The 72,089-nt window shown below is 47.0% G+C and overlaps 1 protein-coding gene across 1 annotated transcript; it reads left to right on the top strand.

Annotated features, from left to right (window-relative positions):
* The first annotated feature begins 26,295 nt into the window (after window positions 1-26,295).
* Kcnk12 (potassium two pore domain channel subfamily K member 12) lies at window positions 26,296-70,900 on the top strand. Its single transcript, XM_051175230.1, has 2 exons — window positions 26,296-27,574; window positions 69,850-70,900. Exons 1-2 carry the CDS (start codon window positions 27,184-27,186, stop codon window positions 70,749-70,751), a joined length of 1,293 nt encoding a protein of 430 aa, XP_051031187.1. The 5' UTR covers window positions 26,296-27,183; the 3' UTR covers window positions 70,752-70,900.
* Window positions 70,901-72,089: the final 1,189 nt, after the last annotated feature.

The raw sequence follows: 72,089 nt of genomic DNA, 5'->3' as shown, positions 1-72,089 counted from the left end.
ATGACCTCATTTGAGCTAATTGCATCTATAACAATCCTGTTTCCAAATAAGGTCATGTTCAGGACCCGAAGGCTAGGACTCCAACAATCGGACCCTGAGCAGTCTGGAGGTCCTTCTGCGATGACTGTCCTCCTCAGTGCCTGGGGACCAGAGCAGCACCAATCATCTCCACGGCAGCAGACACACTAACCAGGCCCAGGTCTGCAGCCCCTGCCAGAACCCTCAGGCAGAGGATGGAAAAGCAACAGATCAGGCATACACAGACTAGAGTGAGGCATCAATGCCCACTGCCCATTTTTAACACTTGGCAAAGGTTTTAACTGAAGAACCTCAGGGCCTGAATAAACTGGCTACCAGATGTAAGGATCATGCCAGTTGGAGAGAGCAGGCATGGGAAGGAGGGCGGGGTCACTGATGGGGTGATTTGTCTGTTTAAAGCTCACCCAGAGGATACAGCTCCTTCCTCCCTGTTGCATGAATTCTAATTGGTCTTAATAATAAAAACCTGGAATCAGATATCAGGGTAAATGCTAAAAGATCAGAGAAGGAGCCAGCCACTACAGAAACCTCTTACCTCTACTAATGCTTAGACCAAAGGGGTGATCCTGTCCCTACAAATCCTCAGACTACATCTCAGACTGAATCCTCAGACTGCCTGCCTAGACTGCCGTGAGCTCCTGTTTCTTCCCGCCCTGTATTCCTCTCTCTGCCCAGCCACATGCCTTCCTGGCTCCACCTCCTTAGTGCTGGGATTAAAGGCCTGTCACTCCAAGTGCTGTGGTCACCTTTGTGTGAGCTCTGTTTCTCTTTTAGACTGGATCAATTCTGTGTAGCCCAGGGTGGCCTTGAACTAACGGAGATCTGTCTACCTCTGCCTCCCAGATGCTGGGATGTGCGCCACCACCACCACCGCCGCCGCCTGGCCTCTATGGCTAACTAGTATGGCTTGCTTTGCACTCTGATCTTCAGGCAAGCTTTATTTGTTGGTTCATAAACAAAATATCACTACACCTTCCCAATCCCACTTTCTCCTTTTTATAAAAGAAAGATAATTTTTTTTAAACAAAATTGATTAACACATACGGACTGTACCTGTTTATGAGGTACAGTGTGGAATTCCAACAGACATACAGCGTTCAGAGCGACGCCATCTCCTTAGGGTGCCTTTGTGTTTGCTGGGGAAAGTGGGAGATAGAGTGAGAAGAGAGAGAGAGGAGGATGGGCACTAAACACAGAAGGAAGTGGCCCTGAGGCCCACAGGGCAGTTCACGACTTCCTAACCATGTTTCCCTGCAGAGCCAAGCAGCTGCACCCACCCCGCTGTTTACTTATCCTGGGCAGTTTGCCCACTGTGAGGCCCCACCTGCTACTGGGACAAGGCCCTGCCTGGTCCAGTGGGAACCCTTCTTCAGAAGACGTTCTGTTCAAGGAGTATCCCGTACCCTGCTGTTTTTGACCCAAAGCCTACCACAGTGGTAGCATTGCGCTAGGGGGCCCAGCACAAACTTATGAAATGGACGCATGCAATTTGAAGCCAGATCCTCAAATGTCCTTGGGCTGCCTTTTACAAAGTCTTTTAAAGTTGGGATTGACACCATATGTCCTGAATATCTGATTTCTCCAGTTTAGAGGAAGCCGTATGCTTTACCAGTGGAGGATTGGTCTGGCTGGAGCTCGACATTGGAGGTGTAGAAAGAAAAGACTATATTTAAGGCATTCTTTTTCTTCCTTCCTTCCTCCCTTCCTCCCTCCCTCCCTCTCTCCCTCCCTCCCTCCTTCCTTTTCTTTTTTGAGACAGTGTTTCTCTGTGTAGTCCTGGCTGTCCTGGAACTCACTCTGTAGACCAGGCTGACTATAAATTCAGAGATCCACCTGCCTCTGCCTCTCAAGTGCTGGGACTAAAGTTGTATGCCACTATAGCCTAGCTCGAGGCTTTCCTGAATGCCAGGCCAAAGAGTTAGGACATTATCCTGAGGTGATGAGAGTGTCATGGAGGGTTCTTACACAGAGGAACAATATGATGAATCTCAGAACGTAAGATAATAAGTTTAGCCCGTTCTGTGCAGAGATGGCTTGGCAATAAGAAATCTGGTTGCAAGGAAAGCAACCTGGCTGCTTTGGCTTCCCCCCAAGCAAGTGAAGACCAGAAGAGAACAATCTTAGAAACAGCCTGTGGACACAACTAAGTTTTTCTGGGCTCCCAGGCTCACTCTGATCCCGCTGTTTCTTGGCTTTTGCAAGCACAACACTAGTGTAGCTATTTCTCATCTCTGGGCATTTTCCTGGAAAAACTTACAATGGTGGCCAAGAATATGATTCAGGAACAGAGGCACAGGTAAAACAGAAACATGTCAGGAAGGACACGTGTAGACAGTAGGAAGAAGTTGGCTTTCTGGGGCTTAGGACACTTTTCCCAAAACAGAGCAGCTTAGTGGCTGGGGAAACAGGCATTGAGGTCACCCTACCCCCAGGAATGAGTTTTAAGACCCCCACTGGAGTGGCACACTCCCTGAATGAGTTAAGGACAGAACATCGTCTTGAGGACACAGAGGAATGTCTTTAACCCATAGGGGCTTTATGCAGCCACACTACCCATATTCTTATCAAATCCATCAGAGAAACACACTTCATTAAATGTTTCCTTGCCACACAGCCTTTTGTTAGAGGGGCCTCAGTAGTCATAAACCTGTGGGTGGAGGGGAAAGATTTTTCCTCCTCTTCAGGCTCAGCTTTGTATCTGTGGACTTGGAGGCCAGATGTAGGCTGGTGGGCTGAACCTTGGGTCCATACAATGACAGCTGGAGGCCTCAGTAGTCCCAGTGGTGGTTGTGACAACACACACTGACTGTGGTCAGCATGGTCTGGACAAGTGGGCCCAGGAGAGGAGGCCTTCCACTCTACATCTGGAACTGCATCCCACAGTCAAGTGTTCAGAGCTAGAGAGTGTGGGAGCACATACGCCCTGTAGGCACATGTGGACTGGAAACTACAAAATTTTAGGAGTAACTCGGTATCTGCCCATAATCCCAGCACATGAGAGGCTGAGACCATAAGACCACTGCAAATTTGAAACCAGCCTGCACTACATAGTGAGTGTTGATATCAATTAGGGCTTCATAGTAAGACTTTATTTCAAATCCCCCCAACCTCCCAAATACCAACAGGCTAACTACCACCGCCAACAAAATTGAGTATTCAGGAGTGTAGCTCAAATCTGTCATCAGAACAATCAAGAGGCAGGAGTGGGAAGCCTGATAGGAGTTCCAGGCCAGCCTGGGCTACATAGTGAGGCCAGGATTGCCAGGACTTTTTAATGAATGGCAGCAAAACAATCTGGGGGGAGGGGCAGGAAGCAACCACTAAGCAAATGGAGAGATCACATACGTTCACAGGTCAGAAGTCTCAGCATGTGTGTCTGTCTATCTGTCCATCTGCCCATCCATCTGTCCCTCACAGCTCTTGTGGAGGACAGATGACAACTTGTAGGAGTCGGTTCTCTCCACCATGTTGGTTCTAGAACGCCATTGGATGTTGTCAGACTTGGTGGTAAGTGTCTTTACCCACAGAGCTGTCTCCTTGGTCCCTCTCCCAAGGGGCTACACTCCCTATCAAACTCTAGGACATCATAGATGTCAACAAACGGATTCTAAAATGTACATGGACTAGCCAAAACAACTTTGAAGAACCAAGGGGGAGAAACACTGCCGGACTTCAGGGTTATTACAAAGTTAACTCAAGACAGGATGGGATCTGCCATCAAGGCACATAGATAGACAAATGGAGTAGAACAGAGTCCCAAAATAGACCCACACATTGCCCATGGTCTTCAACAAAAGGGAAAAAGTTGTGTACTGGCAAAATGTCCACAACTGTACCACGGCATGTCTGTGCCCCACATATATAAACACACACATGTACACACACACAAATAAGTAAATGTAATAAAATGATCTGAAGAACTAAAGATCAAATAATCCTTGAGCTTGCTCCTGACTTGATAGCAATTGTTTGATCATTGTTAAGAACAAGGTAGAGGCAGTTGGATCTCTGTCAGTTCAAGGCCAGCCTGGTCTACATACTGAATACCAGGACAGCCAGAACTACTTCATGACATCCTGTCTCAAAAACAAAACAAAATACCAAAACCAACAATATCAAAAGAGCAAGGTTGAGAGCTAAGTGCTGGGAAGGCTGAGGCAGGAACATCAGAAGTCAAAGTCATTGTTAGCTACGTAGTGAGTTTGAAATTAACTCAGCTATGTGAGACCTTGCCTCAAAATGCAAAAAAAAAAAAAAAAAAAAAAAAAAAAGGATGTGCTCTGTTGTGTCCTATTGTGATGGCTATTCTTGATTTTAAGACCTAAGTGGCTGGGTATTTCCGTGAGGGATTTTCTTTTCTTAATTCATTTAAAGTGGGAAGAACCTCTCTTAATCTGGATCTTTTGAGCTGGAAAGATCTACCTTTAATCTGGGCCACATCTTCTGCTGGTAGCCTGTATAAGGACATGGAAGAAGGAACCCTTTGCCTATTTGCTCTACTGGCATTAGAGCCTACCTCTTTAGGATTCTTGTATATATCGAAGACCACCTGAGACATCCGGCCTCATGAGCTGAACACCTGCTGGACTTTTGAACCTTCAGTTGGCAGACAGCCACTGTTGGACTAGAAGAGCCACAGCCTGTATGCTATTTTAATAATTCCTCTTCATACATATATTTTCATTCTGTACATTCTGTTCCTCAAGACAATCCTGACTAACACACCTAGGATATCCATTTCTCTGTGAAGGGGATGCCCTTCTATATTATGTTTTTCTTATTAGTTGATGAATAAAATACTGATTGGCCGGCCAGGCAGGAAGGATAGGCAGGGGCTACCAGATGAGGAGAATTCTGGAAAGTGTAGGCAGAGAAGAGTCATCATGTGAGCCCAGGAAATGAGTCGGCATTCTCCAGTAAGATAAGACCATATAGAAGTACATAGATTAGTAGTTATGGGTTGATAATTAAGACAGAGCTAGCCAATAAGAAGCCCAAGCCATTGGTCAACAGTATCATAATTAATATAGCATTTGTGTATTCATTTGGGGTTCAAGGGCCATGGGACCAGCCAGGCCAGAAAACTCATGCCAACATCTCTGAGACAGAAGAAACGGGGAGATGATTCAGTAGGAACCATGGTGGTTTGGATAAGAATGACCCACTGGGCTTAGCAAACTTTCTTGTTGGGACTGCTAACTCACAAATAATAACACATAGACTTATTAAATATGAAAGCTCAGCTTTAGCTTGGGCTTGCTCTCAACTCACTCTTAAATTTTAAATTAATCCATTTATATGAATCTACAGTCAGTCTGCCATGTGCCATTACCTCTCTTCCATTCCTCACCTCCTGTTTCCTCTCCTCATCTCACTGGTGAATCTATGCACCTATATTTCTCCTCCCTCTATATTCTCTCTCTCTCTCTGCCTGGAAGTCCTACCTATTCTCTTCTGCCTAACTATTGGCCATTTAGCTCTTTATTAAACCAATCAGAAGGCGCCTTAGACAGTGTAAACAAATAATCCATAACACACAGACCCATATGTTTGAATGTTTGGTCATTAAGCAGTGGCCCTACTTGACAGGGATTAGCAGGTATGGCTTGGTTGCAGAAGATATGGCCTCATTAAAGGAAGTGTGTCACTGGTAGTAGGTTTGGGGGTTTCAAAAGCCCAAGCCAAACCCAGTGTCACTTTCTTCCTGCTGCCTGCAGATCCAGGTGTAGAACTCCCAGCTCTCTCCTGTACCAGGTCTGCCTTCATGCTGCCATGATAACAATGGGCTAAACCTCTGAAACTGTAAGCCAGACCCAGTTAAATGTTTTCCTCTATAAGAGTTGTTGTGGTCATGGTGTCTCTTCCTTCACAGCAACAGAACACTAAGACAGGAGCAGAAAGGTGATTGGCTGTGGTGGTGATGTAGAGATGAGGAGGAGGCAGCTGGAGCGTGTGGGTGATGGAAATGTTTTGTAACTGTGGGGAAAGTTTTGTTAGAAACCACTGAACTGACAGCAAGCATGGCACTGCACGCCTGTAATCCAGCAGTTAGAGTAGGCAGGAGACATCTGTAAAGTCAAGGCCTACCTATATACGGGCTATATATGTAGTTTCAGATGCTTTAGAATACAAACCCAAAGCAAACAGAATAAAAACATCAGATCATATACTCGTATGTATGTGTGTGCGCGCACATGGGCTTTCTTGGGGCAGAATTTCAGTCCTTTCACATACCAGGTGTCTTAGCTAAGGTTTCTGATGCTGTGATGAAACTTACCTCATCTGCATGGGAAGGACCCAAACAAGGGTGCCCTGAAGGTAGCCCAGAATGACCGACCCAAAGAGCGCTAAATGAAGTTAGTCCCATTTTCCAGGCAAGGAAGAAGCTAAGAGCCCAGAGAGGACAAGGGTTTGCTCTGGTCTCCCTGATGTGTGCTGAGTAGAGGAAGGGCTCTGTCTGCTGGGATGAGCAAATGAAAGCAGGTGTCTAGCTCCCCTGCAGCCCACGGCTGCAGCTCTGGCTGCTGCACTGAGCTGTATGTATGAGCGACATGAAGTCCCCCAATTGCTTTGCAGTGATAATTCCTTCTATTTATACCAAACACCTCTCTCCCAGGAGATTGCTGTGTTTCCCCAACATTGATTCAGTAAGCCACACAGACCGAATTGAATTATAATCCACCACAGCCACAAGCAGCATGCATAACCCTTCCCCTGCCTGCCCAGTCCTCCTTGCAGTGCCAGGAAGCCAGCAACACTGAGGGCTTTTACACACCTGCCCCATGCCTGTTCCAGAAGTCAAGAGGGGGGACTGTGCTACCTCCTGCCGTGAAAGAAATATAACATAAATAAAGGGACCTTCAAGTCTGCCATCATCCCTTTTCCATAAGCTTATCCAATTGAGATTATTTAACTTCAAAAGTAAAGACCTACTAATGATAATTACCAGGTACAATTGAGGGTTCGTTGAGAATCACATGGAGAACAACTTTGGAGTGTGTGTGTGTGTGTGTGTGTGTGTGTGTGTGTGTGTGTTTGCACATGCTGTTGGGAATTAAACCCAGCATCTCATGTGTGTTAGGCAAGCACTCTGCCATGCATCTCTAGCTACAACTCCTGTCTTTTCTAATTCTATGTACCACAGAGGCAGTTGTCTATTTTGCCCATGCAGAAGCGTATACAGTTTCCCATGGGCATTACCAGGGGTCTCTTCATGGGAGATTCCCTCTGACTCACTAGAGAAATGAGAAGAAAGGGCAACTGGATTCTGCCAGCCTTTTTTTTTTTTTTTTTTTTTTTTTTTTTTTTAGTAGAGATTATATTAACTTTGGCCTATCCATAGCCCTTTCCTGAGGAACAAACTTATCGCTGGTCCCACTGGGTTGATGAATAGATGTACCCAAATGTACTCCCCCACCCACCCCCCACACACACCAGGATGCTTGGTGGTCAAAGACAGTGCCAAGCACAGGATGCCTTGAACTCATCAATGAAGTCTGCATCCTTTCTATGGTCAATGTCATGGTGTGCTCTCTGTTTATTATCTCCCAGGGTGCTGTATCCTTTGCCCTCACTGGGGAAATGCAGCTGGTTTAGGTGATGACTGCCCAAGAGTGCATTCATGGCAGGGCACAAAAATGTCAGAGGGTTGCAGCCCTTATAAACTTTCCTTGAAAGCCCTAATCTCAGGGCTGGGAACCTCCTGCAGCCAATTCATTCACCTGCCTACCCTCTGCCATCACTACATCCCCTGACTAACACCATAGTCCATAGACAACAGGGACGCCACTGCTCAAGGTTTCCCCACTCAAAGACTTGTCCACTCCTCTTCATTATCAAGTCCCACTTGATGGCATCAGTAGCAAAGAGTGTTTACTGGGTCAGCAGCCATGTAACCGTGTCTCCTGAAGAGGACATCAAAGGCTGGGACATGAAACCCCAGGAGTTGCACAGAGTCTAGGCAAGCTCTTAAAAAGCCATGACATGAACATTCCTCAAACCACAGGCTGCCCCCATTCCACAGACAGAATACTTCAGGGATAGCCTCTAATATGTCATACTTATAATACCAGTTTAGGGCTGGGAAACAGCTCAGTGGTAGAGGGCTAGCATGCACAAAACTCTGGGTTCAATACCTAGTATATACACTCATATGTACACACACACACACACACACACACACACACACACACACACACACACACACACGGACTGAATATGTGGCTCTGCAGTAGAGTGCCTGCTCCATATGGCAGCAAACAAAAATTAAACAAAATTCAACTCCAGAGATTAGAGTAAAACTCATCTTAAAACCACAGTTCCAAAAAGTTGTCGCTTGCAACTCTTGGGTTTATAAATGTTGAGCAATAATAAAAGCAATTATTACGAAAAATCTTACTCTTGTTATAGCTCTTTTTCTCCACATTAAATATCTGTTGCAAAACTGAATGAACATTTGATTGGAAGACTAAATAGTGAGCTACATTCTCCAGGGGACCTGGAGCCACAGGGTGCAGGCTCTATGACTGCTCTGGGACAGGAAGGGAAGAAGGAAGAGAGGGAGGGAGGGAGGAAGTGAGGGAGGGAGGGAGGGAGGGAAGGAGGAAGGGAGGGCCCTGGGCCCCCAGATGAAGCTGCTAGCCCTGCAAGGTCCCTTTGAGTGGGCGTGTATGTGGGGGCACTTACAGTGCTGCTGGTGAGGATGAGGTCCTGGCTGAGTCTTTAGACAGGAAGCTGCCTTTCCCACGCAGTCCAGGGAGCTCTAGCGTCGCTAAGGGTCAGGTGAGGGAAGCACAGCTCACCATCTCTCACTCAGAAGCAACTGTTTCATCTCCCGAGGTAGCCACTGATTGCCTTCAGGCACAGGGCAGCAGCTGTGTCTGACCCCAGAAGCTTTTGCAGTTGCCCTGTGCCCACCCCAGGTGGTCAGTTGGTGAAAACACGGTGCTGGGAGGGGGAGGGGGTAGCACAGGTAGTCTGCATTCTGTGTGTCTCCATCCAGCTGAAAACCATGGGCTTTCAAGAAGATTAAGAGAGAGAGGCAGGGCTTGAGAGCGAGGGGGAGTGAGGACCCAGATCATGGGGACAATTGTTGAATAATACCAGTTTAGGGCCCCTTCCATTTGACAACTGAGAAATAGAGGCCCTGAGACAGAAGGGACTTGCTTAGGGTCACGCTGGCTCGGTAAAGTTCAAGGGTCCAAGGTCCCTGTGCAGTCGTCAGTGTCTTAGTCCACGCAGCTACAGTAGCACAGCCCCATAAGCAGGGTGGTTAGCAAATAGCAGAATTTTCTCCTCCGTTTTCTGCAGACTTAGAAGGTCTCAGATCCATGAGCTAGCAAACTCCATGTCTGGTGAGGGCTCTGTGTCTCATAGAAGCTGAGTTCTGCACGGGTTCTCACAGAGTGGGAGAGGCAGGCTACACTCTTAGGACCTCTTTCCTAAGGATATTGGGGAGGGGTGGTTGCCCGCTGGTGAGATAATGATGTCCCAAAGCATCCCCACCCATGTTATCACCTTGGGGGTAGGACTGTGTAGCACCTTTATCAACAGCCCCACACCTGATGATGCTGAATGGCTGTTATACCTCATCTCAGTCCCCATAGCCTCGCTTCAACCTTGAAGTCACCTTAGCCATCCCATAACTTCTTAGGGAGGCTATGGAGAAGGCCACTGGTGTAAAGCATGGAAGGACAGACAGACACAGCCTAGGTGTGCTGAAGAGGGAGACTGTCCTAGGACCTGACTGCCGCAGCTGCCATCCCTGAGTATGAAACACTGTGACCAAAAGCAAACTGAGAAGGAGAGGGCTTCTTTGGCTCACACTTCCACATCACAGTTCATCACTGAAGGAAGTCAGGACAGGAACTCAGCAGGACAGGGACCAGAAGGCAGGAGCTGATGTGGAGGCCATGGAGGTGCTGCTTTCTGGCTTGCTCAGCCTGCTTTCTTATAGAACCCAGGACCACCTGCCCAAGGGTGGCCCCACCCACAGTGAGCTATCAATCACTAAGAAAATGCCCCACAGGTTTGCCTGCAGGCTGATCTTAGGCAGGCTTAAGGTTCCCTCCTCTCAGATGACTCTAACTTATATCAGGTTGATGTAAAAAACCAGATTACACCATTGTGGACACTAGCCTAGGGGAAATTGCAAACTAGTGAGGGACATTCTGCTGGAGGCCCTGGGACAAAAAAAAAAAAAAAAAAAAAAAAAAAAAAAAGACACAACTGTGGCATGTAGCAGACATCCAACGGGGCAATAAAAAAGGGATTTGTGCTCAGCCACTGTGGAAAAGAGCTTGGCGGTTCTACAAAAACAATGACTATAGGATTACTGTGTGATCCAGTAGTGCCGCTCCTAGGCAAACACTAAAACGAACTGAAAGCAGGTGTCCAAGCAAATACCAGGAATGCTTGCACTAGCGTTATTAATAATACACTAAAGAGACTAAAGAGACAGCTCAAGAGTAGAGTGTCTGCCTCACATGCCCAGCCCACAAACACAAATAAACAAAAAGAAACTGGATATTGCTCAGCAGTAGGGTACTTGTCTAGCAGGCACAAGTTTCTTGGATTTTTGTCAAGCATCATAAACAGATAAATAATGAGAAACTTGGGATACAGTTTCATGGTAGTGTGTTTGCCTAGCTTGGCCAATGGCCCTGGGGTTCAATGACCACTCCTACAATAATAATACCCAAAGGACCATCCAGGTATGGTGGTTCATACCTGTAACCCAAGCCCTTAGGGAGCATATGGCTTGTCTGGTCCATATAGTAAGTTCTAGGCCAACCAGAGCTACACAATGAGGAAAAAAAAGAAAATATCCATAAGGCATGAACAACCCAAATGCCTGTCGGCGGCCATAGGTAATGCTGTATCTACACACTGGAATTTTATTCAGCAAGCAATGAAGTAGTGACATATACCAAGGCTGGGTAGACCGGCCCGTGAGCTGCAGGGACACAGCTGTATCCATCCCCAGCACTGGGATGAGAACACTTCCACTAGCATTGCTGGGGATTGAACTCAGGTCATCATGTTTGTTCCCTCAAGGAATTATTCCATTGCTTAGTTCAGGACCCAATTAGCTCTCAGCAACTTGATCTGGCAGCTGAGGACCAGACCTCCAACACAAGAGCCAATCTCTCTAGAGCCAGTCCCTCCACTCTCCCAAATCATTCTCTCTCATCTTTACAGCTGATGATTTCATAAGAGGTCGAGTGTGCCAACCAGGAGACTGTGTATTCAGTGGGAGCCTACTGGGCTCAGATGTGGGAGAGGAGGACCACCCAGAGGTACAATTCTGTCCCCTGAAGCCACTGTTGGAGGAGATTGAAAATGCGCTGTAGGTCGGTGCCTCTGACTTCTCTCTGTGCCTTAGCATCCTTGTCAGAGTTCCAGCTACCCTTGTGTCATTCCCATTCTCCTTCCTGTCCAATCATTGTAAGCAACACAATCTGTAAAGAGTTAGAGTCCTTGAAAGCACAGTGCTTGGGACAGAGCTCAGGAGTGGAAATAGTGTTGGGAGAGGAGGAGGGGGAGAGGAGAGAAAGGGGAAGGAAATGGGGGAGGGGGGAAGGTTTTGCTTTATTCTTTGGGGTTTTGGTCTTTTGGGGGTCTACCACCCAGCACCCAAACAATTACACACACAAAAGCTTATTGTGAGTTACGAGTCTGGCCTTAGCTTGGCTTGTTTCCAGCCAGCTTTTCTAACATAAATTACCTCATCAGCCTTTTGCCTCTGGCTTTTCCTGTTCTGGTCTGTACATCTCACTCTTATTCTGTGGGTGACAGGGTGGCTGGCCCTGACACCCTCCTCTCTTCATCCTCTCATTGATCCTCCTCCTCTTCTTCCTTGTTTCTCCTCCTATTTATCCTCTCTGCCTGCTAGCCCCGCCTATCCTTGCTCCTGCCACACCATTGGTCGTTCAGCTCTTTATTAGCCCATTGGGTGTTTTAGACAGGCACAGTAACACAGCTTCTAAGCAAATGCAACATAAATAATAGCCACACATCTTAAAATAATATTCTACCACAGAGAGACTCGTTTGCTTTATTTTATTTTTGAGATATCTCATGCAGGCTGGCTTTGAATGACATTGAACTTCTGATTCTCTGTATCTACCTTCTGATTCAAGTTCAAGGGTTGCAGCAGACATGTAGTGGGGATCCTGCATGATAAGGAAACCCTCTACCTTTAGAACTACATTCCCAGTCCATGTAATCAGCTTTCAAACACACCTATCCTTGGAAATATTCCTTATCCTGAAGCCTGGTGTTGTGTAGGATACTAAAAACGATGTTCTTAAAATTATTTTCCCCCAGCCGGGTGGTGGTGGTGCACGCCTTTAATCCCAGCATAGGCAGGTGGATTTCTGTGAGTTTGAGGCCAGCTTGATCTACAGAGTGAGTTCCAGGACAGGCTCCAAAGCTACACCAAGAAACCCTGTCTCAAAAAACCAAACCAAAGCAAAACAAACAACAACAAAACCAAAACCAAAAAAATACCATAAAAACAATATTATTGTTATTATTATTATTATTCCCCCTTCCTTCACTGATGCTTCCCCTACAGATACCACCTCCCTCCACACCCCTCCATCAGTTTCCTCACTCCCAAGGCTCTCTTCTGTGGAATTTATCAGTACCATTTGCTTCAGCTTTCCTCTCCGTTCTTAGAGATTAACCCGGTGTTCTGTGCTGTGAGCTGTCTGTCCTCTGTCACAGGTGTCATAGCCACAGCCAAGTGCCCCCATTACCCCTGCAAATTCTCCTGTATTCCCTCTATTCCTGCTCCTCAGGACCGCACCCCGTTGCTAAAACCTTCTTTGTGCTCACCTTCAATCCCAGAACCCAGGAGACAGAGACAAGGTCAGCCGGAACTCCACAGTGAGAGCCTATCTAAAAATAAAAGTAAATAAAAAGTAAAAGAAAAGCTTCCCGGCTTAAAAAAAAAAAACAACTGCTCAGTCCCCCTCAAAAAATGTTCATCTGATATTCTCAGACTTCCAACTCATCCGGACTCCAGCGTCAGCTACAACGACAGAGGGCTACCCTCTCCATGTCTTCTCTCTCTGCTTCCCTTCTCGGCTTCCAACTGCTTGCTCATCTCTCCCACTCGCAGGAATATGGAGTGGGTGTTGTTAGGGGTGGGTGGAGCCCAAACAAGTCCACCTCGAGGAGAACATCGGGTACAAGGTCTGAGAGAGCAGAGGGAAGGCCAGGCAAGAAGAGAGAGCGAGAGCATGAAGTGTCTGAAGGAGCAAGCAGCTGCATCCAAAACACCTCCAGCCCATTTAAAGAGGAGTTTTGAACATCCAGACGCACAGTTAGCAAAAGAGGCTGTGTGACTGCGGGCCCAATGCATAAAGACCCGTTCTCCGATGTAAAGGAAGCGGCCAGGTTCTCGTAATTTTGTCCCTCCGATATGCCCACATTCCAGGAAGCACAATCGACACATGGTGGGAAGGCACAACCATGTCTGGAACTCCCCACAGTATTTTGCCAGAATGTAAAGGTACACTGTCCTCTAGGAGTAAGAGTGTAGTTCAGTGTCGCAGCACATGCTTGCCATGCACAAAGCCCTGCATCGAATCTGTAACAATAAGGAAAAATAAAGCCACAGTTAAGCATGAGGGAGGCTAAAATCTGGATTTTCTTTTCTTTTCTCTTTTTGAGACGGGCTCTTACTAGGTAGCCCGGGTCACCTGGAAATCTCTATGTAATCCCAGCTGACCTTGAACTCACAGAGACCCATCTGCCTCTTCTTCCTGAGTGCTAGGATTAAAGCATGCACCACTATGCCCAGAAAAGAAAAGAAAATGAAATTTTACTCATTTATTTTTGGTTAATTGTGTGTGTGTGTGAGTGTGAGCAGGTGTGCATGTGAATGTGGTTGTTTGCAGACAGAGGTCAGAGGTCATCTTTTGGGAGTCAGTTCTTTGCCCTGTAGGATTTGGAGATCAAACTGAAGTGATCAGGTTTGTGTTTGTGTAGCAAGGGCTTTTTATGAGCTGAGCCATCTCGCTGGCTCCCAGATAGGGCATTTTAATCCGGCCCATTGACACTCAAATAAAATAAAATGATCAACCTTTTGCGGAAAAAGCATGAGTCTGAATGGCAATCAGCAGTCTGGTTAAGAAGGTCTGGCCTCAAACTCACAGAGATCTACTTGCCTCTGTCTCCCGAGTGCTGGATAAAGGCATGCACCACCATGCCTGGCTACTCTTTTTTATTTAAAATCCTATCCATAAGTCAGGACATGAGGCATGTATTGATTTTTGTCTCGTGGATTTTGACTGTACTTTTTAAGACTATCTATGGCCTGGGAATGCAGCACTAGCATGTTCTTAGTGCTTCATACATGTGTATCATCCCCAGCCAGGCTCTGAGAAGAGCAGAACTTGTTACAAATGTGCAAACAGTCGTGGGTCACTACTCTGTGTACAGTACCTAGTACTCAGCTTCGTGTCTGGTAGATTCTCAATAAATGTCAGCCTATTAGTTATTTTAAAATAACCAGGAAGAGGCTAGGGGGTATCTTAGTGGTAGAGTTCTTAACTAACATGCACAACTCCTGAATTTTATCAGACACACATACACACACACATACATACAGGCATATACACAAATACATGAAGACACAGACAGATACACACACATATAGAAACACAGGCACACACACATGCCCACACACATAGAAACACATATATACAGACACACACATAGAGACACACCCTAAAGAAAGAAACTCAAGAGATCACTGAACAATTAAAAAATTCCTTAAGTTGATTTTTGTTCTTAAGGCACTGAGTCTCTTTAGCCAACTATATGCAATTCACAAGAGAATAATTTAATATTCAAAAATACAGTTGGAAGTAAAAGAGTGGAAAATATATTCCTTGAGGGCCTGAGATATAGTACAGAAGTAGCATACTTGCCTTGCATGTGTGGAGTTCTGGGTTGAATCCCAATATGGGGGTTGGTGAGCTTTGAGACATGGGATGTGGCCCATGTAGCTCAGTATACAGCGTGTATTTAGCATGTGCACAGCACTGGGTTTGATCCTTAGTACTGGAGGAATAAAAAGATATTCTTTAAGATGTGTGTGTGTATGTGTGCATGTGTGTGAATGTGTGTGCACAAGTGTATGTGCCTGTGTGTACATCTGTGCGTGTGTATGTGTGTGTGCATGTCTGTGTGCCTATGTGTGTACCTATGTGTATATGTGCCTCTGTGAGTGTGTGTGTGTGCACATGTGTGTGTGACAGACATTTTGATTTGCCTGATGTGGGTTCTGGAACTGAACTCTGCTCATCTGAATGAGCAGCAAGCACTTTTAACCACTGAGCCATCTTTCCAAGCCCCCAAAAGACATCCTTTAAAAACAGTAACTAAAAGAGAGCTAGGTGGCTATGCTATCTTAGACAAACTAGACTTTGAGAAAAAAAAAAAAGCAAGAAAAGAAAGATAGGAAAATTGCATATTAACAAAAAGGTAAATTAAATTCATCAAGAAACTCTAACTCTCCTAAATATATAGACAACAAATACCAGAGCCCCAAAATGTATGACAACACTGGCAAATTTAGAGGGAGAATTACAGTTTTACAGTAATAACTGGAGACTTCACTATCCTGTCTCCAATAGTCAATAGGAAATCTAGATTGATGGACTGATAGAGCCACAGAGGCACCTTCCACCTGAGTTGATTCAGGCTAAGAGCCCTCTCTTTTAGGTGGCAATTGTGAAGAAAAGCAGCTTTGGTGTGAGAGCAAGACATCCTCAGTGCTACTATGGCTGCCTGTGACCTTTTGTCCTTTGTGACATTACTTATCTGTTGATGATCACATGTCCCTTCCCATGAAGATCCACACTGGGTATCAAGGATGTCCTCTTCTCAGGCCATAAGTTCAGGCTTAACCTTGTCTTCAAATGCCAAATGGCTCCAGGGAGCTAGAGTTATGGTACATCTGTCACCAGTGTGTCCCTTGCCAGCCACTCACTTAAACCTTTAATGTGAGCCCCAGGCTTCAGCCACCCTTCTCTTTCTTCAGTCATCTCAGGGGGCTGTCAAACAGCTCCCAGTGCAGTCTGTCCCTCCCATACTCTTCTCTTCAGCACATCTCCCTGGCCTCATGTTAGATCACTTAATTGTCTCTCCCACCCCTGACACTGGCTTACTCCTCCACCATCCTGTGGCATCGGCATGAAGAAACAGTGGCCAAGTCACTGAAGAAAATACAACCCTAATTTCAAGAGAATGTAGGGAAGACAGTGGCTGCCTTTAAACATCCAAGAAGAAACATAAGCAGCCTTTTATAGGATAGAGACAACTAACTTCCTCCTGTTTTTAAAAATAAACTTTATTATTTAAAAAAAACTTTCCAAATAAAACATGACACACCCAAATTAACCATATCCAAAGTGTACAGAGCTTAATGAATTTATATACAGTTAAAATTGGCATCAAAAACAGAAGCTGTGAAGTTTCACATGGAATTTTACACTTTCAGTACTGAATATATTTTATGCCCATATCTCCCACCAAATCAAAAAAAAAATCCATGACTGAATTAGAACTAGAAAAAACAATTAGCTTTATATCCTTTCATAACTTGTGTCCATTACTCAAACCCACCCTTGCACTTATATGCCACACTAATTCTTCTAAACTTGTTCCCCAAAATAGAAAGAAGAAATTCATTCTATAAAGTGAGTATCATTTTTATAGCAAAACCAAATAGCAATAGCAAAGACAAAAACAACAGAACCATTTCTTTTATGACCATAGATGCAAACATTTTTAACAAGCTGCCTTCTGGTGCCCTGCTCGGGGCATCCTGAGGACTGAGAACTGAGGACTGTGTGAGGGAGGAGCCTGCCCTAGCAGACCTGCTCATCCAAAGTCTGCCAGCATCCTGGTCTAGCCTCCAACCACCATCCACTGGAGTAAGAGAGCCATCGGAGTACTGGAACTGCTTGCACCCACTAGAAGAGAACCTTGGTCCTGTACCCACCAGAAGAGGAAGAGACCCTCCCACTAAATACTGGAAGAAGAGATGGATGGATGATAGTAAAAAGAATACAGTTAACAACAGAAAAATCTAGGGACTCCATACCACAAGACCTGAACAACCCAACACAGATGAAGCAGAAGAGAACAGCCCTAAAAACAACTTCATGACAATGATAGAGACCCTCAAAAAGGTAATGAGAAAATCCCTTAAAGAAATTGAAGGAAAAAAATTCAAGAAATGGAAAAAAGATAAACCAAAAATTTCAAAAAACAATTCAAACAGTACAAGGTTTGAAAGCTAAAATAGAGACAAAAAAAAAAAAAAAAAAACAGTCTGAGGGAATGCTGGAAATAGAAAAGTTAGGCAAATGATCAGGAACTACAGATGCAAGCATAACCAACCGAATACAAGAAATGAAACAGAATCTCGGGTGTTTGGGCGTTGAAGATACACTGGGAGAAATAGATTAATCAAACAAAGAAAATCTTAAGTCCAACAATATTCAGGAAATATGGGACACCAGGAAAAGGCCAAACCTAAGAATAATAGGTATAAAAGAAGGTGAAGAAACCCAGCTCAAAGGTGCAGAAAATATATTCAACAAAATCATAAAGGAAAGCTTTCCCAACCTAAAGAAAAACATGCCAATGAAAGTACAAGACACTTACAGAACAACAGAGTGGATCACAAAAGAAAGCCCCTTTGCCACATAATAATCAAAACACCAAACATATAGAATAAAGAAAGAATATTAAGAACAGCAAAGGAAAAAGGCCAAGTAACATATAAAGGCAAACCCATCTGAATTACACCTGACTTTTCCATGGAAACTCTGAAGGCCAGAAGGTCCTGGATATATATTCTACCAACACTAAGAGATCACAGATGCCAGATCAGACTACTATATACAGCAAAGCTTTCAATCACTGTTGATGGAGAAACCAAGATATTCCATGACAAAAACAGATTTAAAAATACACATCAAGTAACCCAGCCCTACAAAAAGTTCTGGAAGGAAAACTCCAACCCAAGGAAATTAACTACACTCACAAAAACATAGGCAATAGATAATCCCACTTTACCAACAGCCAAAAGAAAAATGGGGGGAAATCCACACACAATATCCAACAAGCAACAAATCCAAAACAAGCAAGAATTAACAATCAATGGTCATTAATAACCCTCAATATTAGTGGCCTTAACTTGTCTATAAAAAGACACAGGCTAACAGAATGGATATGAAGACGGGATCCATCCTTCTGCTGCACACAAGAAACTCCCCTCAACTTTAGAGACAGATGTCACCTCAGAGTTAAGGGTTGGGAAAAGACTTTCCAATCAAATGGACCCAAGAAACAAGTGGGTGGAGCAATACTTATATCTAACAAATTAGACTTTAAACTAAAATAAATCAAAAGAGACAAAGAAAGTAATTTCTTATTCATCATAGGAGAAATCCATCAAGATGAAGTCTCAATTCTGAAGATCTATGCCCCAAATACAAAGGCACCTACATTCATAAAATAAACATTACTAAAACTCAAATCTCACATAAAACCTCACACACTTGTAGTGGAAGATTTCAACACCTCACTCTCAACACTAGACAGGTCCACCAAACAGAAGCTTAACATAGAAACAAAGGAACTAACAGAAGTTATGACCCAATTGGGTTTAACAGACATTTATAGAACATTCCATCCAAACACAAAAGAATATGCCTTCTTCTAAGTGCCACATGGAACCATCTCTAAAATTGACCACATACTTGGAAATATGGCAAACCTTAACAGGCACAAAAAAAATTGGAATAACCCCATGTATCTTATCAGACCACCATGTTTTAAAGTTAGAATGCAACAGCAACACAGATTGCAGAAATCCTACAAATTCATGGAAATGGAACAATGTACAATTGCACCATTCCTGGGTCAAGGAAGAAATAAACAAAGAAATTTAAAACTTTCTAGAATTCAATGAGAATGAAGATACAACACACCCAGACTTATGGGACACTTTGAAAGCAATGCTAAGAGGAAAGTTCATAACCCTAACTCCACATGAAGAAACTGGAGAATAGTCACATTAGGGAATTAGCAGCACAACTGAAAGCTCTAGAACAAAAAAAAAAAAAAAAAAGCACCCCGGAGGAAACACTCCAGGAAATAATCAATTTGAGGGCTGAAATCAATAAGGTAGAAACTAGGAAAACAATACAAAGAATCAATGTGACAAAGAGTTGGTTCTTTGAGAAAATCAACAAGATAGACAAACTAACCAAAAGACAGAGAGCAGACTTGCAAATTAACAAAATCAGAAATGAAAAAGGAGACATAACAACAGACACAGAGGAAATACAGAGAATCTTCAAGTCATACTTTGAAAACCTGTACTCCACAAAATTCCAAATTTAACAGAAACGGACAATTTTCTGGATAGCTATCACTTACCAAAATTAAAACAAGACCAAGTAAGCAATTTAAATAGACCTATAACCCCTAATGAAATTGAAGCTGTCATCAAAAGTCTCCCAAACAAAAAAAGCCCAGGGATAGATGGTTTCAGTGCAGAATTCTACCAGAAATTCAAAGAATGGCTAATGTTCCATACAATAGAAGCAGAAGGGTCATTGCCAAACTCTTTTTACGAGGCTACGATTACCTGAAATTCGCAGGGAAATAGATGGAACCAGAAGAAACCATCCTGAGTAAGGTAACCCAATCACACACACACACACACACACACACACACACACACACACACACACACACACACACACACAAACCCAAACATGGTATGTACTCACTCACATATGGATTTTAGACATAAAGCAAAGGATTGCCAGCCTACAATTCACACCGCCAGAAAAGCTAGGAAATAAGGAAGACCCTAAGAGAGACATACATGGTCCTCTGGAGAAGGGGAAACAGACAAGATCTCCTGAGCAAATTAGGAGGGGAGGGGAGAGGGAGTTCTGAGAAAGAGAAGGGGAGAAGAGGAGGGGAGAGGTGGGCATGAGGGAACAGGAAAATTGAGACAGGGAAAAAATAGAGGAGAACAAGAAAAGAGATACCATAATAGAGGGAGCCATTATAGATTTAAAGAGAAATCTGGCACTAGGTAAATGCCCGGAGATCTATAAGATTGAACCCAACTAACAATGTAAGCAATAGTGGAGAGGCTACCTTTAATGCTCTTCCATGATAACGAGATTGATGACTACCTTATATGCCATCCTAGAGCCTTTATCTAGTAGCTGATGGAAGCAGAAGCAGACATCCACAGCTAAACACTAGCTGAACTCCTGGAGTGCAGTTACAGAGAGGGAAGAGTGATGAGCAAAGAAATCAGAACCAGGCTGGAGAAACCCACAGAATCAGCTGACTTGAACAACCCAGTCTGATAGCTGGGAAACCAGCATAGGACTAGCCCAGATTCCCTGAATGTGGGTGTTAGAAGGACTGGGCTGTCTATGGGAGCTCTAGTAATGGTTCAGTATTTCTCCCTAGTATAGGAATGGACTTTGGGAGCCCATCCCACATAGAGGGATACTTTCTTAGCCTAGACACATAGGGGAGGGCCTAGGCTCTGCTGCAAATGATATGACAGATTTTGATGACTCCCCATGAAGGCATCACCTCCCTGAGAAGCAGAAAGAGAATGGGCTGGGGTTGGTAGGGTTGATAGGGGAGGATGGGAGGGTGAAGGAACTGGGATTGGCATGTAAAACAACCTTGTTTCAAATTTAAATAAAGGAAAAAATTTTAACAAAATACTTACAAAGCAAACCCAGGAACACATTAAAGAAAGTTTATATTATGACCAAGTGGGCTTTGTCCCAGAAAGTCAAGGATGGTTCAATAAACACAAACCCATGAACAGAATATACCATATAAACGAAACCAAGGACAGAAACATTGTAATGTTTTCAACTGAACCTGGAAAGGGGTTTGACAAAGTTCAGCTTGCCTTTGTGAGAAAAATTCCAGAGATCTTAGGAGTGGGTGGAACATACCTTAAAGTAGTTAAGGTTCTGTCCAACCATCTGTAGCCAACGTTATATTAAATGGAGACAGCCTGAGAGCATTTCCTCTAAGATCAGGAATGAGATAAATTACCCATTCTCCTCTCTCTTATTCAGTATAATGCTCAAAATCTTAGCTACAGAGAAAGACATAAAGGGGGGTAATAGGAAGAAAAGAAATCAAATTAGCTCTATTGCCAGATAACATGTTTTTTTTACTTAAAACACCCTATTGAGTCTACTAGAAAACTCTTCAACCTAACAAACCATGAAGTTGTAGGAGGAATATATATATATATATATATATATATATATATATATATATATATATATATCTTTACTTATGCTCAGTCTACTCTTTAATAAATAAATTGTAAATTAATTCCCCCAAAATTGAGTACTTAGGAATATGTTTAAGCAAAGAGGTGAAAGGTCTCTACAATGAAAGATATTGACAAAGAAAATCCCAGATGGTGCTAAAACATGAGGAAATGTTCCATGTTCCTGGATAGGCAGAATTAATGTAGTAGTTATCAAATTACCATGCCATATTTTACAGGCCTAGAAAAAAAGCCAAGGCATGCATATAGAACCAGAAAAGGCCACAAATCATCAAAGCAATCCTAAGGAGTGAGAACAATGCTGGAGTAAACAACACCAGACCTCAAACTATGGTATGGAGCTACAGTGATGAAGAGAGCAAGCTCCAGTATCAACAGATGGTACATGAAAACAGAAAGTGTCTGTAGAGCATAGACAACAGCCCCCAAATGGGAGAAAGTCTTTACAGGCTGCACCTCAGATAGGGGGCTGATATCCAGAATGTGTAAAGTAGTGCAGATAATCGTGTTTGAGCTGTTCTGAGAAGATCAATAAGGTCCGGAGGTACCCAGCACATTCTAAATCCACTACTTGGAATGCAGAATTCTAACAAAAAAATTTGCCAACACAGATTAATTTTTAAAAGAAAGCATTTTCTGGAACAAATTCCTTTGTTCAAACAGAATTTTAAAACCATTTCTCTCTTTACTACAGCTAAACTGGCTCAGATTTTCCACCGTTTTGTTGTTTTTGAGACAGAAGTTATGAGTAGCTTAAGCTGGCTGCAAGCTCACTATGTATTTTGAACATCTGATCCCCCTGCCTCTGTTGGGATTCAGACATGTGCCATCACAGGGTTTTATGCGGTACTTGGATTGAACCCAGAAGGCAAGCACTCAACCACATGAGCTTCACCAGCCCCCTCTACACTACTTTCTTTATTTTTTAATAAATTATTTTTCATTGGGCATATGTGTACACATCTGTAATTTTAGCACCCAGGAGACAGTGGCAGGTAGATCTCTATGAGTTGTAGACCAGCCTGTTCAACATAGGAAGGAAGGGAGGAAGGAAGGGAGGGAAGAAGGAAGGGAGGGAGGGAGGGAGAAAAGAAGAAATTATTTCCCTGGGGGAACATGTTTTTATTTGTTTGTGACATAGTTTAACTATGCAGCCAACTTGGTCTGAAACTCATAACCATCCTGCTTCATCCTCCACAGCACTGTGATTATGAAAATGAGTCACCATGCCTGGCTTTACCTCTATTTTTTAAATAAAAACTTGTCAACTCAATTATACTTGTGCTTCTTAAACAGCTTTATTGAGCTTTAGTTCACATAGCATACAATCCCAGGATTTACAATACACAACTGGGTGCTTTTTAGTCTCTTGACAGAATCATACAGCCATCACCATAATTAACTTTAGAATATTTTCACTGCCCTCAAATAGTAACTCACACTCATCCATTGTCATTCACATCCACCCCATCTTAGGGTTTCTATTGCTGTGAAGAGACACCATGACCATGGCAACTCTTATAAAGGAAAACATTTCATTGGGGTGGCTCACAGTTTCAGAGCTTCAGTCCATTATCATCGTGGTAAGAAGCATGCAGGCAGACTTGGCGGCTGCTGGAGAAAGAGCTCAGAGTTCTACATACAGATCATCAGGGGGCAACAAGACAGTGCCACACTGGGTCTGGCTTAAGACCTTAAAGTCATCTCCTAATGACACACTTCCTCCAAGAAGGCCACACCTACTCCAACAAGGCCACACCTCCTAATGGTGCCACCCCCTAGAGTCTATGGGATCACTTTCTTCAAACCACCACAATCCTTAACCCCAAAGTGACCACTGACCCTCTTCCGTTTTGTGGATTTACTCATATGGACATGTCATAGACCTGGAATTCATATTATGTGCTCTTTTGTGACACTTTTTCTTTGAAGAACAATTCTTTTACGGTTATTATATGTTACTGGCTGTGTCAGTACTCCACTCCACTTACTGCTGAACGTTCTGTTGTACAGACACACCATGTTTTATCTTCTCACATCCTAGCTGACCTAACAGTTCCCACTTGTTACTGCCATGCCTGTTGGTATTTCCATAGTAGTAGATAGACAATCTGTGACTGTCAGCTGTCTTCTATGCATGGAGACACCAATTGAGTTTGAATCTGCCTTTACCTGGTTTTCCTGGCTAAGGCTGTAGCACTGTATTTCCCTTTATAGAAGACAGAGATGGGGGGAAGAAAAGAGGAAATGGAGGAAAGAAGAAAGGCTATGTCTGCTCACTTGTCCTGTCTGACGTTCCTAAGAACATGGCAGACACAAGAAGGTTGGGGCTGAAATGCCAGCAATTGGGTCAAAATTTCCCACAAAGGAAAAGTTTTGTGAGAAGAAGAAAATTTGGGTTGGCAAGACAACTCAGTGGGCAAGGAAGGGCACCAGGTTACCAAACTTGATGATGACTTGAGTTCGCTCTTCAGAGCCAACATGGTAGGAGAGAGAACCAACTCCCACACGTCTGTCTACTGACCTCACACACATGCAGTAGTGTGCATTTGCACATGTCTGTGCACACACAATCACATCAGATCAAAATTTGAAGAGAGAATCTAAGCTGGTCCCCTATTTGAAAAGCTGAAGGAGAGGGGCCCACAGCATAAGCAGTGGCCTGAGGAACTGGTTGGAAGCAGGTTGCTTATAGAGCAAGAGATAATAGGCAAAGCTGGGAAACACCTCCAACCCCCATCACCAACTCCAGGAACCACATAATCAAAGGCACTGAACCACAAACCCAAAGGCTTAAACACCAACTTCATATAGTGTTAGGAAGCCATTGGAGAGTGTGGTTCAGAGGCGTCAGTAAAACGACTAGATGGGCAGGATGACAACAATACTGGCAGTTAGGATGGACCTGTGTGGGGGAATTTTGCCACAGCAAACCCTATCTTTAGGGCTGTTGTGACAATTCTGGACTGAGGTTAAAATGCTGGGGATAGCCAGCTGGCACAGTCAGTGGCTTAGATATTGATTTAGTGGACAAAAACCACATTCATCATGGGGCTGCTTCCCTAAGGGGCCCACATCTATGAGCAACAAACTCATCATTTCTCTATTACATAAATAGATTTGCCACTCGGTGTTGAAATCGATGCCAATGGTTTTCTGCTAATCAAGCTAGAATCACAGGTCGGAGAACATGGTGGGCCCTTTGCCAACTAGGCAAGAGCTGGACCCAGAGGCGAGGGACACGCCATCCCTGCTCTGAGAGCTCTGAGAGTCTGGGCAAAGCTGGGAGAGGCCTGGCAGTGTGGTTCAGCTGCATCTGGAGTTTCCATAGACATCCCCTGAAACCACAGTCCCAGGGGTCTCTGGCTGTCTCAGGCCATTCTTACTGTCTGCAGGGACTGCCTGGGGGAACGGTCAGGTGGGATGACTCCTGCAGGAAGCTGAGGGGAGGCAAAGGCTTGGGAAGGGAACAGTTGACAATAACAGTTTGCGGTGGTGATGGTTGGGGATTGGATAAAGCTCCCACTGTACCCACAGTGAATCAGGGTGTTCAGGACTCTTGGGTTTACCTCCTTAAACAACAACTAGCCATCCAACCACAGTGGAGTGGGTTTCTCTGTGCCTCTGTGCATACCAAGAACAGCCCTGTCCCCTCTACCCATGTACTGGAGCAGCATCTCTAAGGGATGCAAGTCATAATCTGCATTCCCAAACAGGTCCACTCAGCATTCCATACCTCTGCAGCCTCCAGTGCCAGCCGGTGCCTCCACACTAGGGTGGGGTGATCACAGCCTCATAGCTGAAATATTCAGTAAGTGGTCAACAATTAAATACTACCATGCTGCAAGCACCGCTCTGAGTAGATGGTGCCATTTTCCTGCAGTAGGGGCTATTGAGCCTGGCCCTGGGCCGGGGGTGGGACGGAGGCAGCTCTGAATTTTGCCAGAATTCTCTCAACTACCTGGAGTGTCTAAGAAATCACCATCAGTATTTTTCTTCCCTGTTATCTATATCATATCATTATCAGGATCCTCTTTGTAGCCAATAAAAGAGGGAAGGGGACAAAATCCAGAGAGGGCGGGATTATCTGTTTATACCAAGGGTGTTCCTCACTGTATAACTTTATGACCCCAGTCAAACTGTGTCCTGCCGGGCAGAGAAGGACTGAAGGACAGGAGGCTGCATGCTTCGCTCACTCTCTTTCCCCTCAGATGTAGGGCGGAGGAGGCTTCTCTAGGGCATTCCAAAGCACAACGTTTCTCCTAGCCAGCTTCTCCCCTCCTCACCCTCCACTGCACCCGGGGTGTATCCAGGCTCTCGGCCTTAGGGAGGGTGAGCTGGGGTAACAGAGAAGCCCCAGTAGTGTCAGGCCTATGATCCTCCTGCTCTGGTGGCCCCAAGTCCCCCACCTGCGCTTGACTCCTCCTCCTGGCTCTATTCCGCAGCGTCCGCACCCTGGCGACACGCTGTTTCGGCCACCGCACCTGCTTCAGGGTGGAGTAGAGGACAATCTGGAGGTAGAAGGGGAAACAGTAGGGTCTGGGGAGCATCGCGGTGCCGGGTGAGCAACCTTGCCCCGGGTGGCGGCACCGCAACCTAGAGCCTCCCACCCGGTCTGCCGCACCGATGCGCTGTCCGCGGTGCTGACGCCGGCCGGCCGCTCGGTCGGGAGGAGGAGCAGATGCCCTGGTTCCCGCCGCGCCCGGAGCCTGTTCTCGGTTCCCAGGCCGTGTCTTTGCCCCCGAGACGACTCCTCCACCAGAGTCCTGGCGCAGCGGTCGGATCCAGGAACAAAAGAGTGAGCAAAAGGAACTTAAACTTCAGGCTGGAACCCGAGAAGCGGAGGTCGGGTTTGGCTCCCGATGGCCCCCGCCCCCGAGACCTCAAAGCACCAAGTTGAGCAAAGTTTCCCAGTGGCTTGAGAAGGGAAGAGATTCCCGAGCCCAAGCGCAGGGAAGGAAGGACGCGGTTATCTAACGCGCTGATAGCCAGCACCGCAGTGGGACACCTGCTCCAGTGGGACGCGCTGGTGCCACCAGAACGACCCGGAGGCGTCGCGGCAGCCTCACTCTCCACCCCTTCCTCCCTTCCTTACTCACCCCTCCCCAACACCCCGCCCCGTGCTCCGGTGACTCCGCCTTTCCGTGCCGGGTAGCTCTTCGGCGGTAGCAGGGAAGGGAAAGGACCGCTTCCCCAGAGGATTCGGCTCGGCTCTGAGGCTCCCAAGCCAGCTTAATCCCAGCGGTGGAACAGGATCGCCCGCTCAGCCTGCGCCTAGGCGCCACCGAGCACCGGCAGCCTCATGAGACGCCCCCGGGGACTCTGTGTGCCCTGACACTGTGTTCTGACCCTAGGCGTCCGGACTCCACGGCTCAGCCGGTCCGCAACCACACGGCCAGTCCGGAGAGGAGTATGCGGCCCGGCGCCCCGTGGACTCCGGCCACCGGGCGGCGCTGGCCTAGCTTCGGAGCCCGGAGCCCGAGGGCAGCAAGTGACAAGCTGAGGCGGTAAAGCGTCGGGGAGCGGAGAGGAGAGCTCCATCCCGGGTGTCCGCTGGGCCGCACGACCGGTGTGTGGCCTGACCTCCCGGCAGGAGGCGGAGGCTCCGTGCCGTCCTGGTTCCGGGGAGGCTGCAGAGGGGCTCAGCGGCGGCCCCAGACAGACCTCTGGCTACCATCCTCACTCTCCTGCTCCTGCGGCGGGGATGTCACGGCCCCGGCTCCGAGCGCCGCCCCAGCCCCGGGGTTGAGCTGCGGACCATGTCCTCCCGCAGCCCCCGGCCCCCGCCCCGCCGCTGCCGCCGCCGCCTGCCTCGCCCCTCCTGCTGTTGCTGTTGCTGTCGCCGCTCGCACCTCAACGAGGACACCGGGCGCTTCGTGCTGCTGGCCGCGCTCATCGGCCTCTACCTGGTGGCGGGTGCCACGGTCTTCTCCGCGCTCGAGAGCCCGGGCGAGGCGGAGGCGCGGGCGCGCTGGGGCGCCACGCTGCGCAACTTCAGCGCGGCGCACGGCGTGGCGGAGCCGGAGCTGCGCGCCTTCCTCCGGCACTACGAGGCCGCGCTGGCCGCCGGGGTCCGAGCCGACGCCTTGCGACCACGCTGGGACTTTCCCGGAGCCTTCTACTTCGTGGGCACCGTGGTTTCAACCATAGGTGAGCGGCGCGCCCCGCGCCTTTCCTCTGCGCGCCTGTCAGTCACTTACTGCCCTTTCCCTCGATCTCGGGCTGGGCCCTCTTCTGACACCCTTTGCTTACTTTGGTCTCACTCTCCGTCCCCTGGTCCTCCTACTTTTCTTTCCTGCTTTCGGAGCGAGAGGTGGCCCAAATGAATGGACCACCTCTAGCTCTTACCTGTCAGCTGTCATTAGTGTGTCAGCCAGGCGCCAAGCACTTTGAGCGTTCCATGTCCAGGTTCTGCTCCTCTGTAAGGGGGTTTGTGAGAACATGGGTCAAGGGCTGCTATTTCCCACCCCACTCGGGCCTCACTACCCTCAGCCGGAGATTACAGAAGCCATTCCCAGCGTTTTAATTTCCTCCTTACATTCCCCTCTCCTGTCCACACTGCTCCACCCCCTCAAAGTCAAGTCCGTTATTCACAAGCCAGCTCTTCAACCTGTTTTACACGTTGGCCTTGGTTGTTCTCTTCCCATGCCCCTGACTTCTTGACTTCTTGTCTTTACACTCCCCTCCCCCACCTCCAATCAACATGCCAAAGGACAGCCAGGGAACAGTCGCCTTCACGTTATACTTTTGGTATAAACAGCTCAGGTTCTCTTAACCTTGGGGAGGATGTACAGGTTCTTGAGATCCCCTCTCCCCAACCCTCCTTTTCAGCTAGATTGAAGTCCCCTGTAGCTCCTTCTGGAGAGACAGTCTCCAGCCACCACTGTGTCCACCCACTCCCACCTACTCCTTTTCCCAGGCGGTTGGCATCATGTAAAACAGCCACCTCCCCCATTTATTTAGCTCTACCGAGTGCAGAAGAACATACTTTGACAAGACTCGGTTGTGTCTCACCCACTCCTTTTTGAGTCTCAGGGTAGGAGAAGCTCTTGCTGGTCACACTAGTCACCCCAAGACATCCTCTTCCGCTGGTGCAATTCGGGAGGAAGGAGCAGGACTTGGTTGCCGCAGAAGGGAGGAACTTTATAAACACCTTTCCCTCCTGCCTGCTCAGAGTTCGGGACATGGGCTACCTTGCCCACTGCTGCCTGGAGGCCGGCAGACAGGTAGCAGGTTTGTTTGGGATATGCACAGAGGGAGAGACGTCTCTGCATTTCTCTCTGTGTGTATGTATAGTCTGTGGAAGTGCTTCCTTGCCTCCAATCATTTTTCTCCCGTGTCATGCTTGATCTGATTATTTTAAATAGAGCCCAAAGTCTACACAAATTAGATAAAAATACCCTTTAAAAATACATCATGTTGTTATGGTGATTCAAGATATAAAATGACCCCCCTCAAAATCCCCTTTTAAGAGCTGCATCGAGTTGCTATAGCAACTAGAGGGTTTTTTTTTTTTTAAGTGCTCTAAAAGTGCTAAGGGTGCTTAATCTTGGAGGATGACATCATGTGTTCACAGTTCATTGTTAACATGTAGTTTTCTTGTAAACAGTCACGGGCACTTCTTTTACCTAGAGGTACATCTGTGAATATATTTTCTCACAGTATCTTTCTCCCAGAGACATGCTCTAGCTTCCTAATGGAGCTGCAGGATGAGCGGAAACTGTTGCCAGCGTCCTCTTCTCCTACGGGGTGTGAATGCATCCAAAGAGCCTGTTCCTGTGACCTGTGCTCACTGTGCGTCTCTCATGAGCGTCACTGCCCTTCAGAGGCAGCAGTGACCCTGAACCCAGGCTTCGGTGGCTTCCTTCTCAGCTCTGGCACAAGATCAAGTCAGCTTGCTTGGAAATTGTGCCGTGCCTCAATCTTTAATCTACCGTCAGGGTTGGCTGTTCTTTAGTAAACTGGAAAGAGACTGTGTTCTCCCTTTTAGATGTAGACAGGCAGTGTGCACAGGCTACACCAAAGCTTATGGCTGTTATGAATGACCTAGCAAGTTGCTTTCAAATTTTGCAGGGCAACATTATTACCAGCCTGTGGATGGCTCAGGACTGAACTGGCCTTCTGTGGGGATACCAAAACCACTGTATGAGTAGACTGCTAGCTGTGACACTTGGGGACGGTGGTTTAAATTGGTCCTCTTATGTTAGCCAAGTAAGTTCTGCTGAGTCCCCAAGCAACATGATTAGCCTTCCCGCCTTCTCTGTAGATGGCTGAGATGTCAGTAAAGATAAGCTTACTTTCTGCTTATGTATCCTTCCCTTTAAATATTCACTTGATTATTACTGATACAGTTATGGATGTTATCACACAGGGAACCAAAGTGCAGCCATACATGAATAGTCGGGGTTCTCTAGTCTGCCACCTCATCCAGGGAAGAGGGAAACTACCATGTTCAGGGTTTTATTTGATCAACGATCATCGAGGGGTGGTGTGTGATTCATGCCACAGTGTGGAACTCAGGGGTCCAACTACATATCCTGCCCAATGAAATAGAACGTTTCTTTGGTGTTCTTTATCTGGCTCAGGTAAATGATCTGTACAGGTTTATATAGTATAAGCATCCCTTCATTCATTTCATAACCACGAAGCATTGTGTCTGTCAGGTCCAATGCTGTGTTTTGAAATGTTAACCTTTGACCTGTATGCCTTGGGTTTAAGAGTATTTCAATATGGGCAGTTGAGATGCAGCAGCATATGTTATCTATCCTCACCAAAGATGACCAGAACAGAGAGGAGAGACCTTTGGTCAAGTCTGTGTAGTAGGGGGTCTATACAAGGCCACACAGTTAATGAGGGACTCACCTAAACCCAGAGTCGGATTTCTGTGGTGTGTATTATAGTAATTTCATAATAGAGCAGTAGAAATATCCTTATGTGAAACTTAAATATTAACAGTGTGTATCTGTGTGTGTGTTTGTGTCTGTCTATCTGCTTGTATGTATGCATACATCTGACACTAAGGCAGGGACTAGTTTGCTAGTCATGCCAGAAACTGATTAAGTACAGAAAACACTTGAAGAATCACACAGATGTTACAGGCAAATGAGTTAGAAGCAGCTATAGGCCTTAAGCAGCTGGGTAGGAAAGAGTCAATGCAAACTACAGAAAATTGGAGTCAGCCCTAGCAAAGAGAGGACATTCTGAAGAAGTATGGTTTGAGAACCCTCACTCTGAAGAGCATGTATTCAGGGGAGGTAATGAAAAGGACAGGAACTGGCCTTTAATGGCAGGCAGCATAAAGGAAGGTTCAATCTGGCCTTGTGTATTCAAGGTCAGATGGAACATTACAGTGTGAGGGAATATTGGTCCTAACATTTGGCTTGAACAGGGCCCCATGTCCTGAGCTGGGCACTTTGCAACTGTGTAAACACACACGTGTTCACACAGCACAGACCCCATGGGGAAACGTGCCTGTGATTACTCGGCAGTAGTTGAGGCTGCATAGAAAGTCTGTCTGAGTAGCTCAAGCAAGATATTTAAAAAGTCCACTTTATACTCTAAATTATTCATCCTGATTGCTCACACAGATCTGAAACCCTGGGTAATTACTACTTGTCCCATTTATCCTCGGTGACATATTCCTAGGTTGGGGGGTTGGGATTAAGTTTGTTTTAGTGTGAACATGTTGGTGTCTGTATATTCCTCCATTTAACAATCACCCAAAGCAACAGCATTCAAGGCAGATGCAAGTGTGGCCTATGACAGACACATCATTATTTGGGAGCAGATGAACTAATGATGAAGACGACGGTTCGCTCTCCTCTGGTTCACAACTGTGTTCTTAGCAACAGCACTCTGGCTTAAAGAAATTCAGAACCATCCAAGGAGTATTAATCACCTCACGTCTCAAAGACTGCTTTATTGGTTTGCTCTGAAAAAAGATTAAAAGGAAGCTGTCCCTTGGGGCTTTCATTACGTATCTGCTGTCAGTTTTGCACATAGTGAAGAACATATTTAAAAGTCGTTCTCAAATGGTAGCTTGGCCACAACAGAAATATTTTCCACTTCCTTTTATTAGGTTTCCTGGCAGAGTTTTTTAGCTGTAAAGCTAAAATCATGCCGGTAGAGACGACATGGTGTAGGTACGAGAGTTGCAGCTCTTGACACTGCATAATTTAGCTTGCTGCTTTCAGAATTAGGCACACTTAACTATTCGGCCACAAGATTAGTAACAAGTCCTAACTCCACTCCCACCCCCTCCCCACTTAAAACAAAAACAAAAACAGAAACATGGGTTTGGTTTTTTTTTTTTTTTTTTTTTAATGTTTTTGCTGCAGAGGAAACTAAGACACTATAAGACCAAATTTCATTACCATAATTCATTTGGGTTTCTTCTAACATGTATATAATATAGCTGGAGGAAGTTTTGATACACATGTACCAGAAGTAGGAGGAGTGCCTTCGTTCATTTTCTTCTTTCATTAACTGGTTTTTGTTAGAAAATGATGGCTGTGACGGAATCGAAGGATATTGGGGAAATATACATTGGATTTGAAGCGGGCGATGAACAAGAAATGCATTCCTATTCTCTGCCTCCCCCACACACACACACATATATACACACCTCATAGCTGACCCAGGCCACAATAAACAGTAATTGGTAAGTGATTCAGAGAACAAGTCACTCATACTATAACACTGCTCCAGCACAGCTCTTCTCATGTCTGCGGGTTCCCTGCAGTGAGAAAAACTTAAGGACCTAACTGGTGTGGACTGCACTGTTTCCCTTTGTTGTATATCAGTGTCAAGTCCATGTTTCCACATGGCTTTTAATAGGTGCATAATAATCTTGTAGTTAGTGCTTCCTTACCACAGGCTAGTTGGGTGGTTCCCTGGCTAGGCTATTTCAAGTAATGCTGCATGAGCATCTTGACGAATATGGCCTGTTCCTTCCGTAGAGCATCTATCTATCTCCTCAGGGTGAGTCTCCAGCAACGAAAGTGCTGAGTCAGTGGGCACTGCTGGTGAACTTGCTGAGTCAGTGGGTGTTACTGTCTACACTGCTTCTGGCCAACCCTCTTGGAGGGAGGAATTGTTGGCTCTTCTCTGATGTGAGCTTCTACGATGCCTCACAGAGGTTGCATAGCCATCTGCTAATTGCTCCAAGGATGCAGGCCACAAGGATGCAGGCACGTCTAAGATCATGACAAACCAGGCTGAGGCATCTTCAGCCTCCACAGCCCTTCCTGGACAAGGAGGAACAGATGGGGACAGCTGCAGGTCATCAAAGAAGAACATCTGGACCCTCATCTTTCTGAGTCTCAGGCAGCTGGCGGGGGGTGGATTTTTCTATTCAGTACTGACCTCTGCCCAAGGGTCCCAGTCTTGAGTGGCTCAGAGTTGCACCAAAAGGACCAAAAACACCCTTCTAGTTTTATAGCTGCAGGTATCATGAAGATCTTCTAGAACTTTCTCTAAGCATTTAGAAGAACACTTTGTCAACAAGAGCCATTCAGAATCCACTATAGGACAGACTAGCAGAGCTGTGCTGACTAGAGATGAAGGCAAGAACCCCAACCATTGGCTCACCCCCCAGGTGCCATCTACTATCTGAAACTTACTCACTCTCTTCCCTCTCCTTAAGACAGAGTCCTGCTATGTAGTCCAGGCTGGCTGCAACTTGCTATATGGCTGAGGCTGGTTTAAAACTCATTTCCCAAGTGCTAGGATTACAGGCATCAAATAATACACTTGGCCCTTGAAGTCTTTGAGGAGCGTTAAAGTCCTTCCCAGACTAGTCCAGAAGGGGATAAATTTATTCCTTATCTTATACAAGGTCTAGAGTGGCCCCAAAGTTGCCTAAAGTTCTTGAAAACGCTGCACAAAGGGAAGTCAAAGACTGAACTAGGCCAAAGTTCTCCCAAGCAGGTACCTAGGCTTCTAGAAGTGTGAGCGTTCAACTATACATGAAATAAGAAGGGACCAGATTGTCTATAAAACTTCCTGATCTGAAGGTGGTGGCCACGGCCTTTAGTATATGCTTGATTGGAGTCAAAGTCCCCACCTTCCCAGCTAGGGTGGGATTCCTGTGGCCTCTCTGCTGACTCCTTAATATGGCGGCTCATATTATGAGAAACTAGGAGACAGCCAAGGGCCATTGATCTGTTCCTAGGGTGGTTGCAGCCCCTGTTCTTCTCTGAGTGCTTCAGCTCTCCCCTTGCCTCTGTCCAGTGCCACTGACCCCAGGTTCTGGAATGGGTTCATGGGCCAGCAACCAGCACAATAAAAAATGTATATGGAATCCATACTGAGAAGTTGCAGCCTTAGATCTTCACAGTAGCCGATGTCCCACTGGAGCTGACATAGTGGTTGGAAGAAGACCCAATGCAGGGGAGGTGCCTGTGGAGGGCAGAGGAAGGCTTTAGTCCTCAGCCATGATGTGCTTGGCTGCTTGGGGCTCTGGCCCTAGGTAGTTACCTCCTAAGTGCCGCCACCATTCTATAGCCAACTGCCAATTTTAGTTCTTAGAAGCAACTTGCCCTCATCTAGTGGCCAGTGGCTATGGTGAAGGGGGCTTTGAACCCCATCTGGGGTCTCACCTCCCTGGGCTTGGATGGAGATAAATTTTGGCTCATCAGCAGGTCACTGAAAACTTGAGTGCCTGGGCCCCGGAAGGACTGGCTCCATTCCCCTGGGTCTTAGAGGACTCATGCTGAGGAGACTGTGGTAGAAAACCCAGAGCCTTGCAGTTTCAAGTTTTATAATCCCTTATCTTCAGGATGGATGTTGTAGACTAGAAGATAAGGTTCCCCTACAGTATCCCTCACATTGTACAGGACAAAGGTATCACCCAGGGTCTCCTCACTCTGCAGTTTCTACTAGGAGATTTAGGGTGGGACCTTGAGTATGCATTCCTCACAATCTCCTCACCGTGCCTAGACTTTCTCAGACCACAAGGTAGGGGCAGGGATCAGGGAAGCGGCACAATTAGGGTCAGTGGCTATGTGGCTTTGGACCAGGCATATTGCCACCAGGTGACTCTCCAACCTTTAAAGAAGGGATGCCAGGAGTCACTTGAGTTCCTTCCTCCTCTGATGCCATCACATGTGAGAGGACTGTCCCCTAGCTTTGCCAGTGAGGGTTGAGGACACACGAGCTACAGCAGCTGCAGCTGGGGCCCAGTCCAGTTCTGTCACTTCCGATATGTGGACTAATGGACCAGGAACGGCTACTATGACTCCTGTAAAGTGAAGATAACAATGTCTCCTAAGCTGGACATGCTGTCCACACCTGCAGTTCTAGCACTTATAAGGCTGAGGCAAGAGGACTGCCGTAAGTTTGATCCCAGTGTGGTCCTACGTAATGAGTTCAAGTCCAGCCTGAGCTATGTAGTCAGACCTGTTCAAAATCCACAAGCAAAATACCTGGGGATGCAGCTCAGTGGTGGACTATGTACTTGCCGAGTATTGCACCAACCAACTTTACATCACATCAAAATAAACAAACAAACAAATAAGTGATAGGACCAAAAAAGCAGTAAAGTGGTGGCTTATGAACACTTGTAATCCCAGAGTTGGGGAAGTGGAGGTAGGCAGACCCTTGAGCCTTGCCTACTTGGCAAGTTCCAGGCCAGCCAAAGACTATTTTAAGGAGGCAGGGAGGAGGTTGGAATCAGAGAGATGGTTTAGCAGTTAAGAGCACTCGTTGCTCTTGCAGAAGACCTGGGGTTGGTTCACAGTACCCATATGACAGTTTACAACCATCTAGACCTTCATCTTCAGAAGATCCAATGCTGCCTTCTAGCCTCTGCAGGTACTGCACACAAGTGGCACAGAGATATATGCATTGGCAAAACACTCATGCACACAATAAGTAAATCAATAAATCTTTATATACACATATGTTGATAATATGCATACACACTGTGCTAAAACACCATGATCAAAGCAAGTAGGTAGGAAAGGGTTTCTTTGGCTAGCATTCATATCACAATTCCTGTAAATGGAGTACTTAGTTGGTCTAGATAATAAAAGCCTGGAGTCAGATAGAGTGGAAAAGGCTGAGCGATCAGAGAGGAGGAGCAAGCTGCACCTCGCTTCCTTAGCATCTCAGCAGACAAAAGCGAAAGTTGCTGTTTCTCCCTGCTTATATTCTGTTTCCAGCCAGCTAGCTCACTTTCTGTCTGTCTGTACAGGTTTGATATCGGCAAACTCCATTCTCTGACCTTCAGACAGGCTTTATTTGTACAAGCAAGATATCACCATGAATTTGTCACCAGAGGAAATCAAGATGGGAATTCAAACAGGGAAGGAAACTGGAGGCAGGAGCTGATGCAGCGCCATGGAGGATGCTGCTTACTGGCTTGTTCCACATGGCTTGCTCAGCCTGCTCTCTTATAGAACCCAGGACCACCAGCCCAGGGATGGCACCACCCACAGTGGGCTGGGCTCTCCCACATCAATCACTAAGTGAGGAAATTCCCTACAGGCTTGCCCACATTTTCTCAATTGAGGCTCCCTGTTCTCCAATGATTCTAGCTTGTGCCAAGTTGACATAAAACTAGCCACCATAACTGACCCCTTGTCAACTTGACACACAAGCACACCACTGTTAAGTCTTTCTTATTCATCCCCCAATGTCACACATTAATAAAGACACCACAATATAAAACATTTTACAAACTTACAAAGTCTCACAGCCTTTAAAAATTCAAACAATTATGGGCTGGAGAGATGGCTCAGTGGTTAAGGGCACTGGATACTCTCCCAGAGGGACCCAGGTTCAATTCCCAGCACCCACATGGCAGCTCACAACTGTCTGCAACTCTAGTTTCAGGGGATCTACAACCCTCACATAGACATACATGTAGGCAAAATCAATGCACATGAAAATAAACAAATCTGTTTTTAAAAAATTAAGCAATTAAAAATTAGGTCTCTTTAAAATATCCAGTCCTTAAAATCCAAAGTCTTTTAAAGTTTAATGTCTCTCAAATGTAGGCTCCTAGAAAAATGAAAGATAAATACTTTTTTACTTCAAGAGGGAAGAACCAGGGCATGGTCATAATTAAAGCAAAGCCTAACTCCAACTGTGTAAATAACTCAGTGTTCAGTATCTGGGATGCACTCCCATCTCCCAGGCTCCTCCAAAGGCCTGGGTCATGTCTCCAGCTCTGGCCTCTGCAGCACACAGATGTCCTCTAGGCCCCAGCTGGCCACTCCACTGCTGCTGCTGTTCTTGGTGGTCACCCATGGTACCGGCATCTCCAAAGTGCTGCGATATACTGCACTTTCACTAGGAGTCTCTTCTGGGCTCTCTTCAGGGTGCCAAAGCTCAACTTCTCTACATGACCTCTTTAATCCTGGGTTTTCAACTGCCCCAGAGACTGCACCCTCACCCCAAAGCACACGACCTCAGCTGCTTTCTGTGACTGTCTTAGTTAGGGTTTCAAGAGACACCACGATCCCAGTAACTCTTATAAAGGAAAACTTTTAACTGGGACTGGCTTACAGTTCAGAGGTTTAGTCCATTATCATCATGGCAGCACAAAGGCAGACATGGTGCAGGAGAAGGAGCTGAAAATTCTACCTTTGGCTCCACAGACAGCAGAAGAAACTGTCATACTTCCTCCAACAAGGCCACACATCCAAATAGTGCCACTCCCTTTGAGCCTATGGAGGTCAATTACATTCAAAATGCCACAATGACCCTTTTATGCCTTCAGAACTAGCACCATCTACGTGATTCTTATACTACCAAGTCCAGCTGCCAATGTGAGACACAGCCTTAGTCACCCTGAAATGCAGCTTCTGTGTGCTGACTCTAAGGAAACACTTCCCAGACTTCACCTCAGTGATGCTGGTCTCTTCTTCCTCCTGCTCCTCTTCCTCCTTCTCCTCCTCCTTCTTCTTGAGACAGGGTTTCTCTGTGTAGCGATAGCTGTCCTGGAACTAGCTCTGTAAACCAAGCTGGCCTTGAACCCACAGAGATTCACCTGCCTGGAATTAAAAGGGTGCATCACTTTAGCCCAGCACTGGTCTCTTCTTCATTGCAGCAAATTTATCAGCCCCAGCTAACTAGCATCAATTGTCCCAGTTACACAAAGGTTTGCCTTCAACGGTGCTGGTCTCTTGCTACTCATGGTTGAGTCTTCAGCCTCAGCTGGCCACAGATTCTTAATTCCAAATATGTAATGACCCTGATAGAATAAGTGACTCTCAAACTTCCCTCTGCCCTCCATCCTCTGCATTTCTCCCAGCACCCTTCTCTTCCAAGCCCCCACAGAACAGCTCACCAAGGTTTGAATACTCAGTGGCTTTATCAGTCCAAAGTTCCAAAGCCCTTCCACAATCCTCCCAAAAACACATGGTCAGGTCTGTCACAGTAATACCCTGCTCCTGGTACCAATTTCTGTCTTAGTTGGGGCTACTGTTGTTGTGTTAAAACATATGATCAAAGCAAGTTGGTAGGACAGGGTTCCTTTGGCATATGATGCCACATCATAGTTCATTATCAGAGGAAGTCAAAACAGGAACCTCAAGCAGGGCAGGAAACTAGAGGCAGCAGCTGATGCAGAGGCCATGGAGGGGTGCTTCTCACTAGACTGCTTCCACATGGCTTGCTCAGCCTGCTTTCCTATAGAACCCAGGATCACCAACCTGGGGTGGTGCTACCCACAACAGGCTGGGCCCTCCTCCCACATCAATCACTAATTGAGGAAATTCCCTACAGGTTTGCCTACAGCCAGATCTCATGGATGCATTTTTTCAATTGGGGCTCCCTCCTCTCCAATGACTCTAGCTTGTGCCAAATTGACATAAAACTAGCCAGTACACATACCAAAAATAAAAAGAAATGGTTCTTGCTCATGACCTTCTTTAAAGGTTGACAGGTCTCATCTGGTGAGGCCACTGCACCACAGCAGCTTACCAGAGTTGGCCATGCCTTGTTGGTGAGTCCTGGCTGCCCTTGAAGCTTCCCCAGTCTCACCACCCTGGGCAGGGCCCGTTGGATCTCTGCCACACCTTTAGAGTGGCATCTGCCACTCTGAGATGGCCTCTGTCTCTAGGGCATGCTATAGTCCTATGCTGTTACATAACTATTGTGGTGATCAGGTTTGGTTTGCATTTGAGGCAAGATACCATGTAGCTTAGGCTGGCCTTGAACTTGCTGTGTAGTAAGGATGACCTTGAACACCTGATCCTTCTGCATCTACCTTCCCAGTATTGGGATTACAGGCCTGGACTAGAAGGGTGTTCTTAACAAGTTTTTTTTTTTTTTTTTTTTTTTAGTCTTCTTAGCTAGATTTTTGGGTTTTTTTTTTTTTATTTATTTACTTACTTATGTTGTTTTTGGAGACAGGGTCTTATGTAGCCCTGGATTTGTTATGTAGCTAAGAATGACCCTGATTTCACAATCCTCCTCCCTTCTTCTCCCAAGTGCTGGGATTGCAGGCATGTGCCACTATGACCAGTTTTATGGGGTGTTATGGATGAAATCCGGGACACTGTGATTGATAGGCAAGAACCCTACCAACAAAGCTGCATGTCCAGGCCCCATCTAGTGTCTTAATCCTTTTGCACATGATCCAGCAAAAGACTGCAGGATTAAGTCCAGTGCTTTTCTGCCCCTCCCCAGCCTCCATGGAGCTGTCAGCAGCCCTGCCCTGTCCACCTTCCTGCTTCTTGGCAATACTCAAGTCATAGGAGGGGGTTGAGACGCTGAAGGTAACAAGCCTGGCCCAGGCAGGTCCTTCCCCATTCCCGGGGTGGATCTGGTACCCAGGGTTGCTGCAGAATGACCCCAGCAACTCCTCTCTTCAGACCATCACACCAGCACTCAGGGCCTATGTTCTGGATTAAAGGGAATGACCAACCCTCATTGTCTCCTTGGCTAACTCCCCTTCCTGCCATATGTCATCTTGTCAGTCTATCACATGTCCCTTCATCTATGTTTTCCAAGAAGCCTCCCAAAGCCCTTTGGACAGAAGAAAAAATAATAATAACTCTCATTTTGTAGATACGAAGGCAGGCTGGCTCAGAGAGGTTAAGTGACAAATGTCATACAAAACAGTCCTGACAGAACAAGGATTTGGGGTCCTGACTGACAGAATCTTATCTGCTATTCCTGACTTATACACTACCATACAGTGTAGATGGAAGCTTCTGTCCCATCCAGTCCTATAGCCGTTCAGTCCCAAATAAACACACAGAGGCTTATATTAATTATAAACTGTTTGGCCTATAGCTTATTACTAACAAGCTATTACAACTTAAATTAACCCATAATTCTTATCTATGTTTATCCACATGGCCTGGTACCTTTTCTCAGTATAACATTCTCATCTTGCTTCCTCTGTGCCTGGTTGGTGACTGCATCTCTGCCTTTCCTTCTCCCAGAATTCTCCTAGTTAGGTAGTCCTGCCTATACTTCCTGTCTGGCTACCGGTCAATCAGCATTTTACTAAAACAATAGGAGTGACCAATCTTTACAGTGTACAAGAGCATTACCCCACATCAGCACAGGAAGACCCATGGTTCCACCTTGGGTCTGCCCACAGGTGGAGATGGAAGAGGTGGAGAAGGAAGTCTCAGGCAGGATTGAAGTGCAGGTTAGGAACTCTAAGATCAGGCTGTGCTGTGTTAGCCTCCATGGCTATGCTGAGGCAAGGGCTTCCTGCTCTCCATCCCACAGCCCACAGCTCTCTGAAAGTAGGCCACTAAGTAGGCAGGCATGGTGCTTCCTCCCAAGGGTTGATTCAAGGCAAAGTCTTCCCAAGGTCACAGCCCAAAGGTAAGCCCTACCCAGCTGTTGATCACTGTAATGTATCCATTCTCCAGCCCTAAGTTTGTCCTCACTGCACCTCCAACTCCTCCATCTACCCACACATCCCTCACACATCCCAGGCACAGCGGCAAGCCGATGGGCCAGTGCTCACACTTTCCTCCACCCAGAAGGCCCTTCCTTTTCTTCCCATTTCCTACCCATTGAACTGGGTATGAAGCCCCTCTTACAGCTCTTAGAGACGTGCTAATTGCCCATGTCTGTGCCAGCATCTCCCACTCTAAGGTAAGCTAGCATAGAGAAGAATAGGGCGTGTCTAAAGATGGCTGACACATGACCTAGCAAGGTGTGTGTGTGTGTGTGTGTGTGTGTGTGTGTGTGTGTGTGGTCTGTCCATCCCTTCTTCATGGCAGGCAGCAGCTTTGTCTTAGCAACATTGCTAGTAAAGTAATCATGACCTGATAAGCATTGAGTGTTGAGTGACTACTATGAATGAAGTAGGTTGTCTGTCTAAAGACAATGAGTGCACAAAAGTACTTCCTATCAATCTTGGAACATGTTGCATGACACAAAGTACACAGTTGGCCAACTTATGTCGAATGGACGGTAGGACTGAATGGATAACTGAAAAGTTTGGACTGCTGGGAAACCACAAGCTCCCCCAATCCCACCTTTGTGGCTAGTAGAGCAGAACATGTTCCTGGTCCCTCTGTCTGGCCACTGGCTTAATCTCTCCGAAGCTGGCAGGTGTGCAGCTGGGCAACCAGCTCGGTTATCTGGGACTCCCCTGGCTGGCAGTGTAGTCTCTGTGGCTTTTGAGTCAGATGGGTCCTGTCCTGTCCCCACTTAAGGGCTTTTGAACATAAGTGCCTGGCCAAGTCAGAACTGCTGGTGCGAAAACAAGATCGCAGCCCTCAATTCTGTCCGGCCCCCTCTTCTGGGCATGGTGGGGAAAAGTTCCGTCCTGAACGAGAGTATCTACTTCCGGTCCTATTTCAGAGTCCAGTCTTGCCTTGGTCTTAGCTGTGTCCCTCAGTCGCGCATGTCTCCTCTTAGTTCCATCTCTAGCCCCTATGTTTTCTGTGCCTTCTTCACCAGCCGAGTGAGGACACGCCACTTGGATGGACACTGGCTCACAAATTCGATGGAAGTTTTTATCCGTAAGAAAATATAATTCCACAAACCAAGAAAAGCCACACCCACCCACACAGCCCAGCACCTCCACGATGCCTCCAGAAATACTTGGGGAAGCTTTTATTGGAATTGGGTGTCCCAGCTTTCTGGAAAGTTACAGTGGAGATCAACGCAAACCCTGAATCACAGCCCACGTGCCTTCTCCCTTTTCCCTTCCAAATGGCCGAGATCTCTCTCCGCTCTGCCAAGTGCTCCGAATTCGGAGTGCCTTCTGAAAGCCTGATTGGCTGCTCACCCCAGACCCTGCCAGAAATGCTGCAGGGACAGTTTCTGCAGGAGGGAGAAGAAAACACATTGGCACCTACTGCCAGGGAGCAGCACTTTGGAGGCCTGGAGAGTTTAGATCGGAGAGTTCTCTTCTTGCTCAGAAAGCTGAGGTGGCATGTTAGCCAAGCCTGAAGGAGATATAGAAAACCCTGCCTGAGTCAATGCAGACGTGGAGGGCCTCAGGCCCTGCCCTGGCAGCATGCTCGCCACCAGCCGTAAACTTCCTGTTAGGTATGCTCTCAGTATCTATCTCCTCTGCAGATGATGGGTCCCTGGACAGTAAAGAGCCTGTGTGTGTCTCCGGCCTTCTCATCACTGAATCAAGCATGGCACATGGCTTTAAAACATTCTTGAAATGAGTGGTCATTTGAACAAATGGTTAAGATTCCCAGGTCTATCTGAGTGCTTGTTAAAGAAAAAGTAAGGCCTGGTAGTGGTGGTGGTGGCACACCTTTAATCCCAACACTTGGGAGGCAGAGGCAGAGGCAGGTGGATTTTTGTGAGTTCAAGGCTAGCCTGGTCTACAAAGCAAGTTCCAGGACTGTTATACAGAGAAAAAACCCTAACTTGAAAAATCAAAGAGACAGAGAGGGAGAGAGGGAGGGAGGAAGGCAGGGAGGAAGGAAGGAAGGAAAGAAAGAAAAGTAAACTACGAAAATCTCCACTTACAAACCAAATGACAAGCTGTGCAGAAGAATTAGTTCAAGGTCATCCTCTACTGTACAATGAATTTGAAGCTCACCCAAGAACCCTTAAAAACATAAACAAAAACAAAAAACAAAACAAAACAAAATACAACCTTTAAAATAAAAGAAGGAAGAGGATGAGGAAAGGAAAGGAAGGAAGGAAAAGGCAAGTCTTTGTGAAACAAAACTCCAGTATTGGAGTGCTCAATGGCAGGGCTGCTCTGAGCCTGCTGTCCTAGCACACTAAAAATGAACAGAACTTGAAGCCAGCAGTTGCCTTGCAAGTCCCTAATGCCTGGGGCAGCCTCTATTCCCCTGGCCAAATTTACAGGCAATAAATATACAGGACCTACTGGGCCACTAAGGAGAGCATACAACAGACTGACTGCTCACAACAGGCACACAGGCTATGGAGCTGCCTAGCAGAGACGGGGCTGTGGGCCTGACTGGGAGAACTGGCCTCACAAGGCTCCTGGATGAGCACTGTGTAGACAGCGGGTATGCATCATCCGTGCCTACACTTTAAGGATGAGGACTCCTGCATCAGCAGACAGCAAGCTTGCTCTGTGCACAGTGCTAGTGGGAAGTGCTGGCGACCCCCGTCCTGGTTTGGGATTGCACCCGACCATTGTGGTTCTGCCACTTGCCTCATGCTCCTTCACTGAATCTATTTCCACTCCATGACAGTAACCCTGGATGACTCAGCCATTGACTTTGAGAAAGCAATGCGTTTCTCCATCCGCTCCCTTGCAATGACCAATGATTGCACAGCAAGGGAAAAAATGAGGTTTGGTGGGTACACACCTGTAATCTCAGGACTTGGAAGGTAGAGGCAGGAGGATTAAGGTTCAAGATCAGCTTGGTCTACATAGTAAGTTCCAGGCCAGCCAGGGTAAGATTTTGTTTCAAAAACAACAATAAGACAACAAGCAAAGCCATCTACAAGGTTGGAGTATTGATTCCACCTTTGCTAATCTTTTCCTAGTCTTCATCCCAATAAATGTCACCAGACCCCATAGAGTTGTCCCAGTTCTTTCTTCCTAACTTTCCATGTCCAATCCATTATCACATCTTGCCAGTTCAACCTGCAAAACCCATCATGATCCCTTAATCTTGTCTGCTTCACCATCCTTAGTCTCCCCCAGCCCTCTACATGGTCTCCCGTGGAATGCTGCCAGGGTCCTAACCCATCCCGAGTTTCTTCTCTTCTTCTTGACAGCCTGTTTTCCAAAGCCAAAGATAGCCTTAAAAGGGGAAGGGAGGATCTTATATAGCCCAGGCTAGCCTATAGCTCACAATGTAGTTGATGGGCCCCTTGAACTCTGGATCCCCCTGCATCTACCCTCCCAAGTGCTGTGATTACAGTTATGAGCCACCATGACCAATTTACCAAAGATCTTTGAGAACATAGGTCAGGTCAATTCACTCTCTGGCTTGAAATCATCCAATGAATTTCCACTGCTCAAGGTCATGCGCCACCTCCCACCCCATTTCCTGCAGGGCCCTGGTACAGTTTTTCTCCTTTGTTCAAGTCACTATGGCCATACTAAAATCTTCTTAGACCTCAGGATATTAGCATTTCCGTTCTTAATCTTGGGAACACCACTCCATGAGTCACAGACGGCTAACTTCTCAAGTGTAGTCAGACCTCGCTGTCTAGAGTGAAAATGTCACCCTTCATGGAGCCTTCCTGGCCCCCTAACTATAGCCCTCTCAATTGGTTACTGCCTGCCTTAAAAGCATGCATTTTTTCAGAAATCCTAGTCACAAGAAAACAAACAAACAAATGAATCCTAGTCATATTTCCCACCTACTCTCTGTGTATGAGAACAAGGACCTCACCTCTCAGATTCCCACTGCCTGGTATTCACAGAGCAAATGAGTAAACTTCGACAATTTTATTCAGGTGTTGTTTCTATTTTTTTTTCTTGACAATTTTGTACATGTATGTGTAGTTGGTTTTTGTTTGTTTGCTTGTATGTTTTTTCCTCTTTAATGGCCCACCACTAAGCTCCCAAACACAGAGTCTTACTCTTACTTATGGAATGCCCAGCCTTAGCTTGGCTTGTTTCTAGCCAGCTTTTCTAAGTTAAATTATCCCATTTCTCTTTAACTATGCCATGCCTCTGGGCTTTTTACCTTTCTTTATTCTATATATCTTTCTTCTTTTTCCGTGGCTAGCTATGTGACTTTGTGGCTGTGGCTGTGTGGCTGTGGCTGTGTGGCTGTGTGGCTGTGGCTGTGTGGCTCGCCCCTGATGTCCTCCTCTCCTCATTTCTCACTCCTCGATCTCTCTCGCTTCCTGATCCCTCTTTTTGCTTCTTCTATTCATTCTCTCTTCCTGGTACAGTTTTTCTCTCTTCCTGACAGCCCTTTCTCCTGCCTTGCTATCTGCCATTCAGTTTTTTATTACACCAATCAGGTGTTTTAGGCAGGCAAAGTAACACCACTTCACAGAGTTAAACAAATGCAACATAAAAGAATGCAACACACCTTTGCATCATTAAAACAAATGTTCCACAGCATAAACAAACGTAACACATCTTAAAATAACATTCCACAACATGTGTGATGTATTTTGATCACCTCCACCCACTCCCATTTCTCTTTTACGCCTCCCCCCCTTCCACTGAACCCCTCATCTTTGCAAGTGAACCACCTTCTCCTGGCATGTCTCCCTTTCTTTTAAGAGAGTGTCTCAGACCAGCCTGGAACTCAATGGGTAACCAAAGATGACCTTGACTTTCTAATCCTCCCTCCCTTACAAACTAAATGCTGTGATGACTGGTCCCTGCTACTACATCCAGATCCCATCTTAGCAGTTATAAAACAGGAGTGGGAGCAACGCTTGTGTCTCGTGGTGAGTGGGAGATAATATGAGACAATGAATGTTGATGCTCTACCTTTGTATTATTGAGCCCTCTAAGCCAGGCTGTGCTCATATGAATATATAATTGGACTGACATCATACAAGCGGCCAGATTGCCGCCAAGGAGCCTGACCTCAGATCTTTTGTTTTTTCCACAATGTCTGACAGAGTGGGTAGGGCTTGAAGAACAGTGAGGCCAGTGGCAGGCTGCCTCAAGCATGTTAAATAACAATGACCTGCAATTGTCTTCATGGCAAACATTGAGGGCCAGGCAGAAATGTATGGACCCGGAGCGGGAGCCATTATAAGTTCCTGAGTGTTGAAGGAAAGCATCCTGGCCACGTAGTCAGGCAATCTAGCTAGCTTAAGCTATCAGCCTCTAGATTGCCTAGAAACAACCAAGTAATTGTGTAATCACTTGTCTTAGCTGTTTACCAACATTTAAGTCAGCCCACTGCCAGCTGTCCCTTCACTTTATCAAGAGCCGTGTGTCTATAGCAGCAGTGCAGTCTTTGAGTGGCATGTGCTTAGCTTGTATATTTAGTTCTGGCCCACTGTGTGATCCCACACGCTTTCCAAAGGGTTGTCAATGTGGATTGTTTACTGGGTTCTCAGTGGCTCATGGTGTTCTGCTTTACAGCTACAGTTTGAATGGACAGTCAGTGGAATTTGGTAGGCAGAATGGAGATGCTGTACACAATTCTTTTTCACAGTGACCTTGTGACGGGGGCTTAACGGAATAATAAACCAAGGGTACGTAATGTAGCAGCCCAGAAGGGAATTGGGTGCTAGAGGTTGGTGGGCCCTTTGGAAAGAGGCATAGAGGGTTTCATTTCCCAACACCTACACTGAGCAGTGCACAGTCACCTGCAACTTGCAACTCTAGCTCCAAGGGACCTAGTGCCCTCTTCTGGCCACCATAGGCACCTGCACACATGTGCACGTACCCACCCATAGATAATGCACACAGACACATACAGAGAAACACAAAATAAGTCTTGGGGGTCAAAAAAGACCACATATGAAGATCCATGGCAAGAGGCTAGCAGGGCCTGGAGCTTGCCACAGTGCACCTGGAGAAGGCTTTAGAGGAGGAAACTCCCTCCTCCAAAGTGGGCTCAACAGAGCTGCGTCCCCCTCCCCGGGGTCTCAGGACAACAGCCCCCTGTGTCCTATAGAGGGAAGGGCACTGGGGCGGTGATGTAGCAGAAGCCAGCATATGACAATGACTTTAACTCATGGAGCCTTTGCCCTCAGACTTTCCTTTGTCTGCATCTAACTCCCTGCTTTATTCTTTTTAAATGTTTTTCCATAAAACCTCTGCTTTTATAGCCATTTATAGTTGAAAGGCATCACAGATGACTACTCCAAGCTGGTATCCTGATGAATTCTATCAGCTCATGACCCCATCCAGTCCCAGGGCTAAGTGTGTGTGTGGGGGGGCACAAATCCTACTGGGAGAAACCCCACTCCATTATTCCAGGACTCAGGAGTTAATGGGCATCTGCTTGGCTCTGACTCCTCGCTTCCTGTGGTGTTTTCATGTTTTCCCTACTGGGTTGTAAGGAGGTGACATGCAGAGCTCTCCCCAGCCTCTACATAGGGTAGTCTGTAGCTAGAGCTGCACCTTTAAACCAATAGGCTCCACCAAAAGTGGTACCCAACCTTCTTATGGGTCAAAGGGCCTAGAGGTAGAGAGCTCAGGAAATCTTGTAGTGTGGATGCAGGATGCAGTGTTACACTATTCACCCATCTACATTTTCCAGGATAATTATCAGACCTGTGTTCCAATTCAGCCCCCAGAAAACACGACCCCAGTTATCTATTTATTCATCAAGTGTGCACATTCTTGAATCCCCAGGGATTCAGCAATGGGCACGTAGGCAGATCCCCCACTATAACATTCTAGTTATGGAAGGCAGGCAACAGGCCAACAAATTAAGTGTTAAGTGCTGACACACGCTCTGAAGAGAAAACAACAGGGTAAGGGATTGGCTGTGTGGATCCATTTATGCTTGCTTACCTAGCAAGAATAAAAACCCTGGGTTCTCCATCCCACTTCTGACCTGTCTGATGCTACATGCATGTGTCACACAAACACACAGGCAGGAAAAAGTCACACAAAGTTAACAAAGAAAAAGATGGCTTGCTGTTTACAGAGATGAGGAAGAGTGGACCAGGACAGGTTGGGACTGAGATACAAGTTTGGGATTTGCCAACTTATAGAGCATTTTAATATGGTCTGAAGGGGGGGTAGATAAATGCAAGCGTGGAGATGATCAGAGTACAGCTCAGTGCTGGACTACTTGCCTCCAAGGAGGGAGTCCTGGGGAGACTAGAAATATTCCCAAGCACGAGGAGTCATTTTATATGTATTTCCACTAATGAATAACAGAAATACATGTTGGCCTCTGAAGTCCCTGAATTAACAGCCACATGTATAAGAGCAGCCTTCTTTATCATGATCCATTCAGAAACAAAGAGGTCAAGTGTGCAGGAGAATATAAGACTTTGCACAGTGCTGCATAAACATGTAACTGTCAGGACCTGGGACTTCATGCTGGATCACCAGGGCCCAGGACTCCATGCTGGATCACCAGGACCCAGGCATACCTGCATAATGGTGCTGAGTGAGCTCTTTCCCGCAGAAGCCCTTATGCATTACCAGTTGGCCTTACCCCTGAGCAAATTATTTGCCCAAAGAAAACAGGAATTGAATTGAAATCTAGCCAGGCTTTTTTATTACAACCTCTGTCCTCCATGCTCAGCCTTGGCCTTGAGATTGTGGTACTTGCTCTGCACCTGTCAGCACAAATGGTCAGCATCAGAAGGTGTTTGCACAGTGAGAAGCAGCTTGTACACACTGCTCGTTTTACACACCCTTATCTCCATCATGTGGCGGCAGGTACAGCATGTACCATTATCTGCGGGCAAAGGAAGCACAAACAAAGATAGGATGTGGGGGCTGGAGAGATGGCTCTGCCATTAGGAACACTTGTTATCCTTGCAGAGGACCGAGGTTTGGTTCCCAGCATCAACATGGCAACCTCACAACAGTCCATACCTCTAGGGCATCCAATGCCCTCTTCTGGCCTCAGTAGGTACCGGACATGCGCATGGTACATATACACATAAGCAGGCAAAACATCAACACACATAAAATAAAACAAATACATCTAAAGTTTTTCTAAAGATAGGTGTCATGAATTTCTGAGATCAAGGAGCCAGCTGGCAATACAACTGAGTCTCACCCAGGTGTGGCTGACTCCATGGCTGGCCCACCCCCACCCCACAAAGTTGGTACTCCCTGAATGACAAATTTAGAGACATAAAACTACTTATCAATGATTGAGCCAGGGGAAGACAACAACCAAAGTCCCGCCTTTTCTGATAGTGGCTTCCTGTTTGCTCTGGGGAAAGCTTCACTTGTCCCCAACCCTTCCAGACCTCAGTATAGATAGCCACTACCCAGGCTGTAGCCTCGGCTCTAGCCAAGATCGGCAGGCCATGTACAAGGACCCCCAGGTCTGCATTCAGTGTTACCTCTGCCCTCACCTTTTACATATCCACACAGTATCAGAGGGTCCCTCTGAGGGACCTGCCTGGTCACTTGGGGTTTACTCACCCTCCTTTCTTACTTGATTTCTGTCTGTGATAGTAACCCCCTCCCCCACAACTGTGCTGTCTTCTTACTCATGTATGGCTTCCCTTCCCACCCAGACTTGTCATTAATAGAAACCATAGCTGGACATGGTGGAACACACCTTTAATCCCAGCACTCAGGAGGCAGAGGCAGGCAGATCTCTGGGAGGCCAGACTGGTCTACAGAGTGAGTTTCAAGCCAGATAGGGTTACGGGGTTAGACCCTGTCTCAAACAAACAAAATCAAAGAATGGGCTAGTAAGAGTGGGTAATGGCCTGGGGACCAAACACAGGTTTGTCCCACAAGGCAAAAGAAAAGAACTCCCCCAAATCGTTCTCTGACCATTCACTATACACAGAGAGAGAGAGACAGAGACAGAGACACAGAGACAGAAAGACACATAAATAAATAAATGTAATAATCTGCCTTTAAAGAAACCAAAAGCCAAAAAGAAAAAGGGTGGAAAATTCCCTATTTCTACTATAATAATTCTAAACTTACCTCTAAGTCTTCCCTCTTGATAAAAATGTGGGGTATTGCCTTCCACATGCTTTTTTTTTCCCCAGTATCCTTTTTGTTAGATGTATAGCATTCCTTAGAGAGGGTGTACTATGTTGGTCATGAGTATGTGTATCCCCTCCCTAAGGCCCATCTCACTGACAACCCCCTACTAAGAGGACCCTGGTGAAGACTGAGTAATTGGATTGTCTGGGGGTGGGAAATGGGATGGGTTATGTTTGTCGTATGGAATGTGTTAGCTCCAGAGGGGCCATTTAGAAAGCTGGAAAATTACAGTGCTCATACCCAGCCCACGTCTGCCAGCAAAGGGCACCTACAACAAACCCTGGGAAATTATAGCTTTCACAGTCTGAGCTACTCAGACAGGAGGAAAGTACACAGGACCCATGTGTCTGGATAAGAACACTGGATAAGGACAATGGTGTGGCTACTCTTGGGCCTGGGAGGGATGGGCTAGGAAAGAAATGCTTCCCAGCTGATGCAACGTCTCAGAGATCCAGAGCTCAGCGGCTGAAGGCCCAGGAGGCAAACTCCTCCAGGTTGCCATCTTGCTGAGGGAAGGCGACCCGAGCCAGGCTGATCCAGAGGTTTGCTGTGGGGAGAACTCCTTTAGTCAGTTCTGCCATGGGACATCTACATTCGCAAATGATGAGGCAGGAGTGCGGGGCAGTTGAGGAGATGGGAGCTTACACACCTGTGTGTCTCCGTCACGGTGGAGAGCTGAGTGCGGCTCAGCACCCTGAGTCCAATAGAAAGGTGTGACAGTACGGCTCAGGAGGTGGCCTCATAAGCATGAGAACAGGCCAGGGTGCTGATGACTTACTTTGAAAATGATAAGTGGCATTCTCTGGTCCTCAGAATCAGACACAGTGGAGGCAAGGGGCTGTCCTCCTCATGCCCAGCTCCCAGGGGACCAGATGAATGCACATGCCTGAGGGCCACAACCTGTCACCTTTTGGAGAAGACCCTGGCAGCTCAGCTGGGCTTTCCTCACTTCTGGATTTCTGCTCTGAGATTTCCCAGTGATGTCACAGAGACTAGGCAGAGGCTCAGCCAGTGTGGTCCCTGATGGAGTTCTGACCCCACTGTCCCAATCCCTCACACTGTCACCTGAGCCTCAGACTGCATCTGAAGGCAGGGTAAAAGCATGACCTCCCTAGGTAGGTGTGAGAAATAAAACATGCATTAAAATGGCCTAAGCTGCAAAGACCTCTTAAGCTTCAGTGAAGAAAGTGTCACAGGCCAGTGACTGCAGGGGTTAAAAGAGGTGGTGGTCACTGGTGGCTGAGGTGAGTGTTGCCAGCTGGTGCACCACTGGAGGTCAGAGGACAACTTGCTGATAGTCGGTTCTTTCCTTCCACTTTGTGGATCCTGGGGATTGAACTCATTTCATCAGGTTTGGCAGAAGCACCTGTATCTGCTAAGTCATCCCACTGGCCTCAGACTAACACGTATGCATACATATATATTAGTTTGTGTATTTACATATATTACTGTGTGTATACATACATACATATATTAGTGTGTACATGCATATATACATACATTAGTGTGTATATACACATATGTATGTATACATATACATTAGTGTGCTTATATACACATACATATTAATGTGTATATACATATATACAGATTAGTGTGTGTATATATACATATATATCTGTGTATGCATATATTAGTGTGTATATATACACACATATATTAGTGTATGTGTATATACATATATCAGTCTATGTGAGTACAAACATAAAATTATATATACATATTAGTGTATATATACATGTATGTTTATATATACATATGGGTGCGTATATACATATATACTAGTTTGTGTGCATATATACATGTTAGTGTATATATCTATATTAGCATATATATACATATATATGTGTGTATACATATATCAGTGTATAACATATATATATATATATATATATTAGTGTGTATTTGCGTGTGTGTGTGTGCCTGCTACATGGACAAGTGGAAGCCAGAGGACAACTTTCAGGAATCAGTTTTCTCTCTCCATCATACAGGTCCTGGGGATTGAACTCAGGTTCGGAGGCAGATGCCTTTTGCTGCTGAGCCTTCTTTCCAGCCCCTGCATTCATTTGTCCTGTTTATTGAGAACCTATAAAGCACTGAGATTTCCAATGAAACCGAGAGAGCTGGATTTGTTTACAAGGGCATTTGTTCTTGGGCTGAGCAGCCTCTATCAGCCTCCTGGAGGTGGCCCAATGATGATGACCTACGCGATCCATAGCAGATGACCCATCTCACAGGGGAGGCCATTTCTTTGGGTATAAACATCCCCCTGCAGTTAGTGGGATAAATATAAACGCAGCCTCCTGATCAAGGCTGTGGAATGAAGGTTTGCATCCTGGACTCCCTGCTGCCTCCACTGCAGGGAAACAGTGGCCAGGGTTGGCCATGCGGGCTCCTGCAGCCAGCCAAGCTGCTGGCCCATGTGGATCTGGTTTCTCCCTGACTGTGTGGACAGGCAGCTCACAGTGTCAAAGGCTAACACTGAGGTTTGGTTTCTTCTTAAGCCTCTTTGCTTATAGATGGCTCTGTCTCTCTATGTCTCCCCCTGATTGTCCCTCTGTGTATCTCTGGACCCTCCCTGCCTCCAGATGAGGCCCCTTGCTGCCCTTGTTTGTCTCAAAGAAGCTATCTACCAATATAGACACAGTGAGAGCACTGGGACCTCGACATCTGAATTGGAGGGGAATACAGTTCAGGGTGTGGGCTGCAGTAGCCTCTGTGAGCGTGCCATGCCTGCTCATCATTGGTCCTGTGGACTAGAGGAAAAGAATGAGGCAGAAGGATGGAAGAAGCTCAGAAATGTGAAAAAAAAGGCTGGAGAGGATCAAGTCTGAGACCCCGTGTGGTGGTGATCCCTCCATGGTGCTCAGCTCTGAGCCACCCAGGGGATGGTCATATTGGCCCAAAGGGAGGCTGGGGCTCCTTAAAAGGATGAAAATGAACTCATGTCATAGGAACCAATGTTCCGGGTGCTGAGGAGGGAATCTCATGGATACTTATGTATGGGACATGGGCAGCAATGCTCTCCCTCTGGTTTTGCAGAAGGCGCTGAGGTGAATGGATGCCTCCATTATTCCTTCACAATGCTAGAACAAGAGCTAGCATTGAACCATAGAGAGAGCATTTCTGTAGTCTACAGTTTCTATTTTCTGATCGCCCGCCTGTATTAGCTTTATGTGATAAAATGCCCTAACGAAAGCAACTTTAAGAAAGGGTTTATTTTGACTACAATTCCTGGTTACAGCTTACTGTAGTAAAGGCAAGGTAAAACCTTGAGGCAGCTAGATACATCCACACCCGTGAGCAGACAGAAATTAACGCACATGTACTTGCCTATGCGCAGCCCCCTCTCAACACTTAAACAGCCCAGGATTCCTGGTCTAGGGACTAGTGCCTCCCACAGTGGGATGGGCAACCCCACATTAATTAATGCAACTAAGACAATATGCCACAGACATGCCCTTGGGCCATCCTAACCCATCCCTCAGTGAGCTGCCCTTTCCCAGGAACTGTGTCAGATTGACAGTCAGAGCCAACCCATCACATCATATGGACACAGAATGGCATTTGGAAGAGCTGGAGAGATGGCTCAGCAGTTAGGGTACTGTCCTTGCAGAGGGACCTGAGTTTGGTTCCTAACACACACGTTAAGCTCCAGGAGATCAAACACTCACTTCTGGTCTCTACAGGCACCTGACTTGTGCACATACTCCCATTGACACACACACACAATCACATAACTTACAAATAATAAAAATAAATACTTTTTAAAGAGATGGCATTTGGAGTCCCCACCAGAGGGACTCTTTGCCTATAGTCATTAGGATCACCTGGAGACCCAAAGTGGGGAAACAGACACTAAGCCCCTTGGCATAGCAGCCTCGCCTCCTGGCTGTCACACGGTAGGCTCTTTCTAACTTTAGGAAAGCCAATAACAGATGAGCACATAGGAGAGCCAGAAAAATGGTACCCTCATCTATTGTACCTTCTAAAGCTGGAGGTCTGCCAAGTGTGGCCTGGCCCTCCCTACTTTGCCCTTTTCAGGTACCCAACCTCAGTAATAAGCCGATAAGGAGTAGCATGAGTTTTAATAGATCTTAATAACAAAAGGCCAAAGTCAGATATAGAGGAAAATGCTGACAGATCAGAAAGAAGAAGAAGCGAGCCAAAGCCACCTTTACCTCACCAGCTTCCAGCAGAAAAGAGAGCAAGTTCCTGTCTCCTCCCACCTATATTCCTTTCTCCGCCCAGCCATATCACTTCCTGTCTGTCTGTACAGACCTCAGACCTCTATGGTTAGCTAGTGGCAAGCTCTGCCCTCTGACCTTCAGACAGGCTTTATTTGTACAAACAAGACATCAGCACAGGTAAGTCATATTTATTGATGTCTACTCTCCAACAAGTACCCTGAGAAGATGTCTGATCCATCTAATAGACAAAAAAGTGGACATGGCTTGCTGAAAGTCCCCGTGAAGCTTGTGGCTGACTGAACCAGAATCCCTGGCTCCAGGGCCTGTGTTTCGGCCAACATGCTCCAATATATGAACGATTTACTCTGCTTCTCTGAGGCAAAGGGGCACTTGTGGTGTCTGGGTGTCCTCAGAGTCCCCAGAAGTGCTCAGAGACTACCTTCTCCTCATGCCCAGAGCAGGCTGCTTCCTGCTGCCCATCCTGAGAGAACTATGAGCTTCCTGTCTTACCTTTTTGCTATTTGGTCCAATTTCAACTTTCAGTTTCGCTCGGGTTGTGATTTGACTTTGTGAGATAGAGCGTCATATAGCAGAGGGTGGTTTTGAACTCCTTTGAGCCTGATTTCCTACCTCTCCTAGTACTGGAGTTGCATGGTCAGCTTGTTTCTCCATTTTTAACCTCCTACCAAACTTAGGTTTTGAATTTTGTTCTCTCCTGTTTTGTGTCCTTGATTTGGTTCCTTATCTCCTCCTGGCTACTGCCATGTCTGGGTCTCCTCTTTTCCATATATTGTATGCGCACACACGCATTTGCACAAATGTGACCACACATGTACACACACACACACACACACACACACACACACACACACACACACACAGCTGTTCTTCCCATTTCCCTCTAATGTTGAATAAAATTCTGAAAGAAAGGTTAGCAGACATGTTCAGTGTCCCGACTGCTGCTTGACATCTACTGGGACATCTTAGTCTTTCTCTTTTTGTAAAGTCATTGGTCGATTTGTTTCTCTCTCTTACTCCAACCAATGAGAGGGACAGGCTTTCTCATCTTCTCAGGATTTGCTGGGTGATCTCTTTGGCTGTGTTCTTCACCCTCCCCTTCCCTGCCCTCCTACCCCTTTGCCTCTGCTCAAGCTGCTGATGGACCTGGGACCGTTACCCAGATGCCTTCACGTGACGCCTCTGACCCACCAGAGTCCACACCAGACCTGCCTCCCCTTACCACTCCACACTTCCACACGCCTACTGTTTGTCCTGCTTAGCACTGTCGTGCCATGTAACTTACAACATATTGTTCACTGTTTGGCATCCACGCGCCACACTGGACTGTAAGTCTCACAGAGCAGGGGACTTTGTTAGGATCACTGATGACTCACAAGGACCTGACACGGTGTCTGATATACTCTAGGCCCTCAGTGAGTGAGTGGTAAATGAAGGACACTTCCTTCATAGGTGTCCTCCTTTTCAATGCTGAGGTCCCCCAGGAAATGTCATTCTTCTACCATATATGCTGTCTAGGAGGCGGCACCTACAGGCCTCCTGAGTCCTCAGCCCAACACGGGCCTCCCAGACCGCATCCTCAGCACCTCCCCTGCTTGCTAAGGAATCTACTCAGATCCAGAGGCACCTCCTCCAGGAAGCCCTCCCACCTCCTCTCTCAGAGCTTCCCGGATTCCCTCAGGATCTTCTTTGCTGTCATTTTCATAGGCAACATCATCATGGCCGCCAGGGCAGGAACCTTAAACTACTCCTTTTTACTTATAAAAGTAAGAACTAGGGCTACAGCTCACAGGTAGAAACTTGCCTAACGTGCAAGATTACAGATTTGATTCCTCACCACGGCAAAAGAACAAAAGCAGAAACAACCCCCATTTGTGCCCAGAAATGCGAAACACTTATAAAAGAATACAAAAGAAATTTCAGACAAAAATCATATTCACACCACCCAAATGTGTTCCCCCATAGGAAACAAGTGCTTGCATGTACACACCTGCAAGTATACCACCAAATAAAGTGAACACTGGGGAGGAAGTCTCTTATGAAAATAATGAAGGAGGGGTTAGAGAGATGGCTCAGAGGTTAAGAGCACTGGCTGCTCTTCCAGAGGTCCTGAGTTCAATTCCCAGCATCTACATGGTGACTCCCAACCATCTGTAATGAGATCTGGTGCCCTCTTCTGGCATGCAGGCAGACATGCAGGTAGAATACTATACATAATAAATAAATCTTTTAAAAAATAATAATAAAAAAAATAGTGAATGGCATCCAACTGGGTATATCCGTGGGACACCGAGGACAGAGCCTTTTGGAGATTGGTGAAGGCAGCTCCCAGAAGTCAGTTTGCTGCTCAGAGAAAGGCTGTTTTGCCCCCCTCCTCCACACTGGACAGAACTACACCCGAGAAGCTCAATGTATGACTGTAATAGAACAAGCTAAGAGAACAAAGGCTTAGCATCAGTTCCTAACACCGACCAAAGGATGAGCATCTACTGGATGACAAGGGCAACCAAGCATTCCCTGTCTGGTTCAAGGAGCAGCTGGCAGTGCTCTGTGCAGCTAAGAGTGATCAAGGTGCCCATCCACGTACCTCCACTCCCTGGCAGCATCCAATCCTGAGTGAAGCCTGCTGCCTTCAGCCTTCCCCCAAAGTCTTCAAAGTCAAGCCTAGACCACAGAATTGGCCCTTTCAAATGTCCCTTCTATGAGCTGCTCTCCAGTGTGCAATGAACCCTTATCACAATGAGGCTGTAAAGCCACTTTGTTCAACAGGTGTTTTCCGTGTCTTTGGTGGTGGTGCAGGGACAATGTTACTCATCATATTCCTCCTTCTTTACCTTCTTTATCAAAACACAGCACACTCGAGTTTAGCCTAAAGGCAGAGAAACTTCAAAACCCCATTAAAGGAATGAAACTCCATCCAAGAGGGGCTCCATGGTCCTGGAACAGTACCTGCTGCTGGTGACTGACAGTCAGACAGGGCCAGCAGGAATTGTCACAGCTATTCCCCCAGGTGGGAGGAAGCCTGGACAATTGTGTGTCCAGACAGAATGGAAGAACACAAAGGCCTTAATAACACTTCAGGACAGTAGTCAACAGCAAAATAGAAGCAGTCACAGGCAACATGAACTAAGTGCCTGAGAGAAGACAGCATTGCTAGGTGGGCCAGTGAGCGGGCACAGTATGCTGCCGGACCTGGTCATCTAGGTTCAATTCCCAGGACCCACATGGTAGAAGGAGAGAACTGACTTCTGCAAGTTGTCTTCTGGTCTCCCACACATAGGCCATGGTGTACATGTGCTCCCCAATAGGTACAGTAACAAATAAATAAATAATGACCAGGCAGAGAGGCAAATGCCTTTAATCCCAGTACTTGGGAGGCAGAGGCAGGCGGATGTCTGGAGGCCAGCCTGATCTACGGAGCTCGAAATCTTATCTCAAAAACCAAAATAATAATAATAATAATAATAATAATAATAATAATAATAATAAAAAATAACATAACAATTTTAAGTGAATTCAAGGCCAGCCTGGTCTACAGAGCATCTTCCAGGACAGCCAAAGCTACACAGAGAAAACTTGTCTCAAGAAAAAGAAAAGAAGAGGAAAGAAAAGAAAAAAGTGTGAGTTGATTCACAAGGTGCGAGTGCAGGAAGTCCATCACCCCGCCTATGCAAAGCGGTGTGAGCGCAGAATAGGAGAGTGGCACTGCCAGGCTGTGCTTCTGTGACACTGCCTGTGCTATCGTGTAGAAGGAGGTACAGTGTCAGAGGCCATGTCTCTGTCACCTCGAGAGGAAAAGGCAAGAAGTGAAGGAGGAGGAGCGGGGATTTGGAGGTGAGCAGTCCTGAGCTACAACTCCAGCACCTTATTCTATGACCTTGCCCAAGGTCATCGACAGCTCCAAAACTTGGCCCCCGTCTTAGTTGATGTTTGAAACCCCCAACCCCCCCAGGGACACACTTCCTGAAACAAGGCCACACCCACTAATACTGCCACTCCTTAATGACCAAGCATTCAAATCTGTGAGCCTAGGGGAGACGTTCCTGTAAACCACCACAGCCTCCATCTCCTTCCATACAGAGGACAGTACCAACGAGACACAGACCCAGGGCAGGCATCCTGAGCACAGTAGCCTCTGCACACCGTACGACAGTGGCATGACCAACTGGGCACGTGTTTATAAGTGACTACATTTACATCCTCTCACCTGCACACTGAGCGGGGCCTCAAAGACAATGGGAAAAACTTTGGGTGTCACACATGTTCTTCCCTATGTTGTAATTTTAAAAAGCAGTGCTTGAGAGAAAGATGCCGTGGGACAGAGCTTAAGTGGAAGGGTTTTGTTTTGCTTTGCTTTGTTTTTTGTTGTTGGTTGTTTTGTTTTATTTTGAGACAGGGTTTCTCTGTATTGCTTTGGGGCCTGTCCTGAAACTAGCTCTGTAGACCAGGCTGGCCTCGAACTCACAGAGATCCGCCTGCCTCTGCCTCCTGAGTGCTGGGATCAAAAGCGTGTGCCACCAATGCCCAGCCTGGTGGAAGGGTTTTTTATTAGGAAAAAGTGAATGTGAAAAGGGGAGAAGGGAGGGGGAAACTGGCCTCCAGGGACAGGAGCAGGACTATCCTATTCAGCAGCTGTCTCTCCCCTACCATCAGCAACGGCTATGCCACAAGAGCCAAAGTCTGAGGGAATTCTGTTCCCTCAGGCACCGACTCTTTCAAAGCTACTAAGGCAGTTTAAATCTCCATCCTGCTAAAGGACTCCAGATTCAAAGGTTGCTGTAGAATCCTGCTTCCCAGGGAGGCTGAATAACAAGCAGCTCTCACCTAGTTCACATGTCTCCCAAGAAGTCCTTCTGCTTTTTCTTGCCCTCCTTACAAATCCTTCTTCCCCTGGCTCCTCCCTATAACTTCCTGTCAGCTAGTTGCTGACCCAGCCGCCTGACTGCAGGTGAATTTTATTTAATCAAACACTTCTATGACCAGGCCAGTACAGATGCCTGAACACTAACACCCCACACCTGTGTAATGACCCTGGACCGTGCCTTAGAAAGCACCAGTGGGTGCCAGGCCTGGGGTTCCAAAGGTTTAGTTCATTCCACAGCTGTACTCGCTTCCTGTACAACGTCATCAGCCCAGCTCTGCAGGGCGCCTGAGAGCAGGATTCACACTAGAACCAGCCAGCCTAGGTCCTCAGCTCAGTTGTGACAATCCCACCCCTGCTGACCCCTGGCAGGTTCTAAGGGACATTCTGAGGTGCTATGGTAGTTGTTTTGAAGGACCCTTTGGCCTGTGTGCCAGCCTCTGGGTGGAGCATGTCAGCAGGCTGGCCAGGCAAGCACAGGATTCTCTGTGGACCCTGCTGGGGTTTCTCTGGACGAAGTTTGAAGCTGTGGGTCTATGTTCTTTGTGTCCTCTTATCTATTATGGACAGCCGACAGGCCGCCTACTACACAAAGATGTGGGGGGGTTGCAGGCAGATGTGGAACACCATAGTCAAAAAAGACCAAGGCTGGCCTCTGTGCATCACCAAGGCATCGCTAAGGGCTTGGCAGCACCTAGCCTTTTGGGCTCTGCCCACTCGCTAAATACCACATCTTTTCATCCTGGACACAGAAGCTCTCAAAGCAGCCTGAGGCTGATTGAGTGAGCAGGGAGTGTGCATGTTGGTGCATAAGGAAGGACCTGACTGAGCAGAGCCGAAGTTGCCACTGTGAGCTGGGCTCTGCCTTCTAGAACCACAAGGCTCTCTAAACATCCTGCTTCTCTGGGATGGGAAGATTCGAGATACACTATGATGAAGCTGACATGTATTGACCATGTACATTGGGTTTATTTAGAGGGCCTGTTTTCTCGTATGGCATCGCTTGGGCTTCTCTGTCTCCCTCTGAGAGGTGGCCTGACTTCCCAGTCATCATGGGAGCCCCACCTCGGCGCCCTGAAGTGGGAAGAGCAAGAAAAGGGCTGAGCAGGGCTGAGCGTTAGGCAAGGCTGGTCGGTCTCCTCATCCAACTGCTCTTAACCCCCGGGCTGTTGCTGGCCTCAGCCAAAACCTTGTCTGCTCTTAGATTCTATCTCCTCCCAAAGGCTGAGGCTGGTGTTCTGCTCTTTTGATGGGGGTGGGGGGGCAGGAGGGGTGGTGATCTCATCCCTGAAGGGGATTAGTCACCAGAGAGACAGGGACAGAGCTGGGTGCAGGATGGAGCCTGACTAGGTAAATGAGTCATCTTCCCGCCAGCTCCAGCTCCGAGGGGCCTGCACTTGACAGCTGCTCCCCAGGAGAGACTGTTAAACGGTAGCTACCCAGAGGCAAGAGTAGTTAGCCAGCTTTTAATAACTCATTTTGTTGAATGATTTCTGGTGAGGAGAGAAGAGTTTAATCCCAGAGATGGGGGGCAGAGTGGGGGTTGACCGCAGCCCCAGCAGGAAAGCTGTGCCAGGGCTCAGAGCTCCAGGGAGTTGCTTTTTGCTCACAGTTTACCAAATCCTTTCTTGATTTGAAAACCACTGGCTGACAGGCTGCTGGGCTGTGGTTAAGTTAAGCTGGAAGGGGCTTGCTAACATGTGTCCTTGGATTCCATCTTCTGCACCATGGCATTTATTCCTGTTTTCCCAGCTTCCCCATCCCCTCAAACTTATGCCATTAAACAGAGAAAATCATCCCAGAAGCCCCATCAAGGACAAGCCAGCCAGGCAGGGTGATGGGAGGGGATGCTTTTGCTGTGTGGCTGGCTGGCTCCTGCCACTGTATCCAGAGTCACTGAACACAGGACTGAGATGGACACTCAGCCCTGCACCCACAAAGAGGCCTAAGCCAAACACTCCTGCCTTTCTAATTAGCCCAACCACAAGCAGCCCCAGCTTTTCCTCCAAGAGCCCTATATCTCCATCATCTGTCTACCATCTATCTCCTATCATCTATCTATCATCTATCTATCACATATTCATACTGTGAACCCCAAGATTTTGTTATTTATTGGAAAAACCTGTTCCTAGTTGTGGTATGGCTTAGTCCTAGCACACAGCATTAATCCAAAAGCTTTCTGCTTGAATATTGTAAACAGGATCAAGTAAAGTCAACTATGGGTCAAGAGACAGAGCAAGCTACCGGTAGGCAGGGATAAACCATAGAGAGGGAGAGGGAGTCAGGAGGATGCACAGGAAGTAGATGGGAGGGACACTCGTTTTGAAGAGTCTTGTTTGAGATGGCATAAGAGAAAGCTCTTTCTGGAACATCATCTGAGGAAGAAGGTCATCTGGGTGCTTTCTCCGCCTCTCTGAGCTGGCAGGCTTTTACCACAGCATCTGGCTGTCAAGTCTTCATTGGTAAAAATCAAGGTTTGAGATGAGTTAAAAACAACTACCTATCTCTCTATCTGCTATCTATCAGCTATCTATCAATCACCTATATATCTATCATCTATCTATCTTCTATCATCTATCTATTTGTCTATCATCTATCACTCGGGATTGACAAAGCTGGTAGTTAGCTCTAGATGGACCTCCTACCCAGCAGAGAGCCCAAAGGTGGAAGTGAACCTAGAAGCAAAGCCGAGGCCCAGTGAAGGGAAAGATGAGTCCATGATGGAGGCAGGCAGAACTTGCTTGCTATGCCCAGACTCCTACCAAGTGTTCAGAAGTGCACTTTTCTCACACATCTGCCCTGAAGCACTTCAGTTAGAAGGCCAGGGCCATGCCTGGCCTGAGGTGTCTCCCATGAAGCTAGAGCTTTCATATAACTCCCCAGGCCCTGAAAAAAACACACCCTCTTCAGCCCTCCCTACCACAGTGAGAGATTGGCATTGGGTATCTTAGAGGAAAATTTGGAGCGGGTAGAGAGAAGTATTTTGTCCATGCATCTCCACTTGTAGATGGAGCATCACGACAGCCACCATAGCCCCTGCCCTCAGCAGTCCACAAAAGGTGGCCAAGCCTTGGGAATGGAGACCTTCTGACTCTCTTCTGAGGCTTCTGGACTCTTCAGTCCCTAGAAAGCAGAGCTAAGTAGCAGCCATTCATGCGAAGCTATGAGGTGTATAGAAGCATCTCCCAGAATTCTTTTGTTTTTTTCCCACAGACTCATGTACTCCAACACAGCTACATGCAGGCAGCAGAAGGCTGACCCCTACACATGTCCGGCCTCCCTACAGCTCTAGGGAGTGACATGTCTTCTCAATCTTGGAGTTGGGCCCCTACATTCTTGAAATCCCAGTCTTCAAAACTGAGCACAAACACCGCCTCCACTGGGTTTTCCCGGTCACTCTGGCAGGGGCAGGGGGACTTCAGGAGGAGCTTCTGTGGGTATACCTCATGGTCCTCTGGGTGCTTCTGCTGCTGCTATTTGACTAGGTCTAAGCAGCGCCACACTGGGAGTGTAGCTCACTGCCTTCCTTATTTCTTCCAAACTCTTCCATGGATGCTTCTCTCCCTTCTCCTTTAGCTACAGACATTATCACTTGTACCGTGCAGGTTACTAACTTCAGCATTGTCGTCTGTTGTCGTCTGTTGGGTGGACCCCATTTGTGAGTCTCACAGATGAGGAGGGTACTAATTCCCACCAGTCCATCCAATCTAAGACACTATTTGTTATGAGTACCCTCAACCATGTATGTACAGTGAGGAATCCAAAATACTGCCAAACAACCTATGTATGCCATTGCATGTAAGGTGCATGATGACGTGAGACAAGTTAAAATATAGAGGGTGGGGAAGGCTGTGAGTTAGAATCAAGGAAACCTGGTGGGTGCCCTGAGTCGGGACAAGGATTAAATGAATTGATAAGTATGGAGCACTTGGTGCAGTGCCTGCAACCGTGAAGGCTCCCTAGATGCCGGCTGTTCTAAGCTGTCCTCGGTCCCAGTCCTCTGTCAACACTTCTATGAACTTTCCCAGCTTCCCTTTTAGCCCTGGCTGTCCCATCAAGGCAGCTGGTTATCCACGCAGAGGAGTAGTGTAGGACTGGCTGGTATGCTGCAGTCCTGAAATGCCAGGTCTGTGGCTTGTGGTCCAGGGTGTCTCTGCTCATGTCTTTCTCGCCTGGCCAGCCCTTGCAGCTCGGCTGGGAGCCCCTTTTCCTCTCTCACAGGGTCAGGCTGTGCTCTGTCCATAATGCAGCCCCCTCACCTCACAGCCCATGCCTCATCTCCTTTCTATGCCCAGAGGAAGAACCTCAGCAAGCTTCGTCTGAGTCTGCCTGTCCCTTTTTGACACAGGGTTTCTCTGTGTAGCCCTGCCTGTCCTAGAACTCACTCTGTAGACCAGGCTAGACTTGAATTTAAGAGATCTGTCTGCCTCTACCTCCTGAGTGCTGGAACTATCAACACCGCCACCCAGCCCTTGAATAAACCTTGGAATTCTTGAGTGTTGAATTAAATTTGAATTTAGCCAATTTGAATGTATTTGGGTATGGTGGTGCATGTCTGAAATCCCAGTTCTTGTATCCCAATCCTGAGGCAGGGGCATTGCTGAAAGCTCAAGACCAGCCTAGGTCACAGAGTACGACTGTATCAGATGATGAGATGAGATGGTGATGACAGGAAAGGCTTCCTAGGGAAGTGCCAGACATACAGGTAGGTCTCCATTGCCAAGATTAGCAAATCAAAATACAGGTCCTGAAATTCTAGTTCTAGCTCACCTAGGAAACCATCTTTTAGTTCCAAATGGAAATTCTAATTAACTATCTCCAGCTGGACAGAGTCCAGCCAAGATATCCTCCAAGATACCTACTTACCTATTTAACTTAAGTTTAATATCATAATGACTTCACTTGATGTATAGCAGGTTCGTGTGGAGATGCTTAGTAAAATGCAGACCACTGGGACCTAAATAAACCCCCTGGAATGGGATGCATCCTGGACTCTACACTGTAGTCACATGGCCCGGCTGCTTTGCAATGATTGTTCTGCCATTATGGGGAAATTCTTATTGGCAGTTTTAGTCTCAGAAGAATGCCAGATTGGACTATAAATCATATCCCTCCTCCCAGAGTCAACAGAGCAGCACCTCATGGTAGAAGGTTCCAGAGGGTGATGACCCACATCTCCCATTGCCCTGGGACAGCACAGCCTCTGACTTACGAGTCCAGTGAGCACCTCTACTCCTATGATGACTTCCTTGGCTGTGTTGCAGGGGTAGCTACACCCTCTTCCCAGAGTGGCTGGTAGGGAGACAGTGTCCGTGTCCAGCGTCCCACAGAGGCTACCAGCCAGCGCTGCACAATGCCTATTAGCAGTTTCTGCCCAATCTCAGTCCCAGGTTCCTCAAGCTAAACCGCAAAAGCCCTGTCAGCAGGGTCCCTGTCAGTGAAGGTGGTGGCAGACAGGCTGTGGGAATGAGCATCACAGCTTTTGTCAGAGTGACATAATAGAGCCCCATAAGTCTGCTCTTTGCGGACTGGGATAGCAGATCGATGTGGCATTAAAACAAACAAGAAAACAAACAAACAAGCAAACAAAACCATCAGGCTTGGTATGAACCTGGGGACAGAATGCACCTCTGCGGGGTGTGACCGTAGTGGGTGGGGGGATGGGACAGTTTCAGTTTCCTAGGGATTTCATTTTCTGTGGCTGGGGCTTTGGGGTCCTTCTCCAGACTCAGCTTTCATGCCCATGAACTGCCTGGGCTAGAGGGGCCTGCTACTCTACCGAGGAAAGCAATGTGTAGGCCAACTCCTCAACCTTTCCCAGTGCCCTGTGCCCATCATGTTAATGGGGAGGGAAGATGGATTATCTCCCTCCTTGTCTACTGAGCTGAACTATATGGTTTATAGGGGTGTGTAGTGAGTCCAATGGACCAGACCTCAGAATAAGACAATAAAAGACACACTAGGTAGATATATTCATTGAGCTGCCAGAGAAGCTGCAGACATGTTGTCACCCCCATATAGAGAGGCTGCCTAGCTAATCGCAAACTCAGTGTCATTCCATGGGTACAGTCATTGCCCTTCCAAGTAGCTGTGCTGAGTGCAAACTGAGCAAGGGCTACAAGGAGAATCCAGCATGGGTTCTGGCCCTGCTCTATGTAGGGACAATAGAAACAGTCTATGCATACATAATTTTGTACTAAAGGCCGCTTATCTGGTATTGTCTTCTTGCCCTTAGAAGGTTCAGCTATATAAGAAGAAGCCAGATCCACAACCTAAACCCAAATGCTAAAGGAGGACCTCAGTGCAAGCCAGGAATCCAGACACAGGAGTAGGATGGGGGTGGGGGGTGAGTCCCGACACACACTGGAGAGTCTTGGCCATACGGAGTAGGGTGGGTCTGTGGGGACCTCGGGGAGAGATGAGTACCCTGCCTGTGGTCCACCAGACCTTTAACCAGAAGCAACAGACATCTCATGTGCGGAGCCCAGGCCCTGGGACAGCTCTTATCTAAGTGACCAATATGTCTCATCTGTGCTACAGGAAGGTAAGTCCACTCTGGCGGAAAAAACAAAGGGAGAACAGCCATGCCTCCATATGTCCAGGTCAAGGTGGTAGCTGTGACCAAGAGCCACAAAGGACTCTCAGCAATAAGAGTCATGACACTGAGATAATACTCTTCTCCCTGCCTCCCCACTTCCCAGATGTGGGGCCCTGGCAGCTGCTTCTCTGTAACCCATGGTCTCCTCTGCCTCTTTATAGCTTGTAGAGATGATGTGGGCTGATACACCCTGGGCAGGCACAGTGTGCCGAGCAAATGCAGTGGAATTGGTTTGTTAAATGGGCTGACACAAGGAGCAGCTTCGTTTCCAGATATCGTCTTCCTTTGCGTCTTGTTAACAGCAGTCTCCAAATAGCCTTCTGTCTTGGTTTGGCTTTTAGGGCCAATCTTGAGACTGAGACTCATTCCCAGGTGCCAAACCCAACCCTCTAGTTTACCTCCTGTCAAAGCTGAGCGTCACCTCCTGCTCTAGCCTCTGCTGTGCCTCAGGAGCTTGAGTGCAAGGGAGGTCATAGCTGTGCTGGAACCTTGTCTTATGACACTGGGTCCTTAACATCTTCTTTTGGCTCTTACTGCACTGCCTACTCTAGGGACAGGCACCAACCAACTCCTAGCACCAACCAACCAATACTCATGGCCAAAGAGCAAAACAGAATGACAAAGGGGCCAGGGTCCCATAACTCCTTGCAAGGGTATGCCCTCCACTGGCCTTAAAAACTCCCATTAAGGCCTCACCCAGAAAGTTCCACCACCTCCTAATAGTGTGTAGGCAACAAGCCTTCAACAGATGAGTCTTTGGAAGCTATTTAAGATCCAAGCTAGCCAGGCATGGTGGTGGTGAATGTTTGTAAACTGATCACTTAGAAAGTAGAAGCAGGAGTCTTAGGAGTTAAAGGCCATTTTTGGATGCATAGCAAATATGAAGCTAGCTGTGCCCAATTTGAAACTGCTCCCCACCCTTGAAAAAATCAAAACAGTAACAGTAAGCCATGTACAGTGTCAAGCACCATCTACAGGGAAGTTGAGGCAGGAAGAGGCCTTAGATAGTGTCTTTAAAAAAATCCAACCTGCACCACCTTTGAGGCAGAGACTGCTCTCATTACTGAGTTCTGCCTTCCCTCCCTATCAGGTTCCCACCAAGACAGTGGGCCAACACAGCCTCAGACTCTGAGGACACTCTTGGTTGTCCCTACATTCCATCCAACATTTGTGCAGGTCCATGTGAATTCCTGTAGCCCCAGCCAGTACCCAGCTAGGAGGAGAGCTGCCTGTTCCTGCTCTGATCTCTCCCTCTCCCTCCACATACCAGCCTCTGACTATTCTCTTGACAACCCCTCCACAGCCATGAGTGGCCTGTGGGTATGTGGAAGAAGCCTGTATACAATGACTCTAACACCTCAAATGCATCTCCCACCAATATCCAGCCTATCAGATACCTGGGGGGTGTAGAGAGTCTGGGTGTGGGTGTCCTAGTTATCAAACCTGTTTTGCCTGTTTAGTTAATTCAGCATGGATGTGTCTGGCCAGACATGGTGTCCCATACCTATAATCCCAGCAGTCTAGAGATAAACTAAGGCAACCAGAGTTCAAAGCCAACCTTGGTTACATAGTAAATCTGCAGCTATCCTAGACTACATGAGACCCTGTTGAACATACACAGAGAGAGGGGGGAAGGGAGGGAGGCAGAGAGAGAGGGAGAGAGGGAGGCAGGGAGAGAGGGAGAGGGAGAGAGAGAGAGAGAGAGAGAGAGAGAGAGAGAGAGAGAGAGAGAGAGAGAGAGAATGAAGGATTGCATGCCACAGGTTGTTCTCAGTATTGAGACTTTAGCTGAAAAATGGAAACATTGGAAAATCCAATTCTGTATTCTCATAACCTGACTAAGCACCCATTTTCCAGGCTTGGGACTTTCCATTCCTTTAGCAATTTAACAAAGGAATCCCTCTACTAGAGGTTCTATTTTCCTGTCTAAGCAGAGCAGCCATTGTGACAAAAGGAGATGTCCAGTCACAGGACAGGCTCTGGCTGCCCCTCCTCCCTCACTAACACCTGGAGGGACAGGTCAAAATTCAGATCTCTTAGGTGACCATGGAGCTCGGTGGTAGAGCACAAGCTAGCCTTCCTTGTTCCAGGCCTGACTGAGACAGCCAGCAGTGACAAAGTATTCCTCTCAAATACTAATAAATAGTACTCAAATACTAATAAAATAGTACTCAAGCTTAAATAGGCGAGTTGTAACAAAAGAAGATTAAAGTCTCTTCCAATTGTGACGCTATAAAAATCAAGAATTTTTCTTATCATGGAGGTATGAGGAAACACATAAAATAATGTTTAACACATCTGACACAGCTAGCATTCAGGTGACATTTCTAGGACCCCTAAATGTAAATCAATATCTCCTCCATCCTCTTCCCTACTCTTTCCTTATAATTTGACCAATCAAGTAGGCATCCCTAAAAATTAAAATAAAATTATATTATATTACTGAAATAGTGCAGGTTATTTTCTTTATAGCTTCTTTTGTTCAATGTTATTTTGTGTGTGTGAGATTCATCATATTGTAAATAGCCATGGTTCATACTGGTTTGTTGTTGTTGTTGTTTCTGTGAGTAAGGTTCGCTTGTAATGAGCAGACCATGGTCTAGTTATGTGGCTGGGCATTGGCTTATCAACATAGGGCTTTAAACTCTATGAACCGGCTGTGTGGGTGCAGGTGCCTAAAGCTTTGGATGCCAAAGGCTTTGGACACCCTGGAGCTAGAGTTATAGGTGGTTGTGAACCACCTGTTGTGGATGCTCAGATATCTGCTAAGGTCCTCTGCAAGAGCAGCTTCTCCTCTTAATCACCAGGCCATCTTTCCAGCTCCTGATAAAGGACTTTCTACATTTGCTTTATTTTTATTTTGTTTTTAAGACAGGGTCTGAAAGGATGGGCATTGGCTCAGGACCCCCAAGACCAAGTTCTCAGCACAGAGGAGATTTATTTTCCCTAGAGAGATGAAGGGAAGGAAATAAGAGACTAAGACAGGAGATAGAGATGAGGGAGAAGGGGGAGGAAACAGAGAGAGGGGGAGGAGAACAGGGAGAAGGGGGAAGGGATATTTGTCCTGGAGGGGCAAAGGACTGGCTCTGGATAGAGAGGAGGCTGACAGAGCCCATAGGAAAATGGCAGTTTATAATGGTAAAAGGGGAAACCCCATGTTAGGATGAGGTGTTTAATTTTAATTGGGCATGCTAATTAGGTGATGCAAAGAGGACTTCTGATTGTTGGACTTCAATTCTTTGATAGCTGGTCCTCGGTAGTCAGCCTCAGGAGGAGGAAGTGGCCAAATAAGGGACTAGACCTTGGTGACTAGCTTTAGGAGTGTAATCTAACAGTTTTTAGCAATGAAGATGGAATGGAGGAGAAGGCCAAGGTCTACCAGGGCCATGTTTGCTATGCTTCAGCTAGCTGAAGTCCATTCAGGGTCTCATATATCCTAGGACGACTGCCTTGAACTCCTAGTCCTCCTGCCTCTACCTCCTAAATCCAGGGATTATAAACATGCATCACCATGCCTTCACCCTCCCTTCACACGCACTAATATAACGAGTTGATTTCTTTGTGAGCCCAAGAAGCTGAGTTTGGCTTTAGAGTATTGTAAAATCCTTCTTTCATGTTCCTGGGCAAGCCACTAACATTTTGTTTGTCTTGTTACTGTTATTTGCTGTTATATTTCATTCTTTTGTGGCCAAATTTGGAACGCAGCAAACAAACCATCTTTCCCAGTGAATAATGTCATCGGATTTTCCTTGAACTTGAGTCAGTAAGCATAAAATGAATAGACAACTTGGGCATTTCCTCCAGGGAATCAAGAAAATGATTAGCATACAAGCTCAAGGAATTTGCTCTGAAAGTGTTAGGGAGTATTTTCTCTGGCCTACTTAAGGAGACAGGAAGCCAACAAGGACAAAGCACCCTTGATTTCTCTCCCCAGAGCTGGACCTACCTCACGGCAGCACACTGGTTGTCCCTTTTTACTGGGTGTGAAGGAAGTGGGATCAGGTCTGAAGCTTTACTACCACGGGCATGGAGATGAGTGACAGCGGTGAGACAGCTCAGTCTCCAAGGCCAAGAGACTCAAGGACCCCAGCCCCTTCTCAAGCAACCGTAGACCAACCCACAGGATCCAGCTGGGCCAAAACATTTCCCTTGCCCATGGTCTGAGCAAGGGTGACTGATGGTGGACCCGGAGGGGGGGGAGGGATCAGAAGCCCAGTAGCAGATGTCCAGATTTGCACTCTAAGGGCTGGGGGAGGGGAACTTGTCCCCCATAAGGACCCTTGTGTAAGCTCAGTAAGTGAACCAGAGCTATCTGGTCATTCTCTCTCACTGGTCCCAGAGTAAGCAAGTTCTGGAAATCCACCCCCAACAAGGCTGTGTGCCTGGGAGTCCATTTAAAAAAAAAAAATGCAGTCAGGGGAACAGGTGTCATTTGTTGGCTTTGTTGGCTGCTCAATGGTCAGCATCTGTGCACCTGTTGCTGCTTGACACACCCTATTGGGCCCATCCTAGTGCCTATATGCCCTACCCGTGCTATGTACATATTCCCACAGCGAAGGTCTCTTTCCATCCTGTTGAGGTTCTCATGATCAAGAGCCACCAAGAGAGGGAAATGTCTAAGTGCTGTCCCACCCCCATCTGACTGAAATCAGTTAGGATAGGAGTTGATCCTGCATCTGTATTCGGACTGTCACACGCCCACAGGAGATAGGGGCCACTCGCCCTCTCTGACCCTGGCTGTCATCTCCACAGGTTTCGGCATGACCACCCCAGCCACAGTGGGCGGGAAGGCCTTCCTCATCGCCTACGGACTGTTCGGCTGCGCGGGGACCATCCTCTTTTTCAACCTCTTTCTGGAGCGCATCATCTCGCTGCTGGCCTTCATCATGCGCGCCTGCCGAGAGCGCCAGCTGCGCCGCAGCGGCCTGCTGCCCGCCACCTTCCGTCGAGGCTCGGCTCTGTCAGAGGCGGACAGCCTAGCGGGCTGGAAGCCCTCGGTGTACCACGTGCTGCTCATCCTGGGCCTGTTCGCCGTGCTGCTGGCATGCTGCGCCTCGGCCATGTACACCAGTGTGGAGGGCTGGGACTATGTGGACTCGCTCTACTTCTGCTTCGTCACCTTCAGCACCATCGGCTTCGGGGACCTGGTGAGCAGCCAGCACGCCGCCTACCGGAACCAGGGGCTCTACCGCCTGGGCAACTTCCTCTTCATCCTGCTCGGCGTGTGTTGCATCTACTCGCTCTTCAACGTCATCTCCATCCTCATCAAGCAGGTGCTCAACTGGATGCTGCGCAAGCTGAGCTGCCGCTGCTGCACACGCTGCTGCCCGGCTCCCGGCGCGCCCCTGGCACGGCGCAATGCCATCACCCCGGGTTCCCGGCTGCGCCGCCGCCTGGCCGCGCTGGGTGCCGACCCCGCGACCCGCGACAGCGACGCCGAGGGCCGCCGTCTGTCGGGCGAGCTCATCTCCATGCGCGACCTCACGGCATCCAACAAGGTGTCGCTGGCGCTGCTGCAGAAGCAGCTGTCCGAGACGGCCAACGGCTACCCGCGCAGCGTGTGCGTCAACACACGCCAGAACGGCTTTTCGGGCGGCGTGGGCGCACTGGGCATCATGAACAACCGGCTGGCAGAGACCAGCGCCTCCAGGTAGAGCGGCCGCCCGCCCCCAGCGCCGCGGACCCGGCCCGGGCTGCGCGCCGCCGGGCGGGTTTGCTTCATTTCTCTCCGAGATGGCGCTTTCTTAATCTTTATCCAATAAAAACGAAACCAAAAAAAAAAAAAAAAAAAAAAAAAAAACAACCACAAAAAAAAAAAAAAAAAAAAAAATGTTTTCTAAAGAAATACTATTTGGCCAGGCCTGACGTTATCGAGGGCAAGTTTTAAATGAGACTGTGATCTTTTGCCCCCCCTTGGAGAATCGTGGTCCCCAACAGATTTCCCTTCCAGGAAGAGGAAAAAGTGGCACCCTAAATCCCCCGCCCCACTCCCCGCGCCAGTGCATACTGCAGCAAAGTGAATGCATTCCTGGGCTTTGCAGACGGGCACTAAAACCTTCCCTAAGCACACAAGCAGCTGGCAACCCCGAAGCATATGGTGCCTCCTTCCATGGCTCCGAATTACCTCCTCAGCCTTTAGAATCCTGGCCCAGCCTAGCAGCTTCCTTCTGGTCGTCAGAAGTGATATAGTCACAGTTTTGACAGGTGGGGGTAGGGAGCGCCATATGTCGCCTCCCGAATATATATATATATATATATATATATATATATATATATATATATATAATCAGCCACTACACACAGGGGAATGGTGTAGTATTATGCAATGAGAGGAAACACAGCACCAACCGGCGGACGGTGGCATCTCCCCCCCCCCAACACACACACACACACTTGGAAATTGTAAATGGTAAGGGGCTTAGCTGGTCTTTCTCAGCCCGCGGCTAGTCCACTTCCTGAGTTCTGCTTGAGGAAACTCAGGGGGAACTGTAGGGAGAGGTGCTGTCTGACTGGGGGTCCGGCTCTATTTCAGTGTGATCTCTGGATCATGTTACCAACCAGGACTGGTTGCCTCTTCTCAGATAAAATTTTGTTTTTGCTTTCTTCTTAACTAATGCTGTCTAGTTCAACTCTTCCCCCCTTTTGAGCACCTAGGGGTGGGAAGCACAGGCCCCACCCATCTCTTCTGTGATTCAGGGCTCTACCCTCTACCGCCAGGGAGGGGGATACAGCACCAGAAGCCAAAAGCAGCCATATTGCAAATGTCAGGCCATTAAACTCCAGTGCCTACCACACAGTATTTAGGGGCAGGCAAAATGAGATCTCCAAATAACCAGGTAGGTCTGTTTTCTCTCTGCATACTCTACACTGGAGGTGGAGGAGGCAGGAGGAAGGAAGATGGGGGAAACCCACCAGTGGGAGGAGTCATGGAATAAAAGTGATGTTCTGAATTGTGGTCCTCAGGCCAAGGGTCAGCATCTCCCAGATTTATC

Source organism: Phodopus roborovskii, unplaced genomic scaffold (assembly GCF_943737965.1).
Source record: "Phodopus roborovskii unplaced genomic scaffold, PHOROB, whole genome shotgun sequence".
NCBI classification, from domain to species: domain Eukaryota; kingdom Metazoa; phylum Chordata; class Mammalia; order Rodentia; family Cricetidae; genus Phodopus; species Phodopus roborovskii.
This window is presented reverse-complemented; position numbering and strand designations above follow the sequence as displayed.

What these genes read in the sequence shown, in the direction of transcription:
- Kcnk12 (XM_051175230.1), top strand. Translation starts at nt 27,184, where the DNA reads ATGTCCTCCCGCAGCCCCCGGCCCCCGCCCCGCCGCTGCCGCCGCCGC. An exon ending in CACCGTGGTTTCAACCATAG is followed by an intron (nt 27,575 to 69,849) that starts GTGAGCGGCGCG and finishes TCATCTCCACAG; the next exon opens with GTTTCGGCATGACCACCCCA.